Consider the following 60,887-nt stretch of genomic DNA (forward strand, 5'->3'; position numbering starts at 1 on the left):
TAATTTTTTATTCCTCTTTAATAGCTGACATTCAGAGCTTCAGATAAGCTAAGACCTATTAAAGATAGAAAAGTCAAAACAAATTTTAAAAATAAATTAGAAATTATATACATCTAAATTAATGATCCAATAACAAAGATTGACTTAGTCTCGAAACAATTCCGCGCACTATGTACTTTACATTGTTAAACCGTAGTTTGTTTCTGTTGTGTCTTTATTTTGTGCCGCTAAGAACGCGGACAAAAACCCTTGCGTGTTACATTGACTCATTGCAATTTGGTATTTCGACTAGCTCGGCAACATGGCGTCGTCCATATGTCGTATAGTAGACACTTCTCTCCTTTTTCTTTCCATAACTCTTTTAAAAGGGAAACCTTACCCAGCTTGGCTAATATAGTTTTAATAATAGGTATAATTTTTTATTAATTTATCTGGTACCTTAATCTTACAAACTTATATTTTCACTAAATATATCCTTTCGATTCAATACTTCGACGGTAAATCTATTAAATTCGTATTCTCGTAATTTCATAAATCTTTTTTAATAACGAATACATACATACATATAATCACGTCCATATCCCTTGCGGCGCAGACAGAGCCAACAGCCTTAAAAACACTGATAGGCCATGTTCAGCTGTGGCTCAGTGATAAAATAGATATTCAAATAGTGACAGTTTGCTAGCCCATCGCCTAAAAGAAGAATTCAAGTTTATAAGCTTAGTCTAATCCTTAGTCGCTTTTTACGACATTCATGGGAACGAGATGGAATGGTCTATTCTTGTTTTTTATTGGTGCCAGCAACCACGCGGCACTGGCAAATCTTAGTCAGCCAAAATAAAAGCTTTATATAAGTATTTTTAAAAGGTGAAAGATGCTTATTTCCTTAGTAAGTATCTATTCACTTGATTAGACAATAAAGGATAAGGATTATTTTAGTGGATGAGCTTTCAACCTAGGACTATTCCTTAATCTAAACGTGGTCTTTGTGTCTTTAAGGTATTGGCTTAGACAGCAGGTAACTCGACCTCGTAGGTAACTGAAGACGCTGTGTTGTTACGTTGCTAATAATTGTGCATGCTGGAAAGCCTCAGTTTCAAATGTGAATTCAATAAATATTTTTTTCATCTATCAGAAAATATCTATTAAAGTAATTTCTAAACTTGTGTTACGAGATACCAAACTTAACTATACTATATTTTAAAATAAATACTTTTGTTTGTACTGTTGTTTTTTTTTTTGTAATACTTACATATCTTTATTGCATAGAAATTTACAAATTGGTACACTTTTATAGATTAACATCTAAGACCCAGACCAATCAGGGAATGTTTGTTTCTCATCATGCCCTGGCCGGAATTCGAATCTGGGACCTCCGGTGTCACAGACAAGCGTATTACCGTAAATTTAACAATCGCCCCAAAGGCTTTGCTTGAATGATGCTTTGAATAAACCGTACCTAACTTTCTTACAAGCTTTTATTTATTATACTAACATACACTACCAAACAAAGTTATAATAAGTATCTATCTATCTATAGATATAGCCAGACATATAGTAACCCAATCAAAATTTATAAAGCAGTTTGGCCAAATACCGCACACTCCAAAACCCTGTGATTATATGAGGCGAAAATTGTCTCACCTCCCAAAAATTAAAAAAAAAGTTAGAACCGAACCAGTCGAGCGAAACATGGAACCACTACCCGCATGCCTACACACACTCAGCTGATTTACATTAATTACAACATATTAATATCTACTTTATCTACTTTAATCCATTGAGCATAAAGTATATTTTTGATTGATAGGATTGCTCGTTGATACTGGCTGGATAAATTAGGACAAAGAAGAACAAACTTTATGTGGAAGTCTTGATGGTTCACTATGGATTGATCTAGTTTAAATTTCGAATGATGTCACACGAGAATCTACGTGTAAAGGCGTTTACACACAAGACATAATAAATAAAAATAATGTTTAATAAATAAATTAAAATTTAGTTTAAGATGTAAATGCATTAAAAAGAACTGAATATTTTATATTAAATCTGAGCAAGTTCTGAATTAGATGGAATGTGAATCTTATACACCTACGTTTCATTTCTCGTTTTTAATCATCAAAAACGTATTGTACAAGTACCTAACCTAAGTACCTAGATCTTTTCCTCTTTGCTTAAACTTATTTTTTTAATTCACCCTTTTTTTTTAAACGTAGTGTGCCAGACACTTTATTCCGTATGCATAGCATGTTTGTGTACGGTCTACCTACCTGTGGCTTTGCATGTGTGCGTAAAGTGAATGATTCGAATTTTAAAATTATATTTTTGGAGTTCATTACGTCGATATTTTATATTCTGTTTTTAGTCGATTTCAGAAAAGGAAAGTTGTATTGCCAGTCTTGGAGTTGTATTTTAAAGGAGATTAGTTTTGTAAAATTAGTAATGTAAAATGGTTTGAATAATATCATGTAGTACTTAAAACCTGCCTACGAGATTCTTAAATGATTATGAAAAATATCACTGCATATGATTTTTTTTTATGTCAAAAAATATTCCCCCGAGACACTATCGACATATTATTTTGGCCAAAATCGAAACTCATGGAAGTAATACGCGTCAATTCTGCAAAAATAACAAGAGAGAAATTACTTAAGTTTAGTATCTAACTGTCTTTTTCAATAAAATTTTGTATATTCGAATTCCAACAAAATTATTAAATTACAAATATATTATAATTTAAATTGAATCTTTCAAAACACGTAAAATTTCCTATTATTGACGAGGCATTTAACTGAAATCTTCTCTACTTATTCATTTAACGAAGCCTGTAGCTAAAGAACTTCTGCAAAAGTTTGAAGAATCATATTGCTTATAATGATCTTCACTATCATGAAAAAAATATTTTACCTGTAATAGGCTATTTGACTGTATTAAAAATATACATTTCTTTTATGTCATCAGTCTTAATATTATTTTTTTGGAGCGATTTGTAATAACGCGAGATAAAAATATTGCATTATTTAAACAAAATCCGTCTCAGAAAATTAGGTTTTTATATGCAGCTGTCACGTGACTAAAAACGAACGTGATTGGCTATTTCTATTATGACGTCAATTATCCATAAACAGACTGTGGCTCGTACCGTTCCTTAGTGTTCGCTATAATTTTTAAAGATTTTATAAGTGTTTGATCGCTCAGGATTACTCAGATAACATAGGTATTTAATAATGGAAACCAATTCCGCGAAAGCTGACAGTCGAAACCTACCAAAAGTGGACGCAATAATGGTTGGAAGAAGAAATCTGGATTGTCTTTGAAGAAGACAATCCAGATTTCTATGCTGCCGAACTGAGGAATGTGAAAACATCAATGTTAGTATATCTTGGTAACCACTGATCTTAGATCACGATCTGAAACCACTTCTTGCGAATATTCAAATCCATCGGCATAGAAAAAAACAGTTTCGTAGGAGATTTTATTGTTGTATTAGTGCATTGAGGCACTGCACAACATTTATAAGAACTCATTTTAATAATTTTCACACAAATGACGTGGCACAAGTTAAATAAAACAAGAGAAAATCAAAACTTTTCGAAACACCAACACAAGCTTTGTATGATATTTACACGAAATTTACGTCAATGCATGCCATGGCCGCCATATTGCTAAAAGTCGCGTTTTGGCGGCATATTTGAATATTTCATTTTCTTTTTCGATTTTTTAATAAAATAGCTGTAATAAAGGCAGAAAAGTATTTTTGTAGCGCTCCTTATAAACAAATAAATACCCTAAGATAGTTTTTAGAATTTTGTTAAATAGCCTATTTGCAATTCTTGCAAAATAAAAATTCGTGAACCTGTTCCTAAGTCTACCGCCATCTCCGATCCGCATACTGGAACGTTTGAATTCGAATTTCAAATTCATATTTGGTTCGCTTGTGACTGGTCGCCCTTGTAATAGTTGGCCGGTGATATCAACGGCCAGTTTATCGTGACCTCCGTTAAGACATTCTTGGTTCTTCCGCTAGTAAGAGTAGAGGTCGTCGGGCGATGTGACAAGGCCATCTTAAACTGGTCGGCAATCGTCGGCAAGTGCAGCGCGAACGAAAATATACGACGCGCTGAGTTGTTTTGCCGCCTTATCACTTGGATCAAAGAGTATGGAAGTGCCTAGTTTATCTAGGATCTATGCCTACTTCAAAAAATCTTTTTAAATTTGAGTATTAAAATTGATGTCCTTTTTTTGATAAAAGTATTTTGGCACTACAATACTATTTTAAGTAAGTAAATATAAAGATAAAAAAATATAGTAGTTCTGCTGCAAGCATAAAATGGTTTTCCTTAATATAGCACTACAAAAGGTTTGAATAAAAAAGAACCCTTTTTAGTTGTGAAAAATATAATTAGATAATTTGTTTACAATGGCATTGTAGCTGTCCATTGTTGTATGAGTCCATCCATCCCTTTGTTGTAGCGAAGAAATAGTCGCCAGGTACTAATGGTCTATTTTGATGTGTTTTTTACTGTTAAATAAATAGTTACTCTTGAAGTTGTTTTGAGATATTTGATTTATTTGATGATATTTTTCTACAATAAAAAAAGGATAATTGTAAAAATTTGTAAATTTGTCTCTATTTGAATCGCAATTTTATTATTAAGCCAAACCGCTCAACCTGGCGTATTGGTCTTGCTCTGTCTACACCGAAAGTGATATGGACGTGATTATACATATGTATGTGTGTAAATTTTACCGAATTTCAATTTTAATGCGACAGATCTACGTCATCATTTAAATCATACTCGTATTGTGGTATGTATTTGTCGTATCATGTTACTTTTATAATGTTGTTCCCAATTTTACCTGCATATTTGTACCCTCTTCCAATACATACTCTATGAAGCGGGTGTGAAGGGCCGCGCGGGACGAAGGCGGGCTCTCAGTCCGCCAACTTAAAAATGCCGCCGCAGAGCCTCTGAATCGATACGATGCGCGTCACGTGCTGTCGGGCGCGACCAATAGCCGCGCTCGGGGGCCGGGCGGCGGGGGGAAAGCGGCGAGGGGGGCCCGCCGCGCGCCCCAATCGTCAGTGCACGAGAAACAACCGCGCGCGCCGGTCGTGCACCGGTTGTTCCCACTAGAAACACGAGTTTCACCGAAAACCGGTCCGATGGTTCGTGTCATGTTATAGTGCAGTGCCGCCGCAATGAGTGCGTGGACGGAGGACATGTTGTCCTGGCACGACGAGCGTCTCGGCCTCACCGAACTGCCGAGTACCAACAGGAGAAAACAACGCAGCGCGCCGTATAGGCTACATCGGCCGCATTTGCCCGCGCCTCACGTGCCCGAACCGCCGCCGGAGCCTCAGGGAACGCATATATCGAGACTGTATCCGGAGTTGTTGGCTTTAATATTCGAGAGGCTACCTGTGAGAGACCGGGGACGGGCGGCACAAGTGTGTCGCGCGTGGAGGGATGCCGCCGACAGGAGATCCGTTTGGCGAGGTGTAGAAGCTGCTTTACATCTGAGAAGACCAGCACCAGTGCTTTTTGCATCATTAGCTAGACGAGGAGTACGGAAACTACAGGTACTATCACTAAGAAGAGGCTTGAGAGACGCTGTAGCAGCGTTACCTGGTCTAGAATCGTTGTCGCTCAGTGGTTGTTATAGTGTAACGGACACAGCACTAGCCAGTGCATTCGCCGCAGAGCTTCCAGCATTAAGAAGACTGGATTTATCTTTGTGCAAACAAGTAACTGACTCATCACTTGGAAGAATAGCTCAGGCACTAAGTAACTTAGAAGAATTGGAGTTAGGTGGGTGTTGTAATATAACAGATACAGGTCTTCTATTGATAGCGTGGGGATTAAAAAAACTGCGTCGTTTAAATCTACGATCATGTTGGCATGTAAACGATACAGGTATAGCTCATTTATGTGGAGGAGTTGATTCTAGAGGGACGCTAGACTTAGAACATTTGGGATTGCAAGACTGCCAAAGGTTGACAGATGAAGCGCTTAAACATGCAGCAACTGGTCTTCCAAATTTGAAATCTATAAACCTATCTTTCTGCGTAGCCGTCACAGATGCTGGGTTGAGGCACCTAGCACGATTACAGCATTTAGAAGATATAAATTTAAGAGCCTGTGACGGCGTTTCAGATGCAGGAGTAGCCCATTTAGCGGAAAGTGGCAGGTTAAGAGCACTAGATGTATCGTTTTGCGATAAAGTTGGTGACGAGGCACTGTCACATGCGACTCTAGGATTATCAGGATTGCGCTCCTTATCTTTGAGTGCATGTCGACTAACAGACGAGGGGCTAGAACGGGTCGCTAGGTTATCACAACTAGAGACGTTAAATATAGGCCAGTGCACAAAGGTCACGGATAGAGGCCTGAAGGCTTTGGGTGATGGACTACTAAATTTGAAAGCGATAGACTTATACGGCTGTACGTGTATAACGCCACAAGGCTTGGACCATATCGTGAAGTTGCCTCAGCTCAGTGTACTTAACCTCGGCCTGTGGCATGTGCGGTGACCACACACACACTAGTCCGTGTCTGCGTGTTTGTGTGAGTGAGACGGCCATGTTGAAGTGAAGGAGCGTCAAGGTTGTATACTCAGGACAGTGAATAAAGGAATTAACCAATTTAAAGATATTATAACGAATTATTGTTAGGATGTGGGGTTGCTTTCTTTCTAAATGTTCTGTTTTCATCCAGTTAAGTTGTTGTTTACATTTGTTGTATTTGGATTCTGTGATTTGAAATTAATTGTCCTAAGTCGAGTTTCGAAGAAAGTTGCCCCAGCACCTAGTCGCTATATTGAGTCAGATCTTTTTAATTGGCAAGTTGTCCTTATCAATTTAAACAATATGTTTATGTTTTTATATTCTGATGACGTATTAATGATTAAAGCCGTACTTCCTGTATAAAAAAAAGAACGAAACCATTAAAAAGATCTGTCTTTAATATAATTGCTCCATTAGTTAGGTAGATATTTAGCCATTCTTCAAATTGAGTTTTCTGTTCGACTTCATGTGACATTTAATTTTAGGGTTTGTTAATAGTAAGTTTTATATTGTTATGAACACAATGGTCGGGGAAACCCCGTGTATCCTAGTATTGGAACATACGTATTAGGTAAACGTTTATGTTTTATTCAATAATTTTGTTCGTCATGACTTCAAAATATACTCAAAACGAAAAAGTTGAATCATCCTTAGTATTATTTTACGGAAGCGTGTTATAATATCATCGAAATAGACATCCGATCAAAAGTATCATAATGTATATAAAGAATTTTTTTTTCGAAATTTCTTTACGTTTTAATCCCTATCGATATAATTAAACATAAAATGCATTCTTTTTGTATATTTTTTCGCGTAAAAAAAATATTGTGGATACTACTTAAATAAAAAATCTATAATGATAGAGCTTTAATTTTCGAGCAGCTAACCCAATTCCAATTAGTTTTTGAAAAGTATCCTTTTGTAGGTAATTGACGATGGAATAGAACATTCATATAAAAAAAAAAATACCAGCAAAAGATAAACTAGAAACTAGGTACCTATCTATAGACAATATTTCGTCATGGCTAAAGTAAAAACTTTGAATCTAGCGTGATAAAGGAGACGTTGATTTATATCAACCATTTATAATGCTGCCTATTATCACATTTTTTTCATAAAAAATGATCAAACCTTGACATACTTTTTCTTTAAGTTGGGTAATACTGTCATGGGTGAAGATTATGTAGTTCACTACAAGGGCTCTAAAAAGTGAAACGAAAACTTGATTACAAATAAAAATATTAAAATTATAAAATACGTAACCCATCGTTTAAGATTAATTTTTTTTCCAATAAAATTCTTTGTTACTTTTTGCGTTATGAAGACTATATTTTATGGTGAATGATTTTGTTGATTTTCAGATTTGTTTTAGTTAATCTAATGCCAAATTATTCCTTTTATAAAAAAGACGAAAAACAATAAACACCAAAACTCGTTTAGTTATTAAAAAATGCGATAGATCAGTATGTTTTCTGCCAAGTAATTTTGATAGAACATAAGAATACCTGAAATATATCTGTTTGCCATTTTCTCTCCATCTATTCTCAAAAATCCCTAAAAAAATGCTTCAAGAAACTTACTATTCTTTTATGATATGCGACAAAATGTTCATACTTACAATATAAATGAACGTCATTATGATAAATGAAGGACCAAAACAATTTAATAAAAATGTGGGAGATCGATCCGTAATCTGAAATATTGAAAATAATGTTCTTTGGCCACAAATCTCGAAATGGTTTTTTAATCGGTTAAAATATTTTTATCTTCACTCGTGAATTAACTGGCTTCGTATTTTGGATTATCGATAACGCTTATAAATTGGATTTCGACATATAATAAATTCACTTTTACCATATTTTAATTATAATTTAATTTTTAAATATCTGTGGACATGTATATACATGTATCGTGTAATCTTACCGATATTTTTGTGCCAAATTGTAATTATTTATCCTTTAAAAAAATAAAGCTTTGAATTGCACAATAATTGGAATTTGTGTTCCATATCTCCTTATTGCATCTCCAAATTAGCAGAGCTTTAGAAGTAATATTCGTATCAGGAAAAAGTTGCCACAAATATGATAATTTTCAAACTCAACCCATTGTTGTCAAATTAGAATTGCCACAAAGGAGACAGTAATAGCTTAAGAATATCTGGTCAATTCAATTCTTTATGGTATGTCAGGTTTTCTAAAATAAAAAAAAAAACTTTTCGAAATAAAAATACCTACATTGTAAATTAATTATAATCAAACAATGTAATTATGCCATAAATCAACAATAATAGCTAATGTCTTGTTATTGGATATGACAGCTTTATGTTAGTATATATATTTGAGATTAGACAGGATTTTATAAATTCAACCCTTAGAACGATGAAAAAGGGGAACATGTTGGAATATAAAACATTAATTGACATAGAAACTATTTCGGAATAAACGATAGAAACGTTGCTTGCTCCTTTTTAGGAGTTATACACGTATGAACTGAATAGTTCGAGAACGCGTGCAATACAATTTTGTTAAATATTAACCGTTTTGTTTTGGCTATAACTTCATATTTTAACTTCAATTTATGTTATTTCTTTTTGAAAAATTCAACGTTATCAAAAAACACTTTTCTTGTTTTTATTCTGTTAGTAAAATAAAATGAGTTAATTATTTTTTCTTTGCTTATTAATATTGTATTATGTACTAGCGACCCGCTCCAGCTCGCACGGGTAGTATATAAAGTATCGTCTGAAAATTTTATACAGAAATGTAACTTTCCGAGATTAGCGCATACAAACAGATAGAGAACATTGGGGGATTTTACAATATTAGTGAATGGAAATATACAGTTCTGAGGGCAAAATTAGTTTGATGATATTTTGGTAAGTTGAATACGAACTTATCTCAATTTATATAATTGGTTTTCTGACTTTAATAAAGATAAGTTTCAGTTACTATTCTACTTTTAGATATTTTTCAAAATAATAATAGAACTACCTAAATCTGTTGTGAACTCCACTTTCAATAAATTTGTCATCATTTATTTAACCTTTTCCATCTTGGTACTTTGTAATTGTTCTTTTGTGTCATTTAATTTTATTACTTAGGTAATTAAATTTGGTTTATCGTTTCTATAAAAGTGTGCTAAATTCTTATTGTCATGTTTGGGGTATGTAAAACAATTTATAAAGTTCAAATGATACCAATAAATTTTGATAGATATTTGGAAATACTAATTTCTTTAGTTTTCTTCTTTTTGAGATCCAACTAAAATAATATACTCTTACATCATTACGCAGCCTGTTTGAAAAAATAACACAGTCACTCACAAACATACAGTTATTACAAAAAGTTTATAATAACGAGAAATTATTTTGCCTGCCCCATTTCTTGTTCCATTAGAATTTAGATTTAATGATTTATCCCAAATGACGAAGATCTCGTTTATATTATACGTAATTTGATATTATTAAGTGATTATTTTTGTATTTAACTGTCACATGAGGTCGAACTGGATTCAAACGTTGTATACTTCAAAGATACGTTGTTTTTGTACAAAACGAATGTAATATAGGAAAAATGTATTAAAAGTCATCGTTTAAGTTAAAAATGAATTTTATTTACCTCTTACTTTCAACTTTTATGATTTTTTTTATACTATCTTTCATACATAGTACATATATTCTCATTCTCCTGTGAGAATGAGAGTATATGTACTATGTATGAAAGCTAACAGTATTGAAAACACTGAAAGGCCACGTTCAGCTGTATGGCTTAATGATAGAAATGAGATTTAAATAGTGACAGATTGCTTCGCAATACAAGAAGAATCACATGTTTAAAAGCCCATCCCTTAGTCGCCTTTTACGGCATGCATTGGGTAGGGATCAAATGGTTTTTCTTCTTTAACTTTTTTCTCTTAGATTTCACGGGTCTACACCCCGGATCTATACAAGAATTAAAACTAACGAAACAAAAAATTTACAATTGATAAAAAATAAACTAGGTAGGTACCTACTTACATTAAAAAAATTAAGATAAATAAATACAAGACAATATTCATCAACACAAATAATAAAAAAAGAACTTAAGTAATAATATAGTTCTTTAATTTCTTCATAAATTGTGTTCAGAGATACTGTAATTTCTATAAGAGTTAGCAACAATTGGATCGTCTGGTGTTATTTTGATTTCAGACTGGCTTTAAATTGATACTTACTACAAATTGGACTCAAGATTTATAATCTGTGTGCCGTGTGGTTGTCGGCACTTGAGAATAGAACCGTGGAAGTCGTAATAGGCGACTAAGGGATAGGCTCATAAACTTTTAATTTTAACAGATTTTCTTATCTCTAAAAATGACGTCAAATCATAATCTTAAAGTAACGTAGTCGATAATGACCGAAGTCGAGGCACGGGGCATTACATACGATATCTTATCTTTGTAAAATTTTGGTCGTAAATAAAATGTTGATAAACATAAAGATGTCCTTCTCTATCGCACAAAACTTGACATATGTGTAAATAGTACCTGCTGAAATTTTTGATTATGTTCTTTGTCTATGATTTGCCTTTGAATCACATCCGAACAGAGTTTTTGAAAACTAAACTATTACGAATATAATATCACCTCGAAAAGACTGATTTTTAGGCCTTTTGGCTATAGGCCACAACAATCGTTTTGGATAACTTTTAATGGTGCAATTGAGATTCAAATAGTTACACGTTAATAGCCCATTGCCTAAAAGAAGTTAATTTGCCTATCCCTTAGTTGCTTTTGCGACATCTATGGAAAATAAGGGGAGAGTTCATATTCTATTTATTGCCGGCACTAACACAATTTTCGGGACTATTACAATTTATGATACTATTATACCTACAAGTGGAAAGAGGTAGTTTCTGCCTACCCCTCCGGGAAAGAGGCCTGATTTTATGTTGTGTTTGTATTATACCTACAATTTAAAAAGAAACCTTTAACCAAAATGTTGTGTAGGTACAGGATAACCTACCTTTTTCGGTGACGTAATGTGTTGTTGTCGAAATATCAAGAAGATAATAGATAACACTGTCGTCGTTTATCATAACAATCGTTGGGAATGTCATTTGCGCGTGAGTGGATGAATTGTAGGAAATAATTAAAACAAACGTTTATTGAAAAAAAAAAAATACGCTTTTTATTTAAATAAATACCTAACAAATGTGTAATAAATAATATTTTTAAAGAAATACGTAAGTGTCGAGTTAAAGGATTAAAAAAAAAACAAAAAGAAAGTTAATAAGTCTAAAATTTTCGAAAAATTAGAAATTAAGTGTTTCTATCAGCAATGCAAGTCTAACTTGAAAAATATTTTTTACTGTTTACTACCCAACAATGAATTATAAACCTATTATTTTGTATGATCAATTGAAAAGTAGGCCAACATTCTTCATGGCTGAATTGACGCTGTACGTACGCCTCGTCATCTCCAGTCAAGGTTTTGTGAAGGATGATTTCATTACTCAATGGTTTTCTACGAAATACCTATGACTTGTTTAACTAAAATATAAATATATTAGTAATACCTATAGTGCGTTTATGCAGAATTCTTTTTTTGCCATGTGGTTCCCGGCACCAATATAAAAAGAATAGGACCACTCAATTTCTTCTTTCTCCTCTTTCTCGTGGATGTCGTAAAAGGCGACTAAGGGATAGGCTTGTAAGCTTGGGATTCTTCATTTAGACGACGGGCTATCAACCTGTCACTTTATATGAATCTCAATTCTATTAGTAAGCCAAACAGCTGAACGTGGCCGGCCTATCAGTATTTTCAATACTGTTAGCTCTGTCTACCCCGCAAGGGATATAGACATGATTATATGTATGTATGTCTTTTTTTGCCGTCTTGATAATCCTTATCTCTCTGGAGAGTTGCTCGGGATAGGCCTTTTTAAACACGATCCTGGATTGGAAAGCTTAGTTATTTGCACGAAGAACCTAACCCATAATGAATCATTACTTGGACTATCGAATATTTTTATAAGAAAAAGCATTTATAGGCCCAACTTTTTCAAGAAAACGACGAGCCTGCGTGGAAATGTATCACTTACTATGAAAATTTGCAAATAGAAAGTATATTCTGCGCTCTCTATCGCGAAACTGGCTTGATTATTATATAAGTAAGTGTGATATATATATAAGGTATGTGATTTATCTTAAGTATGTTCATGTAGGTTTATATAATATTATTTATAGCATATATAAGTATCTCGGTATATTGAGAAAAGAATTTACTATTAGTTAAGTCAACGCTACCCGCGTATATTGTCTTTGTCAATGTGTGAAGTTATATCCACAATTTAAAGGTTATCTAAAAGAGATCTTTTAAGGGATAAGGTCGCCTTTTTATGCAATGTTTTTAAATGCATGTGAATTTGTTGTAATTTATTGTGGTGCAATATAGTATCGTTTACTCCGGGAATGAATGAAATAATTCAACAATTAAAACAGAACGATGTTTAATGCAAAGGATGCATCCAATTGAAACTATTAGTCACTTAACTCAAGAAAATATTTAATAATGTACACATAACACATAATTAAGAAAAGAGGTAGGTATTAAAGAGAAATTGGGCAGCATTTATCGCAGGTGCAGGATAAACAAATAAATTGAGGGCCACCTACAAATGAATATTAGGTTTTTAGCAAAGCCCAAGGGAACTAAGATTAGTTTTTACCGGGATGAATTTGGTACCCTTTATCCTTCTCTAGTCTCTTAATTATATGTACGAGAAATTTCAAGAATGTTGGTTCAGAAGAAAAGGCGGTTACAAATGAACAAGCTGTTTTTCGCGTTTATAATTAAGGATGGATAAATATCTTAAAAGTGAACTCTGAGACACACACTATAAAAGATGTGATCTCCCCTCCGGGAGAGACACTGAAACAATGTTTAAATATCATGAATTATTTTGTCTGCAGTTTAAAAGATTATTAATTTATAATACGTACTCATACACAAGATTTTATCTCTTTCTGGGAAGACAGAGCCACCAGTGTCGAAAAAATTGAAGGGCCATCAACTGTATGGCTTAGTGATAGAATTGAGATTCAGATAGTGACAGGTTGCTAGCCTATCGACTAAAAGAAGAATCTCAAATTATTGTGCAGTAAACTTCTAAATTCTTCTCTCTTAATATGAATCTTCTAAACAACTTTAGTACAATAAGGTTACTTTGAAACAATACAATGCCCCGACTCTGCCCACTTTTCGCCGCCAACCGCGTTGCGTAGTTTCAGGGACGAGAAACAATAAGTAAGTATGTATAACCGCTCATTCTGATAATATCATAGAAGTAAAGTCACAATTATAATTCTAACTAAGTACTAAATATATCCATTTCTTGTACTAAAATGTTGAAAAATCTTAAGGGAAATTTCTTTACGTTGCAATTACTTATAAGAGTTTTTAACAATTTATAAAATTTTGTCTTTTGTTTACTAAAAAAAAAAAATGGATTACACATTCCTTACTGAGTCAACTTTACTCAGTTAGATCTTTGCAAAGAAATCCAAGCCATTGGTCCACTTCATCAACTGATGCTCCACTGTTATCTATCAAAATTAAAAAAAAAAAACATAACTCCTTAATGTTCTTACTCTGTCTTACTACATCGGTGTCAAAGAGAGATCCTATTTCTAAATAGCCGGGACACAAACGGGGCAGATTATTCTCTATATTTTCTGTAACATTATGGTACCAGATACCTACCTTCAGAAACGTCCCTAACGGTTCAAGCCCTTTGTCGGTATTATGTCTGTGGACGCTTGGAACTTTGAACCGTTTTTTTTTATTCGAAATACTTGAGCGAAGGATATCTGTTTTTTGGCTTCAACTGCCTTCAACGTTGGGCTTTTGTTTGAAAAATAAGTTATTGTTCTACGATTTTGAACAATGTTTCTTAACAGTAAAATTTGTAAGTAATAACTGGTTTCATGTTATACAGTAATAGATAAGTATTTTCTTTAATAACGTAGGAGGTAGCTCTGGGTCTTTATGTGATTTCATTACGAATGCTATCTTTTTACCTAGTTACTGAAGTCTGTAATGAGCGATTTACTAAATGCAAGTAAGTAAGCACTTACCAGGCTGAAGAAAAAAACACTAAAAGAGATATCATGATATGTCTTAAGCACTCATAGCGTAGTGTCACTGTCACCAAAAAATAACAAGAATCGCAAGTATATGAATTTCCTAAGAAGTTCAACTTGTTTGTTTTTATATTTTCTGGTGACATAACCATCAATATGAAGAATAATATGAATAGCACATTGGTCTTAGCAAATCGCAAGAGAAAAAAAAACATATTTACAAAATTTCAACAAAAACATCCTTTTCCCATAGTACAAAATTAGTGACATAAGTTGTAAAAAAAAAACCAGGCTATGTATTCTCCACTTAAATATGTTTCTCCGTGTCGCGAGCGGACATTTAGGGTGTAAGAAAAAGTCGGCATTTTCAAATTAAGAATACAAAACAGTTTGTTTAAAATAAATCCAGGGTAATTATAATTCTATTTATGGTTTTTTTTTGACAATTGGCAATAGTGCGCAATGGTGTTTGTAAAGTTTCACTTTTATGGTTGGCGGATGTATGTCTGTCTTTTCAAGACATTTCAAACAATAAATAGTCATAATAGCTACGTTATTACGCTTTTTAGCGCAATTTAGATACAAATGTTAAAATTAGTATTGTCTTTTTTTCGTCTTTGCGTAAATATTGTTCAACCAAATGATTTATAGTTTACCCTTTGTCCACTTAACCAGTTACAATTACGAGACCTTATTTTCTCTGTTTGGCAATTCTGTAAGAAAAGAATTTATTGTTTTAGTTTCGTTACTTTGTCTATTTCCGATATTAGGTAACACCACCTTTTGCGGAGAAATGGATATATGTATGTAATAAGTCAATATATTATACTTTACATATAATTAAATCTTTTCACAAAAGAAATAACCACCAAAAAAAAGCATGTATTAGGAAGTCTAGAAAATGTTCAGCAATATACAAACAAGCATATATGTATGTACCCGTCTCCTCCGACGTTCGAGGCGTGTTCGAGTTCATCTTGAGGAAGAGGTTCCCGAGGGCCCTAGATGAAGCCTGCTCCTCCTTTTGAAGCAGATACATTGCGACCAAAGAAGAACAAAGAATAAATGAACCAAAATAATATGTTTTGCAAATCCTCCCCATCTTCCCCACGCAAAAAGCACCGTGACAGGTCGACTTAACTTAAGCGAGAACTAGAATTCCAGATTTAACCTTGACCTTTCATGGTCGACTTAACTCTGGAACTCTAGTTGTCGCTGCAAGAAAAATCAAGATGTCCATTTAATTATATGGCATGTATCACTTAAACCTAAAGCGGCTTTGAAGCAATGCGAACCTACAAAACCCCTAAAACGGACCTTTAGCTTTGAAGCACAGCTAAGGATACAACCGTGAATATACAGAAACAATAGAGAGAGACAGAAATAGTATTCTCTTTCTGTTTCTCTTACTTTCACAATTTGTAAACAGCACATTTCAAAGACTTTGACATAAAGACGATTCGACGTAAAAGACAAACCTTTTCATAGATTTGAATACACAATGGGGTAATTGCAAGTCGACCATTATTACAAAAGTGTTTATTAATAAGTATTTACTTTTATGGTTATTATTTTGTAATATTTATGAAACTATTAAAACATATTTATTTAATTGCTTTTAACAAAAAAAAAATCTCATCATTTATTTTTATTATACGTTGCTTTCTGAAGAATAAATATTAAAGATATCTATGAAAAACTATTAATACTTAAATAATAGGTATTCCTAATGAAACCTACTTTTTAATTTTCCTTTTGATTGCCACCCTGGGCGAAAAGAAATTAGTTCGTTTAATTTAAAAGTATATAATTATAGTGCTTTGAAAAGGTAAGGTATGTAGTGAGTTGATAAAAATAAAAGTTAGTAAAGAAATACTGCAATAATGAAAAAAAATAATCAAGTTGTCGTTTCTAAGTATTTTATGATAATCTATTTTATTAAGCCTTTTGGTGTTAGTAAGTAAGTACATGTATCCAATTGATAACGACATAAACCGATGAGCTTGCAACTATGCAAAGGTCGTGGAAAGTGGAAAGATGTACCTAGTCTACGTAACACTTAAAATAGCTAAAACAGTTCGCCGTATTATTTTATCGTTATCCTGGTGTTGAAACAAGGCTTATATGATTATACGTAAAGTTGTTGGAGATGAAACGAGTTATACTTCCGTAATATTGATATTTTCATCAATCCATTGTCTCTCTAAACCTGACATCTGATTGACACGAAGGTCGTTAACTATCAATTAAAAGTACAGGTTCAAAGAGATTAAGAGATTAAACGCGAACATAAAATAGAATCTAAAACCCTTAATGAAACCTCTATGGTCTAATTATTTGTTTTCCTTATCATTTTAACTCTGGCTGGTAAGAGAGGCATACAATTTAATAGTTCTTAATTCAAATTGTTATTTTCAAAAATGGCTAACTCGACCTTTGATAGTACAATGAGGAGAACAAAAGTTGCCTTATTACTGTCTGGAATTAAACTGGAAGATTTCAAATTTGGCTCGATCACGGAGATGTTATTTAAATACTTATTTTACTTTAATTTTATTTGGCTAGGGACAGATGTGGTCGGCGAAGTGTTTGGTTTGATCGAAGGCGTTCAACTGGGGAAGAATTTTATCGAGCTATCTCTGACAATACCGTGCATGGCTATAAGCTTTTTGGGTACAGCCAAAGGCATATTTTTGTTTCAACATCAGAACACTATTTTCAAAATCATTCGCAAATTGAAAGATATACATCCTGACGAGGCTACAGAACTAAATGTAGATGATAATGAAACTGAAGGAAAGATTACTACAGAATCAATAAAGTTTTTAAATCTAGTAAATGTAATGTTTACTATTATATGTTCGGCAGTAGTTGTGGCATTTTGCTTATTACCAGCGGCTGCTATGGCGTATACGTTTTATACTACAGGGAAAATAGTTTATGAATATCCGTATTTAACCAAATACTTCTTCAATCATTACACTTTGGAGAGGTGGCCATTTGTTTATTTTCACCAGGTTTATTCAAGTAAGTATTTAGGTGTTAATAATAATTCTTGATCTCGTTTTCATTACTAGTAGCCTATTAGGATCCTTGATCAAATCTGAGAATTCAGGCGAAAGGTCAAGTCAAGAGTAACTGACACCTGGGAGCTTGCATGAAGAGAGTTATGAATGTATTTAAATCAAGTAAAGAAATATGCTTACCAATAAGTTTAATTTCAGCTGTTATAGTGGCTGCAAATTTAATGGGCGCAGACACTCTTTTCTATTCGCTTTGTTTATACGTAGAAATGCATTTCCAACTGCTTTGCAAACGATTTGAAGTATCCACTGTTGGTAATGAGATAGTCGTTAAGAAATCGTTCAGAAATTGTGTGGAAAGACATCAGGAATTGATTCAGTAAGTATGCAGATGATCTAGAACCTGAAGGTTCTTAGTTATTGTATCTTAGCTAAAAATATTTAGAGTAGGAACTGGTTGACAATAACTCTGACTAACAAGTCTGATTCCGTAATCAGGTGATTCGAAGCCCTAAATTACATGTAGGTATAGCCCCAAAATAAGTTTGAAACTGGTTTTAAAGGATAACAGTCAATGAGACATTTTATAATCAATAAATACCTATATAGATAAACATCCCAAGACCCTTGCCAATCAGAAGACGTATTTTTTTATCATGAACTGGCCGGGGATGGAACCTTGGTTATTGATACTCAGCGGCTACACAGCACACTAGCATAAATAAAATCACGCCTTTTTCCCGGAGGGGTAGGCAGAGACTACATCTTTCCATTTGCCACGATCTCCCTTCATGCAAGCTCGGCAGTTTCGGGTACTCTTGACCTGACCCTACGAGCCTTTTTGCCTTTTTGGACAGTTTCTGACTGCTCATAAAGACATTCAATCATTCATTATGTTCCCCGCGTTCACTCTCCTTTCAATATCACTATCACACTTGCCATCTGATGTAAACTAAACCAGATTAATAAAGTTTATTATTAGTGACTCTGTCAGTTGTAGTTCTTTGAATGAACTCATCATATTCAAATCAGACAGTCATATACATAATTATATACCATAAAGTGACTCCGAATGGATGATTACGGAACATGATTCAGAAAAATCTCTTATTTCTTGACGATAGCATTTCTTAATGTCACATCATATAAATTCTGTTAATTTGCAGACTAGTGGACAATATGGAGGTGTTGTACACAAAATCAACGCTTTTCAATATCCTCATGAGCTCAGTCCTCATTTGTCTTAATGGCTTCATATTAACGGTAGTATTAACTTATTTTTACTTAGGATAATTTTACTGATTTTAAAGTTTCGCGTTGCATTATAAGTACTTATAATAAATAATACAGGTATTAAACGCCGAGTGTCGTAGCTCGGTGACCACGTATTGTAACATGAATCAAAACGTTCGAGATAAAATAAAGGTACGTTACGTGCGCGTTTACCTAATACTTACCTGTATTATTTATAATTAGCTGTGCCCGCGATATTATACATATATTTTTACAGACTAAAAGAAATAACTAGCACAAAGTAATTTCTCGTTTTAATTTTTAGTTTTAAGGACTTGGCTTCCAGCTCAGCCTGGCACATTCTTTCCTCCATTGTTTCCCAATAGAATTTTCATTTACATGAAGGTGATGTCCAAATTTCAAGTTTGTACATTCTATGGCTTAGTCTGGGCGTTGATGAGACAGCCACCCTTGTTCTTTTATACAATGAAAGTAAGTGCAGAAATTTTATAAGGTTCTTATTTTTTAGATGACGAGTGATGTAACCATCATGATTATGTTCATGACATTTTTATCAATGAATTTATCGCAAACATATCTGTTGTGTTATTTCGGAGATTTGCTCATGAAATCGGTAAGATTTTGGTCACATTTATGTTTAAAAATCACATCACGTCTGTAGTTCAAAGGAGTAAGGTTTGATATCTAAAGAGGGCAGTTAATCTGTTCTGACGTTAATTTATTTTTATATCAAGAGAATAACAACATTTTTATGACATTTGTGATTTCTGAACACCAAAACAGAACCGATTTTCTAAATTTCTTCTACATTTCTCGAAGAAAAAAATTTACCAATTATTGATGAAAATTTAACTTGAGAATTTTTGACGCAGTAGTTATTAGTAAGTACGTTTGATCTTAAATAGTTCTACTTATAAAATGCAAAAATTAATTCCAGAAATATCGATTTATTACAGAGTATGGCAGTGAGTTTAGCTATTTACAAATCGCCATGGTACAACACGAACAGCTACATGAGGAAGAATATACTCTTCGTTATAAAAAGGTTACATACATACATACATATAATCACGTCTATATCCCTTTCGGGGTAGACAGAGCCTACAGTCTTGTAAATACTGATAGGCCATGTTCAGCTATTTGGCTTTAAGATAGGATTGATATTCAAATAGTGACAGGTTGCTAGCCCATCGCCTAAAAGAAGAATCCCAAGTTTATAAGCCTACCCCCTTAGTCGGCTTTTACGACATCCATGGGAAAGAGATGGAGTGGTCCTATTCTTTTTTGTATTGGTGCCGGGAACCACAAGGCACCATATAAAGGTTTCCCTTTTTTTTCAATTCTTTCCAAATAACTGACCGTTGATACCGTTGTCTTCATACCCACCTGATCACAATCCTAGGAATATTTTCAGGGTTTGTTATAAGTTTTGTTAACCTCAAAAAGAGAAAAATAAGGCAATAAGGAACACTGTATGTGCATTTTGATCATTTTCCATCCTTCGTAGCTTTCGCGACGCCATTTTTTTCAACAACATGCCAATGTACAAACTATCATTCTATTATATTATATTTCATAATATTCTATTCCCTTTTTATTATGAAATGAACAGAAAAAATTCTCGTAAAATGTCACTGTAAAAACTTTTCAGTATAAAATACGTACCTATCCATTTTTCTGAGCTTTCAAGCACGTGAACGCTCAAGTTTTGAAAGAACTTTGTTTTCCAGAGCGCAGAAGCCGTGTAAGCTCACAGCTTGCAACTTTGCAGATTTGAATCTGAATGCTTTTGCTACGGTGAGCTTTTGTTTTTTTTAAAAAAACTTATTTTTTTAGTAATTTTACATATTAACCTACATACATATATATTTTCACGTCTATATCCCTTGCGGACTAACAGACTTGAAAATATTGAAAGGCCACGCTCAGGTGCATGGCTTTATAATGGAATTGAGGTTCAAATAGTAACAGGTTGCTAGCCCATCCCATATAAGAACTCCAAATGCATTAGCTTTTCCCCTAGTCGCCTTTTACGACTTATATCGGAAATATTCTGGGTTAGTGCCGGACATCACATGGCGAGGTTAATATTTATAAGGATTTATAAGAACGAAATATAATTTTGGCAAATTACATTTTGAAACCTACATCTAAGGTAAGCTTGTATGAAGAGACTTGTAAATTTGGATGAATCGAGAGTATTTCGGGATCGTTGTAAGTGGATAGATGTAGTCTCTGCCTACCCCTCTGCGAAAGAGACGTGATTTGCTTATTTTTGTTACCCATTAATACGAGTAGGTACCCTAACTACGTCATATTATCAACATAATAAATGTTTTAGAACTGTCAAATCTTGTCTTAGGAATTACTTGATTTAAAATAAATAATTAGTAAGTACTAAGTATTCTTCGATTACTTATTAGCGCTGTCTGCCTGGTAAGAGATAGAGATATTATATTTAAACGTTAGTATATTATAAGAACTTATTTGAAAAATCTTGAAGTAAGCATGATTTATTTTTGTTTTACAGATAATAAGCAGATCGTGGTCTTTATTTGCACTGCTTAGAAGCGTGTATGATTAGAAGAAAAAAAAAATAACCCCTTAACTGCTTTCAGATTAAAATTAAAGAACTTAATCTGTTGTAACAACTGAGTATTTATTTTAAAGTATCTAAGCTTTGGTTACCGTAGTGAATTGAAAGATTAATATTGAATTTTCACTAAGTGTATAACGATTTGCCAATTCAATTTTCATGTATTAATTCTTTTTTTTTAATTAATGAAATTGCAGATTTTAAAAAATTGAATTCTAAGATTATTAGAAACAAAAGTATGCAGCAAAATACTTAATAATCATTCAGATTTCTATAGTCCTATATATTATTATGTAGTGTATAGCTATCTATAAGCTAATCTCAATTACTAAGCGAACTCTATTTTCGAGTAGGCAAGTAGCAGTGTTAGTAAAAGCCCATAGCGTTTCAAGGGTTAGAAAACAATTTTCATTATTCATTCCAATGTTCCTTAATGCTAAAACTTATAAGGTTCAAAAACGAGGATTATCTGTTTAATTAAATTTGTTCGTTTCTGCATTCCTACCAAATTATTAATACCACTGTTTTCGTCTTTATTTCTTTGTAGTTTAGGTTGATTTTGTCTTAAATTATTGTAAGAACGAGTGTAGTTCTAAATACGAAGACATAAGAGCGGTTTTCAAATTTCGAAATCGAACAGCCACACACCGTCTACAAAGTTGTAAATGTTGTCATAATAAACCTTATTGCTATCGAAATAAAAGTCGTTTTTGTGCATATTTTAAGTAGCACGTAGGTTGGCAAGACATGACAGCAGGTACCCGTGTGCGACGGCATGCAACGAGAATGCTACACAAGAGGTAAAAACAGAGAGATATGAAAATAAATTGAATCAACGTTTGAATTTTATTTTACGATTTATTTGCTTCAAGTTTTTTTGCACGATAAGCTTCTCATTTCTTCACGTATGAGAAATTTTAGAAACCAATTAATCATGTTAATTTAGGGTGTTTAGGAATGTATTTGCCGAATTTCATCGAAATTTAAAATCTGTAGTTTTCGAGTGTTTTTAATGGTTACAAAATATGAATAATCTAAATTTATTGTCTCTTTTAAAACTACAGAGGATTATTCCCAAAGTGCAATGCTACGTACCTGTAATGCCGTTATAAGTTTAATTACGACTGAATACCTACAATAATACCTGATCTACTTTATCAAAAAAACTTTAGCTCCACAAAAATCCGAGGATAAGACATTCCATTCTACGCAGTGTATATCCTATCCGTCCCTGACTGACACGAAGCAGGCGGTACACTACACACGCTGCATTTTTTCCATTTTTTTTTTTCAAAACTCAGTCTTGGACGTAGACACGTGAATCGCATGGAGTTTTTACTTTATAGATGTTCGTTTCGTAAGCTTCGGGGTGGATTGGGTACGGCTACAGATGAATGATCGAACGCTGTTCGAATATATTCGAATTATGAATTTTTATGACAATAGTTATTCGTACATTTTGCACTTTACCTTTATTAGCCGTGGCCTATTTTTACCCTAGAAAACATTTTGTTGTGGTTGTGTTAACTAACTAAAGCACAGTTATGCATTAAAGCCAAAGAAAAATCTTGAAACCTTTTTCCATGTCTTACTTTCTGTAGCTCAAAATTGACTATATTTGTGGTATGAAGTCTCTGTGATTCTGCACCGTAAAAGCTTTGCCGAATCATTCAATAAGTATTTAAATCATACAAAATATAACTAATATGTTTATTTTCATCTTCTTATTTGCAAAATCTGGGCCTTGAAGACGACAGCAAAGCTGGAAATACGCATACATACCTATATCGGAAACTAGTGCAGTGCACCATAATTCTTTAAGGGTTAGGTCTCGCAGAGGTCGCGGAGGTCAGACGAGTCGCATCGTATAAAATGTGACCTAGCCAATCTAGTTTCATGGTCAAGAGGTGCACGCCAGGGTCCTCTCCACTGTGGTGAGGATGTCATTGTAATTTACGCCTGGTGGAAGACTCTATCGAGCAAAAACTTATTTAAGCAACTGGATGAAAATCGCAATACATAGATCAAGTTCCGCGGCACGCGGAGGATGAACCGCAGTGTTGCCAACTCTTTACTAAGAGATGGCGTTATTTCGTTCCCCTTTAATTAGTATCAAACCATCGGTTTGATTTTCTTCTACCTGAAATCCTTAAAAAATCCATGATAAAGCTTAATTTTCACAAATGTTTAATAGAAATTTATTGACCGAGCGAACGAAACGAGTGAGGTCTACCAATCAAATTGATGCGAAAATATCTACATTTTTAGGCGTGATTATATGCATGTACGTTTGTAACGTGATATCGTGGTCCGATTTTGATGAAATTTAAAATATATATAGGATCTATCAATGGAATTTTTAAGTAGGGTGGAGAATCAAAATCGCTTAAGTAGTTTTTGAGATACGAGATTCACAATTTTATATAGAAACATAAACTCTAAAAACGTTATGTTGGCATCACTGGATCATCGTGTTTGATGATATTATGTATCAACTATGCATTTAACCGTGTCAAACATGATTTATACCAACCTTATTTTTATCAAGTGTAAAATTAAAAATAGTCATACGGCCATAAATTAGAAATAAAGTGCGTAAATGTCACAGAAGTACCCCCGCGGAACAGGTTGTAATTTATGTGTTGTCAATTTTTTTGTATGTCTGTGTGTGTATGTGTGTGTGTGTGTGTGTGTGTGCAGACGCGGCAGGGGGCGCGGTGGCGTGCTAGGGGTGAGTGGTATAGTACAGGGTTGACACATCTTTTTAACATAAAAATTACTTTTTGTGTAAAAAAAATAATATACTGTGAATACCAGCTGCATCTCTTTCTGTGATCAGATTGTAAAAGTCAATCCAGGGAAATGCTAAAAAACTTGGGTTCGTTCTTTATTTGAATCCAATTCCGTCATTTAGCAATACAGCTGAACGTATAAATCCGTGATGTAAGTTTGTATGTACTTTTGTAGATATCATTTAGGCTACAATTTACACGCGAGATAAGAAGTTGGTAGGAGCGAAACGATTATTGTAAATGCCAAACATTAAAGTCTCTCAGAACGATGATAATTATATTTATAACTCTTACCCGCTCAAATTGGTAGATTTGAAAGAAATTTTACAATTAATATTGCGATCTCAATTCTATCATAATGCCAAACAGCTGAACGTACTATCAGTATTTTCAAGACTTTTGGCTCTGTCTACCCCGCAAGGGATATAGACGTGATTATATGGATATATGTATGTAATATTACCACGAAACCAAAGCCAATTCCAAAATTACTATACCTAATAATAAATACATTTAAAATTGTGACAGCCCTACACCTGCCAAGCAACAGCACAGCATGGGGTTGAACCATACGCCGCGCACACACACATACACACATATCGGTAATCTCACAATCGTGTGTGTGTGTGTGTTAAATACCGATAGAGGTACCGGTACCCAGCTGGGAACATGTGGACGCAAGTGGAGCGCGACCCTTGCATTTACATAATGCAAAATTTAATTTTTTTTTGGAAATGTTCGAATTTTAAATTTCAGCACTGAATTTCATCTTTTTTTTATAGATTTTTTTGCGTAATGCATAATAATAGTGCCGTGTGATTAACGGCATCAATAGAAAAAAGAATTGGACTACTACATCTCTTTCTCACGGATGTCGTTAAAAGCGACTGAGGGATTGGCTTATAATCTTGAGATTCTTCTTTTAGGCGATGGGCTAGCAACCTGTCACTATTTGAATCTCAGTTCTATTATTAAGCCAAACAGCTGAACGTGGCCTATCAGTCGTTTCAAGACTGTTCGCTCTGTCTATCTACTGCATACCTACTGTATGTATGTATGCATAATAATAATAAAAATATCAGTATTTTCAAGACTGTTGGCCCTGTCTGCTCCGCGGGTGACATAGACGTCATATGAATGAATGAATGTTTTAAATAAATTAATTAGGATACACTGACAAGCGAGAATATGTTTTAATTTTACTGAAAAATGAATGAGTAATTTTAGCAGGAATTGAAATCTATTTTTTTATGTTTGAAAGCAGTAATTAACATGACTAAAATAATAGCTATTACCAAAGTTTGGTCACAAATTCTTATTAAAATTAAATTATATTCATCAAACAAATTTTAATGAGTTCTATCTATCTACAGTATGATAACATTTTTATTGTAAGCTGAAGCGATGACACGATATGTATAAAATTACTCCTCTTAATCCCTTGCGGGGTAGCCAGAGCCTGCAGACTTGGAACGACTGAAAGGCCAAGTTCAGCTGTATGGTTTAATGTTGGAATTGAGATTCAAATAGTGACAGGTTGCTAGCCCATCGCCTAAAAGAAGAATCCCAAGATTGTAAGCCAATTCCTTAGTCGCCTTTTACGACATCCGTGGGAAAGAGATGTAGTAATCCTATTCTTTTTTCAGCCGGGAACCACACGGCAATATTATTACTATTATTCAAATAGTGACAGGTTGCCAGCCCATCGCCTAAAAGAAGAATCCCAAGTTTGTTAGCCTTTGCAAGTTAAATTTAATATTTAATGGATCATAGTTACCTACACATCCAAATGCCTGAATTTGCCCCTTATACCTTTTATCTTTTGCCAAATATCGCCGTAACTCACTCAACTTACGAAGTATTGTCGGTATTCCGACGAAAGTGAAACAAACAGTGAAACAATGTCAACCTCACATTTCGAGTTTTCGGTGCAGCATTGCACGCGCAACAAGTGGTAGGGGTGCGCGGGACATACAACTGCGGCGTCCGGGTTTTGGTGAAGCCATTGTTTTACTTACTTTTATTAGAAAGAAAAGTGTTTTTTTTTTGTTAAATGTGTAAAGTAAAATCACACCTCTTTTGCATGTAGTAAGTGGGTGCGCGGGACTTTCAACTGCGGCGTCCGGGTTTTGGTGAAGCCTTTGTTTTACTTACTTTTACATAGAAAGAAAAGTGTTTTTTTTTTTGTTAAATATGTAAAGTAAAATTATACCACTTTTGCATGTAGTAAGAGGGTGCGCGGGACATACAACTGCGGCGTCCGGGTTTTGGTGAAGCCTTTGTTTTACTTACTTTTACATAGAAAGAAAAGTGTTTTTTTTTTGTTAAATATGTAAAGTTAAATCACACCTCTTTTGCATGTAGTAAGAGGGTGCGCGGGACTTTCAACTGCGGTGTCCGGGTTTTGGTTAAGCCATTGTTTTACTTACTTTTACATAGAAAGAAAAGTGTTTTTTTTTTTTGTTAAATATGTAAAGTAAAATCACACCTCTTTTGCATGTGGTAAGTGGGTGCGCGGGACTTTCAACTGCGGTGTTCGGGTTTTGGCGAAGATACGACAAAGTTCCTGCATTGGGTTATTAACTTTTAATAGAAGGAAAAGTGATTTGTTTTTTCATACGTAACATACGCCTCTTTTATGGCTAGGCAGAGACTAAATCGTTCCTCTTGCCAAGATCTCCACATTCTTCTTTCGCTTGATCACAATTCGTAATTATCTTCATACAAGCTCGTCAGTGTAGGATACCCTTGATCTTTCGTCAAAACGTCCTCGATTTAGTTAAAGCTCTTCCCAAATTCCCATACGATTCCCATTCCCAATCTTTTACTTAAATATTTCCACTTAAACTAAGAAATTACCACAAACTTGTACATATATGCATTAAACACAATCTTTGTAATTTTCCCTTTGTTACTAACACTATTGTTACCAACAGCATATATGTCTTTGCTACTAATTAATTATGTACCCAAGTACCTACCTAATTAACACATAATTGTTCAAAATTAAGTTTTCGGTTGTTTTAAACTTTCTTAGTTACGTTTTTATTATAGAAATACCTAACTAATTAAGTTTCTAACATACGAGTATAACTTTGCTTTCTGTATTTTACGAAAAAACTACGGTCAAAATGGACGTAAAAGGCAAATTATTTAAAGAATCGTTAGAAAAAATACAGCTATCTTTCAGATTGAGTGGCATACCATTGCATAGTTCTGAAAAATTTACAACTAAACTGCGTATTCTTTTCTTCATACACTTCTTTGCCATTGCCACAGGAGTAGGGGGTGCTTTTCATTTTTTCTGCATCGGTGTAGCCAATGGTGAAGATTTCACAAAACTTACATTTATGGCCCCGTGTATGTGCTATAGCTTACTATCAAACGCTAAAGCATTTACCATGATATTAAATAGAAGAAAGATTGGCGAATTGATCGACAGTTTAACCGAAATGGAGGAAAAGACGAAGAAGTTTATAGACGGAATGTACCTTGACGAAAGAGTTTCTTTGCATAAATTTATTTTTTATTTCAATGGGGTTTACTTAATTTTGCTAGTAACCTTTCTGTTAGCTCCACTAGCTGTGATGACATTGAAATATTTTGACGGAGATTTCGAGTTGATATATCCTTTTAGTATTTCATATCCCTTCGATCCTTTTCGTGTGGTGTTGTATCCAGTGGTCTACCTTCATCAAGTTGAGACTAGTAAGTTTATTAAGCGAGATATTCAAAGAACAGAAAATATGACAGACATCACCGTGCCGTTGCCGTTACAGTCAAAGTTAACTTGTAAAAATAAAGTAGGATTACTTTTTTAATTAGATGTTTAAATAGCAAAATATCCTCGGAGTAGCCTCTCTACTTATTTTCTACTAGAGTGTAAAATCTGTATGAGTGAGTCTGAGTGTATCAGGTTGATATGATGTTATCCTGCCATTCTACCACAAAGAGCAATTTCTTAACCCATCTGTCTTGTCTTCCAGTCATCGTGGTCATAATCTTCACAAGCTCGGCTGACTATTTTTTTTACACTTGCTGTTTATACATCAGCATTCAGTTCAAACTGCTTCAACTACAATTTGAGAAAATCATCCCTAACAGAATCTGTTTCAATAAAACCACATATACTGACATTAAAGACAAGTTTATAGAGCTGATAGGGTGGCATCAGAAATTAATAAGGTATTAACGATTTTTACTTTTTTTTAAAGTAAAAGTGCTGGCGAATGTAAGAGTGAAGTGAATGTAGATAAGGTATGCAGGGATCGTGGTAAGGCCAAAGATGTAGTATCTGCCTATCTGTACGAGAAAGAGACGTAATTTTATGTAAGTTAAATTAGTTGCAGTATTGTGGATGTCTAAGATAAGGTACGTGAAAAAAAATAGTTTTGATCAGTTTTTGGTCTTTTTTTAAGGAATTTCTAAAGTATTTTTAAATTTTCAGTTTGACAACCAAGCTGGAAATTGTGTATGCCAAGTCTACATTGTACAATTTTGTGTCAAGCTCAATTTTGATTTGCCTCACCTTGTTCGATGTAACGGTATGTTATTAGCTATGTTAATTTATCTCAATTTTTTTTTAATAAATACTTACTTTTCAAACAAAAACTTTATTCAGATTTATATGTTTACTATCAGTTCAATTAATTTGCAAAGAAAGTAAGCGTGCCTAAATCAGTTTACTTATTTTTAATCAAAATAATAATTTTGGTCACAAATAAACTTTTTCAATCATCTCGACTTATTCTTATCAATAAATATCAATAATTTTAGTATTAATATTTTAGTGATGTTTTGGCTTTTGGAATACTTTTTTATTTCAACCTTTTGTTTCAGGCAATAAAAGACATAGCATTTGTCATACCATTTCTCTTTTTCTTGGGCATGTGTCTGGTTCAGATATATTTATTGTGCTATTTTGGGGACAAAGTTACACAGGCTGTATGTATTATCCATAATTGCTTCTAATTAAATCTATCTTTTGTTAGATTTAAGCACTAAATTTTTCTTGAATATTTTTTATCCTACTAACAGTCATCGCCATCCTACTGGCGTTCGTTATGGTTTTTCGTTCTTCTTGGGGAACCCCGATATTAACAGAAAGCAAAACATAGTTTTTATTATAGACATCTTTAATGTATATATGTGCTTTTGCGAGGCTTCGCTACCGTAAGATTACCACCAAATTTTGTCTAAATCGATCTAATAGTTTTCCGAGTTGGTTATTAACAAAAATACATTAAATATTTTAGTATGAATAAAGTGAAATTACTCTTTGCAGAGTGCTGAAGTCAGTAGTGCTATTTACAATAGTTTGTGGTATTTGTCAGATGCTACGATTGGTAAACATTTACTTCTAGTACAAATGAGGTAAGAAGTATAAGTAGAACAAATTACACACATAACATTAAGTACGGTGTAAAAAGAGCCGAGAGTCTTGAAAAGACTGAAAGTCGTCGTTCAGCTGATAGAATTAAAATTTAAATAGTGACAAGTTGCAAACCTATTGCCAAAAAGAACCTTACTTTGATTGAGTTTATGATTTAAACTGGAAGAGAAGCAGCTGACGTACACATTTTTTTTCACTACCAGACCAATATAGAATGTAATGATACAAATGTATGTTTCAGAGCACAAAAGCCTTGTAAGTTAACAGCTTTAGGCTTTGCTGACGTCAATCAGAGAGCTTTTATGAGGGTGAGTGGATATTTTCAGGTTTCAATATTAATAATTTCACTTATTCTTCTTTGTCTCGGTCAAATTCTTGGTCTGTGCGAACATGAGCTTTTTTTAAAAGACTCGTAGCATGTAATATAACTTAAAGAAACAAAAAATATTACACTAAGTATTTGTTACTAATTTATTTATGTTGAGGCTGCAATAATACTCACGTAAAAATTACAGATTCCTAAGTTCTACACTAATAAGATTCGGTTATACATTGTTTGTCAGTTAGTCACTCAGTAAGGCAAGAATTTATAGATTAGTTGTAACTTTTTATTTCAGATCTTGAGCAACGCCTGGTCATTCTTTGCTTTATTAAATACAATGTACCGTTAAATTTTTTTAGATTTTTGTCACTTTTCTCTGATCTAATGGATGTTCGACGGATATTCTTAGAAGTAAAAATAGCGGACGAAGCTAAAGAGTGAAGTCATTGAAGAAAGCGAGTTTAAAAATGTACTTACACACAAATAAAATTAAATAATGTTTTAATACTGTTTAGTGTAATAAATGGTCGTCACGTCACCATATATCAGTGAACCGTAACATTTATAATTTAAACGGAAGCGACGCCCTAATTATAGTAAAGTGATTTATTTCGCACGAGTATAAATAAATTTAGCCTAGTTGCTTTTAAAACATGTTAATTTGAATCATATGTGATTAAGCAATGTAAAATATGTTATGACTGTATTTTCTTTAGCAAAAATTGATCACATATTAGTACATTAATAGTTATTTCATTTTATTTGGATGGTCAAAATCAAAAAAAGCACACCTCGAATTAGTTTTAATTTAATGGAAATTTGAATACTTGTACTTTCTTTTATTTATGAATGCACTTCTCTTCCCTCTTCTCGAGAGAAATTACTGACAAAGTTTAGTGAATAAAATTATTAAAAAAAAAATCACAACCATGACAAATTATTTCGAATTTTCACAAAACGCGCAAACCGCAGTTGATCGTCCCTGTCGAAAGACAACAAAACAAAACAGTCTCGTACCGACCAGACGCCGCGTATTCGTACGCGGGAAAATGCCGACAGATTCCGACTATATTTTTTTGCGGTTCATAGACACGGGAGCACCTGTTACTCGACGCGAATGTTACTCTCACTTTCGTGTTATTGAATGCTGGATTTTCCTAAACAAGTTACGTTTTTGGTGGGACGAAATGATGACTTACTTTCTTATCAGTAATAACATAAGACAACCCTTAAATCCTTTATTACTAGACATTTATTACATAACAGTATCAAATTTCTATATTAAATTCCTGCACTTACGAACATAAAGTAAAAAACCCAAACAGAATGAACACTGTTACAATAAGGAAGTAGGTAAGTAGGTACCTAAGAATTTTATTAGACTAAAGTAAGAATCAAACATTAAATAGCTGTTTATGTACAGTTTACGGGAACTTATTTATTATTAAAAACCATTAACAATTAAAATCATAGAGTTATAAATGTGAGCTTACGATTAACCTATTTCGAATTCAAATTTTCAATGTGGTGTTTATTTTTGTTAGCGTCTTACAATTTTATAGGTTCACATGCTTACAAGCAAAAACCTACCAAAAGTAATCTTAATCGCTTTAAGGCTCTATTTCACTTCCTCGTCTCTCTATATTTTTAAACGATGTATCATGAGAAATTATCTTGAATTTGAATTTTAATAGTTTCGCCTTTTTAAGTATGATTAATTGTTTAAATTTTTTTACATTTCATCTGCTTTGAAATAAATATTATTATATTTATTTCAAAGCAGATGAAATGTAAAAAAATTTAAACACGTAAAAAAAAGAAGAAAAATGGTGTGGGTGCTGTAGTTACTCGTAGGTGTATTGGCGCGAGAATGTTGAAAAAGTGAACTACCTACCTATTTGGTTAAATGTGTTTTTATTGAACGTTGGTTAATTTGCAAATAATTATATTTAGGTTCCTAGCTATGGTTAGGGTGACTGTCTATGAATTAAAAGATCGACCAAATTCTTATTATCGACAAAAGTATATATAAAAATCAAAGCATAAATAATAAGACATTGCATTCTAAACCATTTCATGTCTGTGGAATCAAAATTCTACAAATATTGTCAACTGCATAACACAAAACTTCTACAAATTACTGGCTAACGTATTTTGCAAATTGGTAGTTAGAACTAGATATTAGTGTTATTACAGAGTTCAGTTCAGCTTTCGCAGTTTACACAGATAATACGAGTAGTATATCGTCTAATATCAGTCTGGTGCGCCTAACCGGTTTTTACAATAATACAAAAATAAAATAATTATGCCTACCTAGTATGAACTAGAGACTTAAAATTATTTGTTAAATAAAATATAATAATATTTATAAATTTGAACATAATGTCTAAAAAAAATAAAGCTCTATGGATGTCTTTTGATGACTCACTAAAAAACACTTACATTCCATGCCGTTTAATTGGTCTCAACTTTCAAAATAGAGCAAGGAATCAAAACGAAACAATTACATTCTGGATTAATATGATTTGGATGAACCTAGCTTTCATAGGATGTTTTCATTGGATGTATGACGGTACTTCCAAAGGGATATTAAATTTTACTGAAATAACTTATGTGGCACCTGGTACTATGTTAACCATTATTGCTAATTTCAAAGCATTTTTCGCTTATGCCTATGAAAATAAAATCAAAACACTAATAAACAATCTAAGAAAATTAGATCAAGATATCGATGTAAGCAAACTGAATGAAACAGAAATGCTTAAAGTGAAATCAGCTGTGAATTTTTTGAATCGAGTGATTAGAATTTTGAATGTTTTAAATATAATGATGTTGCTAGTTTATGATTTGAGTCCGATAGTGTTGATGATTACGAAATATTATAAAACAAAAGTGTTGGAGTTGATGTTACCGTTTCTGGATATTTATCCTTTTTATTCATTTGATTTGCGATGGTGGCCATTTCTGTATATTCATCAGATTTGGGCGGGTAAGAATTGGTTTGAATACATTTTATTAACTACGTTTGTTTTTTTTTTATTTTTTTCTTAAAATTGTATTTCATTATAAATTATAAGACCTCATATTTTCTTTAGCAAATTCTGTCCTATTTATTTTAATTTTGGACAATATAATTACATCTATAAGATGTTACAAACATAATAATTATAATTATTTATTGATCTAATATTAGATTATTGTAAACAAAAGATTAGATAATCGTGATTCTGATGTATTATGCATTTTTGTGATTTTCATTGTCTGTTATTCAAAGTACCTATAATAAAATATTACGTGTATAGGTTCTTCAATCTTCATATCTTCTTGTTTTCAACTTTTATTTCAGAAGCTATCGTATTACTTCAAATTTGCTCCGTCGACTACCTTTTCTATATTTGCTGTACTTATATTCGTATACACTTCATACTTCTACAGTACCAAATCGAACAAATTGTGCCTCATTATGGGTCTTATGTAGATTATATTGAGTTTGAGGAGAATTTCGTGAGGTTGATCAAATGTCATCAAGATCTTATAAGGTAACTTTATTGTTATTAATTTCTTTTGATTTACCTTTGCAATCACTAAATTTCAAGGTTGTAGTTATATTTTATTTTTTTCTTTCTCTTCTTGAGCTTTACTTAAATACGATAGATGTCCAAAGTTAAAGATGAGTTAAACATATGAATTAATCATTTTTAAAGCGTAGTCATAGTTGATATCATTTATCTACCTGTCAATTTTTATTTTTATTCTTCCAACACGGCATGTTCATCAAAAATTTTCATTTTGACGTACATATGTTCCAGTTGCCTATCTAACAATCATTTGTTATTACTGACCTAATCATCATTTACTTTTAGTACTGCAAACATGCTCGAAGTAATCATATCCGAATCTACTTTGTCCAATTTTGTTATAAGTTCGATCGTGATCTGCCTCACTGGATTCAATGTCATGGTAACTTTCAAAGTTTTTTAATAGATCTGATTCCTTAATTCCTTTTTCAGTAATCATTTTAGTATTTTTTTATTTAAAAAGAAAATTTATGTATTAAATGTTTTTGAAATAAAGCGAAAAGATTAAGCGTATTCTCAGCAGACGTGCTGGCATAAACATTGAAAGCATGAGTGATGTATTTGGATGAAGCGAAAAGTATGCAGGGATCGTGGCAAGTTTAAAGATGTAGTACTTATGTGTTTTTGTAAATAATTAAAGACTTTATAAAATAATCTCTATCAATGATTATATGTTACAATAACGTTATATTATTTCAGACTACTAATGATTTCGCTGCTATCATGACTTTTATCACTTTCTTGTTCATGAGTTTGCTTCAAGTGTTCTTCTTGTGTTTCTTTGGAGATATGCTCATGACGTCGGTAAGTTTTATCATCATCATTTCTTCTCAGTTCGTCTTCCTGGAGTTAAAGGCTTACCACCTTGGGACTAACTCCTGCTCCTGCCTGGGGTTAGCCTTTGACCATGATGCTAGGCAAGTCAGGTTTTTACACGATACGACTCCCGTCTGACCTTTACAGGGGAAACCAACTTTAGTGAATTTTAATTTCGGTTAAATGAATCATGGCTACCAGTTGTTGCCTTAATATGCAGGGGTTTTCAGTATATTTTCGGTTCAAGATTACTAAGAAAGTTATATATCTCAAATATCATTAAAATCGTCAAAAAATTACCGTGTGGTTCCCGGCACCAATACAAAAAAGAATAGGACCACTCCATCCCTTTCCCATGGATGTCGTAAAAGGCGACTAAGGGATAGGCTTACAAACTTGGGATTCTTTTTTAGGCGATAGGCTAGCAACCTGTCACTAGTTGAATCTCATTTCTATCGTTAAGCCAAATAGCTGAACGTGGCCATTCAGTCTTTTCAAGACTGTTGGCTCTGTCTACCCCGCAAGGGATATGGACGTGACCATATGTATGTATCATTAAAATCCTTTCCATTATCAATTTTATTAATTTTCGATTAAATAAAATTTAAAAATTTGCGGCTTTGAACATTTCTATTGTATTCTATGTGAAAAATCCTTGTAATAAATTGCGACGGGGTAATCCTTGTGATAAACAAGCCAAGATTATGGATACAGAACAAAAACTAAGTCAATTACATGACTTTGAAGAATGGGACAATACTTAATGATATAGATTATCTTTTCTAGATCATTACTACAGTTATTACGGTCGATTCTTTTCCGTTTGATACACAGAGCAAGGAAGCACGTTTTGATATAAGTTCTGTGTTGTAGAGTATACTTATTTTTAGTTAAAAACTGTTCATATGTTTTTTTTGGCAATTATGAGAAAGGTTTGAATAGAAACCTCAAATTCTTATGTTGATCGTTGGGGTCGTATCCTGTCTCTATCTGAACTTTGATGAAATCATCATAAATTAATAAATTTTCATACATACATACATATGGTCACGTCTATATCTTTTACGAGGTAGACAGAGCCAACAGTCTTGAAAAGACTGAATGGCCACGTTGAGCTATTTGGCATAATGACAGAATTGAGATTCAAATAGTGACAGGTTGCTAGCCCATCGCCTAGAAAAGAATCCCAAGTTTGTAAGCCTATCCCTTAGTCGCCTTTTACGACATCCATGGGAAAGAGATGGAGTGGTCCTATTCTTTTTTGTATTGGTTCCGGGAACCACACGGCACCAATACCGTGTGATTCCCGGCACCATTGTATGTAACCACACGGCACTTAATATATTAATAAATATATACGGGACAGATAACACAGATTGAGTAAGCCTCGAAGTAAGTTCGAGACTTGTGTTACGTGATGACTACTGGACCAACGATACTATATTTTATAGGTAATCAATCAACCTAACACCTTTCTTTTTCAGAGTAGTGATGTGAGCAATGCTGTGTATTCTTGTAAGTGGTATCTATCTGACGCATCTGCATGCAAAAACATAATCATTGTGCAGATAAGGTAAGTGCTCTTTTTAGGATTCCGTACCTAGAAGGTAAAAACCGGTATTAGTACCGGTACCGGTACCCTATTACAAAGCCTCGGCTATCTGTCCTTCCATCTGTCTATCACCAGGCCGTATTTCTTTCCGGGTAGAAAATAAAAATTTTCACAATTTTTTTATCCACACATGCATACAACCACGTCTGTATCCCTTGCGGGGTAGACAGAGCCAGTCTTGAAAGTCTGACAGGCCACGTTCACCTGTTTGGCCTAATGATAGAATTTAAATTCAAATAGCGACAGGTTACTTTCCCATCGCCTATAAGAAGAATCCCAAGTTTATAAGCCTATCCCTTAGACATAGACATCAATTATAGATCATCACAGGAAGGTATATCTTTTATCTCTATGAAGGAACAAGGGTGACTGACTCAACAGCGCCAGCGCCCAGTCTAAACCATAGAAGCTACAAGCAAACATAGTGCTGAGATAAGGAAGGATTTTTCAAAATTCATACCCTAAAACAATGACAAAATATTGATCGATCGACTTAAAATTTTGCGCAATCGTCAAATCTTTGGCAAAAATAATCAGGCTTTTTTTAAAATGTTATTTCTAAAAGGGCAAAAAGCTATTCAAGTAACTCTCCTCTTAATTATTCAATGGTTGACTGGAAGAGATCCCTAAATGGGATAAGTGTGCCTTTGTATAATTTGTCTTACATATTTACTGTATTTTTGTGTTCTATCGTATATATAATAAAGATATTACCTAAAAACAAACGAAAAAGAGTCCATAAGGAAGTCAACTAGTGTCTCATAGGCAGGACAAAAGAATGATTTATAAACTTGGATTCCTTTTGTCAATAAATGGAGTGGTTCATAAACTCAGGGTTAATATTAATGGCGATGGGTCAGTCAGTCGGTCAACTATGCAATATGTGATTCGAAACTATGACCGTTAGCTCTATCTACCTTGTAAAAGATAATATGTGATCGTAAGTGTGTGTATACAGTCGCCTGCAGATGAACATGACTTCTCTATGGTTTTGATCTTTAAAGCATCAGTTTCTAAGGCTAATAAATAAATGTGGCAAATATTCTTTTAGGCGATGGGCCTGTCAATATCTGAATCTCAATTCCTTCAATACGCCATACAGTTGAACGTGGCATTTTAGTCTTTTCAAGAAATCAAGACGTGATTATTGTAACTATGTTTCTTTGCAGGCGACGGTACTTGTTTTAAGTACAAGTATGGATGTTAAACTTTTTAATTAAGAAAAAGCGTGTGTCTTTTTTTGTCACAGATCACAAAAGCCTTGCAAGGTGACCGCTGCTGGATTTGCTGACGTCAATCTCAGGGCCTACATGAAGGTGAGAAGAATTTACGGGTTCTCATTATTGATAAGTATTATCAAATTTTGTGCATATGCAGTAAGTAATAGTTACACCTGTGAGTACATTAATATTGTTCCAGTTTTTTGAGTATTATTTAATAAAAAAAAAAAACTAACAATTGCGCGGGAGTATTAGAATTACCAAAAAAACTAAAATGTAAATGTCTATTCTATCTGTGTACCAAATTTCATCAAAATCGGTATAGGCATTTTTGAATTAACTCCTTACAAACATACAAAAATAAAATCTTTATTATTAGTATGGATAAACTCAAAAAAATTTATTAATCATTTTTTATACTAGGTTTGGCCGCGGCTTTGCATGTGCACAATAGTATAATTTACCGCAAATCGTAAGGGATAGTAGTATAATAATATTTCACACTAAAAAAACAAAGGTTTGTAGGTATTTTTGTATGTTTGTAACGAATAAACTCAAAAAATAGTGGAGCGATTTTCAAGAAATTCTGCACAGATATACAAAAGTCCTTAGCGAGTCACGAGTGACGTAGATTTTACTTTTTTTTTTTTTGGAATTTTCCATGGTAGCGAAAACCCGCGCAAAAGCAATTAAAGGTACCTACACATTCGTAACTTTAATAGATATGGACGTCATTGTATTTTATAATAATTTTTGTTTGCAGATTTTGAGCACGTCCTGGTCTTATTTTGCTCTACTGCAAACTATGTATGGTTCAGTTCGCACATAGTTTATTACTCATAGCGTATAGTAGAAGGGAAAGTTACCATCCCACTTCTCACTACAGAATACGAGATCCCACATCTGAGCAGACAACAAGGAGTAGAACGCTGAATTAATTATACTTTTTCAAAAATAAATAATTATTGTGTTTTTAATTACTTACCTTATGCCATGTAATGTTCCTTCTATACATATATTCACATCTATATCCCATGCGGGGTAGACAGAGACAACAGTCTCAAAAAGACTGATTGGCCACGTTCAGCTGTTTGGTTTAATGGTAGAATTGAGACTCAAATAGCGACAGGTTGCTAGCCCATCGCCTAAAAGAAAAATCTCAAGTTAATAAGCTAATCCCTTAGTCGCCTTTTACGACATCCATGGGAATGAGAGGGAGTTGTCTTATTCTTTTTTTGTATTGGTGCCGGGAACCACACGGCACATAGTATGATTGTAAGAATCTTCTTCCTCATTGCGTTAACATCTCGGTTACATCCTTACCTCATTGGAGAGAAGCCCGGGGTGCGTTTTTGGAACATGACCCTGACCATGGAATACATACTAGTTACATAGTTTGGATAATTGAGAAGTTGACGTTATTGAAGGAAATGCTGCAGTGCACTTTGTTACCATGCTTATTCTCCACTGACGCTTTGGAAGCGGCAGTAAACTTAGTTTTAAGTAATTTATTTGACGTCAAGCATGTTGAGAAACTAAAAGATACGACAATATTAAGCGATGTTTGAAATGTTCCATATTCAAATTCAAAATTTTAATTCGTTAATTAAAATTTTGAATTTGAATTTGAAATAGGTACCAATTTCAAATCTATTCTATTGACTAAGGCTCATATTTTTTGACCCATTTCTGTTGTACGTTGATCTGTCAGCCAGTCAGTCAATCAATCCTTTTATGTAAAAGAAGGAGATTCTTATTCTGAACTACAGAGTAGACCGCTTCTGTCAAGTAAAAATAAATATGACTCATACCATACCAATTGACATCAATTCAGAATTTAAATCGACCAATCGATTCGAGTAGCAAATCGAGAGCGTAATCGATGTTTATTGTTACGATTCAATACGAGTTATAAAACATTACATATGGCTTCCATTCTGTTGTCTTTTTTATTTTATTTTTAACCGTAGGTAGGAGCGTACCTATATTTAAATAATATTTGTTTGTTAAAATCTACTTACATGAAGAGTATAATCAATTTCTGTAGGAAATTTCTGAAAGATTTAATAATAAAAAAAAAAAACTATGGTTAAAATGGAAACTTAATTTTTATCGGTTAATTCATTTCACTTTTTATTCTCTTAACTATAAAAAAAAAATTGAAAAAAGGAGTGTCTGTGGCCTAGCTAATAAAAATTGTAGGTAAGTTTATATTTAAATAAAACTTTTTTATTAAAACCTGAGTGAAAAGGAAGTTCCTAAAGTTAACTATGCTTTTACTAAACCATGAGTAGGTATAACTAAACTGGAAACTATGCTCGTAAGCAAATTTCAGACGAAGAAAATTATTTAGAAATGTTTACTTATCTGTAAGTAAGTACAAGTTTTTCCGTACTAATCTGTCTATTCACTTCGGTTTCGGACTATGAGAACAGGTTGTCGGAAGGGCCTTCACTATAACAGTTGCACGTTCTTAGGCAAGGGCCTGAGATCCACTAATCTAACAGCCTTTTCGGCAAAAGCGCGTAACTTGGCTCCCGAGAGCAAAGACAAGTTCACGTAGGTCATGACGGGACGGATACACAGCTTGTAAATTGTCAGCTTATTCGTAAGCGACAACTTTTCGTTGCTTATAATGGAGACTCTGTCTCTTGTTACAGTATTACATACATGCATACATACATAATTATCATCACGTCTATTTCCCTTGCGGGGTAGACAGAGTCTTGAAAAGACTACGTTCAGCTGTTTGGTGACAGGTTGCCAGCCCATCGCCTAAAAGAAGAAGTTTATGAGCCAATACCTTAGTCGCCTTTTACGATATTCTTTTTTTCTATTGGTGCCGGAATCCACACGGCACAGAGTACAGTATTACCTTTTTATAAGTTACCTTCACCGATGACTGTGTGGAAGTCTGATTTTGTTAAGGCGCAATTATTATTTGAGTAAAAAAGTAAATTGAACTTTAATGTTGGTAACTATAATAATTATGAGCGAGATTTTACCGAGGAGAGTTATATATGTCATTAAGGAATTAAGAAAATTCCGCCACTTTCAAGTTTTACATTACCTAAGTAAACGAAAGCTAACTATGACACAAATTACGTACACTTAGGTACCAACATTTAAATTACTAACATATTATGCACCATACGACTTGATATAATTATATACCTAAACATAGTTAAACTAATAAATAGGCATTATATTTAATTGTGCGACTAACGTACAATCATTGTAAAATGAGTGTTATTTGAACGCGATTACATGATATACAATTAAACCATGTAGCATTTAACTAGTGTCTATTTTGAAAACAAAAATTAAGAAGTATACTTAAGCACACATTTTTGTTATTAAAAAGAGAGCAAAAAGTCTTAAAATATTAGAACAGACAGAGCAAAGAGTCTAAAAATATTAGACTATTTGCTCTGTCTGCCCTGAATGGCAAATAGTCTCGAAAAAACTCGAAGGCCACGTTTAGCTTAATTATGGATTCAGAAATTAACAGGTCAGGTAATAGCCTGAACGGCTAATCCCAACAATGTTTGTTTTCTTTACTACCAAAAAACCCAACACGGAAGCTTGCACAAAATGTGTATGTCCCTTAGTCGCCTTATCAATCGATGGAACATAATTGGTTCGAAGTTGTCTTCTTCTATTTCTTATAAGTATTCAATTTATCAATGAATTTCTCATTATACGTATGTTAAAGACTTCTTATGCGAAAATAATTACTTTTTACCATCTCAAGTGGAGTTTTAGCGACCACTTAGCTTAGCTTAAGGAAATTTTTGTCATAGATTTTTTTTTCTGAGTCATAGTTATAGGTGTACCTTAGTCTTAGTCAATTACTTTAATAGGAACTACAACTAGTCTTTAGTGGAAACAGATTAGAACCTATTCAAATTATTTCTTATTCTTACTTATAAGCTTTTGCCAAGTTTGTTTGTCCATTCTGTGATTTTAGTTAAAAACCTTTGCTAAGTTTCTGAAATTTGTAACTACTTATTAAATACTATGATCTCTTCATAGAACAAGTCCGCCATTGCAAGTGATTTATTTATTTTTAAGTAAGTACGTAGGTACTATTTCTTATAACTATGAAAATTTCTGTACAATAAAAACTTATATTACAAACAACCCTCACACAAACATTCGGACCTTAAACAGTACTTTTTATATAGATTTATATATGTTTAACTGTATTGCTCCTAAAGACAACCCTTCATTTGACAATACATTTTTAATTAATGATTTGCTAACGTAATTATAATTACTTGAAATTTTTCTGTAGTCACTTTTACTTGAGAATTAAAACGAATAAGACAAACAATAAATTTAAGAATGGCTGAAACAAAGTCCTTATTTGACGGATTGTTGAAAAATATCGAATTTGCTTTCACTTGGACTGGATTATCACTTGAAAGTAGAAAACGTAGTTCCATAGACACTATAAGATGTAGATTCGTTTTTATTTTCAATTTCATTTGGCTCAATAGCGATATTGTAGGCGCTGTTAGTTGGTTCATTGAAGGCATTGAAAATGGGAAGACTATAACTGAACTAACCTATTTGTTTCCATGCACAACTTTAAGTTTTCTTGCCAGCATGAAGTCTGTTTATCATATTAAGAAAGAAGATTTAGTCAATCAGATAGTTGAAGACATGAGAACACTAGAAGAAAAAGGAAGGGATAAAATAAATGACAAAATAGAAGTAATTATAAATAAAGAAGTAAAGTTTCTGAAATTTGTAACAACACTATTAAATACTTTGAATGTTATGATGGTAGCAGTGTTTACATCAAGCCCCTTGATATTGATTACAATAAAATATGTGAAGACTGGCACGTTGGAGTTAATGCTGCCATTTCTGGATGTATACCCATTTGACCCATATGATATGAGATTATATCCGTTTTTGTACATAAAGCAGATATGGTCAGGTCAGTAATTTTTTTTTTTTTGGTGTTCTAAAGATTATCTTATAAGTCACATTTTGAAAATAATTTTAAACCAACCTTTTTATTTTGTAGCCCCGTTAATGTCATTGATTTATTATCTTATCATCTCATCCTAGACAACACAATCATTATTAAAAAATAAATCTTTGGGCGATGAACATTCCCTTTTACTATCCTTTACATGCTTTTTCTTCCATTATTAGGTTCTTCTGCCATTCAGTTCCTCATTCCACGATTATTAGCGATAAGATTTTTCAGAAAACAGTAGAAATAATTTGTTGCCTCTTAATGGGACGGATATTTATGTTCATAGAGTATACTCGAGTCTCCATCCACATGAATAGTAAACTCCCGTTAATACCCTTTCCTGTGGGAATTTCAGAAAATCCTTAGTGCACACCAGATTATGTTTACAATATCCAATATCAGGCCTGAAAACATAATTTGTGAAATGTTCAGGATTTTAACTCTAATAGGTACCTCTTTCAGAATGTGTGGTCCTTCTAGAAATCTGCGCGACGGATTATTTCTTCTACACTTGCTGTACATACATCCGTGTACAATTTCTTCTATTACAACAAGACATCGAAGAATTGATCCCTTGTAAAAGAATTTCTGTTGGCGTGATAAAGTATGATGAAGATGTTAGACGCAAGTTCTTAGATCTTGTAATATGGCACCAACAACTAATAAGGTAACTACATACATTCATACATATGGTCACGTTTATATCCCTTGCGGGGTAGACTGAATGACCACGTTCAGCTATTTGGCTTAATGATAGCATTGATATTCAAATAGTGACAGGTTTCTAGCCCATCGCCTAAAAAAGAATCCCAAGATTGTAAGCCTATCCCTTAAAAATAAGGTATTTTTTTTTTATGAAATTCAATCCACACTAATTATAAAGAGAAAGAATTTGTGTTTTTGTATATTTGTAAAGACTAAATTCAAAAACTACTGGACTTGATTTTCATAAAATTTTTGCACAGTTAATAAAATACTTAGACCTTCGGGAGTGACATAGGCTACTTTTTTTCTGTAATTTCCCCCGGGAGCGAAGTCCCGCGCCAAAGCTGGGGTATCATATTTTTAAAATAGATTTATAACAATATTTTGCTTTTATTTTTCTTCGCAAAAATATGTCGCTTTATTTAAGTATTCTACTTACCCATGGCTCGGTGCTACAAAGGTACAGTTATCGTCATCCCCCTCGTTTTCGTCCCAGATGCGTCGTTGTTTTTTGGAGTACGCCTAGGCCCTTGACCAAGATATTCGATTCAGTAAGTCAAGTTTTTACACGAAAGAACTCCTATTTTATGTCCGCAGGGCATTCTTTGCAGGGGCACTTGCTTCTATGAGAAAGAATGGTGTGGTCTTGTTGGTATATTTTGACAAGGCATACGTCTTATCTTTTTATCCCTGAGATAAGATAAAGAAAGAGTGAAGGATATTCAACGTACTACTTAGGGTGTAAAATGCTTTTGGTCATGTTCATCTACACTTTAGTTTATAAGCACACAATTTAAAAATTTTCTTCAGCTCAGCAGAAATGCTGGAGGTCATTTACGCTAAGTCCACCCTGATGAACTTCCTCATCAGCTCGATTATCATCTGCCTTACAGGATTCAACGTTACGGTATGTCATCTCATTACCTAAATAAAAGAATGGACATAATACCAAGACTTAATATTCGTATTGAAATAAGTAGTTTTATATTAGTTAATTTCTTTTTTTAATGTAGACAATGTGCATTCATTCACGTTTTAGATTTAAGAGATCTATATTTGTAAATTGACGTTCAGTGGAAATGCTGCAATGTCAATAAGTGATACCTTGTATCCAATTTTCATCATTCTATTCTATTATGATTACCTGGGTTATGTTTGTTTGCACATTAAAATTTAATTTGAAAGTGGTTGGTATTAAGCGCCTAGGATTCCTCTCCACCACAGATTATCCCCTGGGTACTCTGTGCTATCTACAGAGATGGGACACAAATGGGACAAACGCAGATAATGATTATGGTTTAGTACCAACCATAACTTGAAATTTCTCCAAATTCTCTGAATTCATAACATAACATAAAACAACATATAATCACGTATCTACCCCTGGCGGGATTGACAGAGTCAACAGTCATTAAAAGACTGAAAGGCCACGTTCAGATGTTTGTTTGTGAATTCATGACTATTAGAAAAACAAATTTTGAAGTTCACCAAAGAAGAAGTTCACACAAGAAGGACGATTTTACACTGCACTAGAATAGTTAGCATTACTATACTCATGCCCTAGGATTCTCGTTCTATCCATTGTTACGCCAGTGACAATTCTAATACAGCCAATTAGTTTGTTACTGTTTTATATTGTCATATGAAATAAACAAGTTAATATTGGAATTAATAACTTTGTCTTCAATTCACAGACTATTACGGACATAGCGTTCATTGTCATATTCATGACTTTTCTCTTCATGGGCCTTCTGCAAGTATTCTTCTTCTGCTATTTTGGCGACCTGTTGATGAGATCAGTAAGTCTATCCAGTAAAAAACAAATATTTTTTTATTTCTTTATCTTCCTCCTGGCGATTAAACTATTTATTTCGACTTTCTAGGTATTCTATGATTGTTTGACTATGTGTTTTTCTATCAGGATAATATAGGATATCTAGTTTGGTCGAGAGAGGCTTACGGTGAGGGAAAACATCGCGAGGAAACCTTCACATTCAGGCAACTGGATGTGTAACCATAGATCCAATACGGGTTTGGTTTACCTGCAAAGGTTGTGGAGGTCAGATGGAAGTCGCTTCATGTAAAAACCAGAACAACAACCAATCCAGGACCCATGATCAAAGGCGTATGCCCGGTGTATACCGGGCTGCTCTTCAGAGTGGTGAGGATGCAACCTGGACTAAAGCCAGGAGAAAGAACCTAGTTTGGCCTAGATTAAACTGTTTTATCATATCTACTACTACAACTTAGATCAAACCAGTTAGGGCTAGACCTAGGCTATACCGTTGTATCCCAAAACATGGAGGAACAACTAGTTTGGTTTAGACAAACGATCGAGGCGATGATCCTGAAATCAGGTTTCATTAACGGGGTAGATATGGGACTATGGGATAACATTCTCGAAGAGATTGAAAGGCCACGTTCAGCTGTATGGCTTAATGGTGGAATTTTAAATTCAGGTAGTGACTGGTTGCTAGAAATATTTCTATATAGATACTTATATTTTTTTTTCTTTTAAATTACAGAGTATGGAACTCAATGACTCCATTTACAATTGTCGATGGTATTTAATGGATTCCTCTTTTGGGAAAGATCTACAGTTTATGCAGAAGAGGTATAATATTATTCAGTAGTATCTATCTGTCTTTTTTGTATAATTCAATTTGTGATTACGATTTTCTTGTGAGGAAGTCACGATAGGAAGCACCTAAATCTTAGTTTAAACTGGATTAGATTCATTGCAAGGTTGAAGAGATCTGAGGCATCATCATCTGTAAAAATCTGACTAACCCAATCCAGGGCCGCGGAAAAAGGCGAACCCCGGGCTCCTGTTTAAAAAATGAGGTTCCTACCGTCAGATGGATGATTTGACTGATGATACCATATCTATCATATGGAGATCGTTAAAAGGCGACTAAGGGAATTCGTCTAGTGATAGCTTAATTCGAAGCTGGACTTGTATCAGGAAGAAAACATAGCGTGTGTCAGCTGTTTCTATTTTCGTACAGATTGTAAAAGTCCACCAAAGGAAGGCTAATAAACTTGGGATTCTTTTTAAGGCGATGGCGAATAACAACTTGTCACTATTTGAATCTTAATTATATCATTAAGCCAAACAGTATAACGTAGCTTTTTAGTAATTTCAGGACTTGAACTGTCTGCCCCGTTATTAATAAATTCGTGATTGTATGTTTATGTATGTATGTTATCTTTCGCAGGTCACAAAAGCCATGCAAACTGACCGCTTGGGGATTCGCGGACGTCAATCTAAGAGCATTCATGAGGGTAAGTATGTAGGTACTTAAGTTTTAACGGCTTTGCCGTGTGGTTCCCGGCACCAATACAAAAAAGAATAGGACCACTCCATCTCTTTCCCATAGATGTCGTAAAAGGCGACTAAGGGATAGACTTATAAACGTGGGATTCTTCTTTTAGGCGATGGGCTAGCAACCTGTCACTATTTGAACCTCAATTCTATCATTAAGCCAAATAGCTGAACGTGGCCATTTAGTTTTCAAGACTGTTGGCTCTGTCTACCCCGCATGGGATATAAACGTGACCATATGTAAGTTTTAACGGCCTCTGTGGCGCAGCGATAGTGCAATTGTCTGTGACATAGCAGGTCAGCTCGAATCCCGGCCAGGGCACGCAGTGAAACGAACTCTTTCTGATTAGTCTGGGTATTGGATGTTTATCTTATTAAAAAAAAGCAAATATTGACTCGCCATACGTCATCATAATTCATCTAGGAGTTACTAATCATCATCATTGTGCGTAGTACATACATGCACATTGCACATTTACATTGTTTATTTCTGTTAATGATGTTTGTGTCAAACAAATGTATTGTGATAGTGAATAAAGCTTTTATCTATCTAATTACACCCCATTTTTAGCCGAAGTCTGAAACTTGCTAAATTTTGTTCTATTTCAGGTACTAAGCAGCTCCTGGTCTTACTTTGCCCTTCTGAAGACCGTCTACAGCGCGCAGCGAAGTTAGGCTTGTTTAGATATACTCATAGAATTCTAAATAAAAAAAATAAATGCAAAACCTATTCGCTCATGTGTAATTCCTATTCTAGTTCCAACAAAGTACTTAGTCTTAAAAAAGGGCTAGAAAGGAAAAGGTATACCCACCCACAAACATGTCATTATTTATTAAACGTGCTGAACATATCCCTTCGGGGTGTAATTTTAGTTTCCGAACATAATATTAAACCAAATTGCGTTTGGAAACACAGGTAGAAGCGAAACTCACATAGACTTGCTTACACAAAAAAGAAGGTTGGTTTTCTAAGAATTCCGCTACGAACCTTAAATAAAGGACCTTTTTTCTACACGCTGTCAAACAACTATTCGCTGCGTTCCAATTTTGAATTTCAAACGAAAAGCAACTCTAATGGCGTTTGCATTAAACTGTATTCTTTTTTTAATTTGTAATTGTACATAATACACTGGCAAAGCCGCCAAAAATTTTAAATTCTATGTCTGTTCTATAGTAAAGCCCTTGGGATATGGTTTCATGTCTATGAGTGATGTAAAAAGTTACATCGGTTTTAAACCGAAACCATATTGTTACGTTTGTATCAAATGATTTCTAAGTAAGACGTATGTTTGAGCATCCTTTTGATGTTTCTGATAAAATCTTTCTGCTTTCACATTTCTTGGTAGTAAAAGACACAGACAGACAATAAATCTTGTAGTAGGTAAGTACCTAAATTCCGAAAATTGAGTTAATATGATAATATTTTTTTTGCAGTTACAAATTTTCAAGCGTTCGGCTATATGGCTCAATAATGGTAAAATGATTCAAATAGCGACAGGTTATTAGCCCATCGCCCAAAAGAAGAATCCTAAGTTTATAAGGCTTGCCCTTAGTCGCCTTTTACAGCATCCATGGAAAAGGAGCAGTCCTATTCTAAAATGCCGGTATTGACACGGCAACTTATTCTTTACTTAATTGAAAATTCCCACAAAGCCCCCGACGAAAGTTTCTGTTCTTTATTTTTCAAGGGTTTAGAAGACCACTCCTAAATGCACTTGGATGTAAATGGCGGCTAACGAAATAAGGACATTTATCCAGAAAAAAATATTGTGGTCAGACGAAAAAAAAAAATTCGATCGAGATCGAGTTAGTTTCCCGTTAGCCATAGACTAATCAAGTAACTTTTTTATGCCAAGCACAGATTTATGCAAATTGAATGGGTATTATTTCAACCTTTTTAGGATTAGAAGTAAGTCTAACATGGGTGATTAGCTGTCGTAAATACTAATACTGATGGGATTTCATTTACATAAACTTCTTGTAAGTTTATGACTAAAAATATCGTAGGCACAAATTACGAGAAAAAAGCGGTAAAAACTGAAGTATAGTGATTCTCTTCCTCCTGGTTTTGTCCCTTTTGCATCCTCACCTCTCTGGAGAGGAGCCCAGGGTATGCCTTTGACCATGAATCCTAGATTAGGTGAGTCAGGTTTTTACACAAAGCCACTCCCATCTGACCTCCGCAACGTTTGCAGGTAAAACTTACCCGTATTGGATCCATGGTTTAACATCCAGTTCTCTGAATGTGCAGGCTTCCTCACGATGTCTCACCTTCCTCTCTAGTAAGAGCGTCGGTTAGTACCTATTCAAATTTATGTACATAACTTTGAAAATAGTCATTGGGTACATGCCGAGATGGGATTTGAACCTGTGCCTTTCTACGCATTACGCATTTGAACCAGGCCCTTTACTTATTCGACCACCGAAGCGAAAAGCTTAGGTGTTGTAGTTTGATAAAGAAAAGTTAGGTAAGGATACGCACGATGTATAAAGAACTAAGGTAGGTTCATTAATTGATGTACATACTTAGATATATTATATATCTATAAGAAGGTAAGTACCTATCGCAAATTGATTATTTAAATACTTACATACTGTTTTAGTGCTGACTGACCCCCGGCCCGCCACGGCTTCGCCCATTGTAGGTATATCATCAGTTCAGTGTTTTTGAACTAACTTTATAATAATAATTAATAATTACTTAAATAATATTTATATACATGTACTTAAGTATGGTGTATAGCACGCGACATATGTACATATAAGTTGGCCATAGAATTTTACACGTCCGGGATGTACAGTAGGCACCTAGCAATCTGTTATATAAAAAATATTTCGCGCATCGTCCATAGAGTCAAATTTTGGTTCAACATGCACACACATCAGTCTAGATTTGTTTGAAAAGAAATGAAAGATCTGTGTAGTAGTAAAGACCTATGTAGGTACCTCGTCTTTTTTCAGACAGATCTTTCACACTTACTACTTAGGTAAAGTAAGTAGGTATTTGTTGGTATGAGATATTTTATGTTCATTGAATGGTAATTTCAAAACAAAAAAGGTACCCCGATGGTCTATTCTATAGCGATGCCAAATTTCGTGAAAATCAGTCCGTTAGTTTATTTCTTACAAATACACAAAGCTTCCTATGTGGAATTACCTACTTAATACATTTTTTTAAATCTTTGTTTGAAATCTTTGAAGCAGTCGCCATCTCTCAGAATTTTTGAATAAAACATCGATAAAACAGTTCAGAAATATACGCGCCTGCGCTATTTTACCGACTAATTTGACAGTAGAGATGTCATGGCGTTTTGAAGTGTGCGTTTTCTGCACGGTCAAACATAAATAATGAGTTTTACACAGTTAATTTTACACAAATACCTTAAAAATTGCCGTGATTATTGTAAAGTATCATGATCATAGTGTGTTAATCGCATTTATACGCGGGTGTGCGTTAAAATGGACAAGAAAAATGCGATACGCCGAGCCAAAAGGCCTTCTAAAGTGCTTGAAGAAAACTATTGGGATTGCAGCGTTTGTACTTACAGGAATAACGCCGAAGCGTTTAAATGCTCAATGTGTGATGTCAGGAAAGGTAAAACATTGATTAGTTATGTTTTAAACACTTTCTATTGTCATTTACTCGAGATGGTAAGACTACCTAGTTTGACATCGATTTTTCGGCATTCTTACCTTTTGGCGCGGTCTTGGCCCATTAATTTAGGCCACGTATGTAGTTCTCGCTGATTCTTTGTAATAAATTTGCATATTATTAGTTAAATCCTCATTTGGTGGTACCTACATAAGGACTAGCAATGTCATTTTCATATAGGTACTTGCGCACCACAAAGGAAGGTAGTATTTCTTAGGTACTAAATAAAATGTTTTAATAGTTGCTTAGTATTAGGTAGGTTAGAGTATAAATTAATATTGTAAGTATGTAGATATTTGTGTTGTTAATAAGAAGATAAGTTGTCTGTTTGATTGATTTCTTCCCAATTTCTATTCTTAGTCCTGTACTTATATTTGGTTCTTCGTACTTATCTACAAACAAAAGAAAATTTGAATGATTAAATTATTCAATTGTTTCAAAATGAATAATAACATTAAATCATAATCACAATGAGAAAAATACCACTTTATTGCATGTGTCTTATATGATCAAAAAATTCTTATAAGCATACATTAAAAATTTCCATCAAATTGGTGTTGCTCATAGAAACTGAAATCATTGCCGATGATCTGATGTCCCTGAACTCCCAAAATAAATAGATAGAAAATAAGTTTGAATAAAAGAATGTGTTTTTTTTAATCATATAATAAAGTACTAAACTATTACTCTGTCTATATGTTTGCGCTAATTAATTGGAAAGTTGTAGACGGAGTTTGTTCCCATTTGAAATGTGGGAAAGAGGGTTTTCTGTGGAAGGTTTATATCTATAAACGCTACCTGTGCGAAGCTAGGACGGGTCACTAGTGACATTCCCTGACTCTGCGAGTCCAGTTCATGATCAATGTGGTGCAGTTCCTAATAGAAAAAAGAGTAGGACCACTCCATCTCTTTCACATGAATGCCGTATAAGTTGAATAAGGGATAGGCTAATAAAATTGCAGGGTTCTTCTTTTAACATGTCAGATGTGAAATATAGATAGGTCATGTCCTACCTAACCTAACTTGGACAAGTTGACAGGGGGAGCTTACAGAAACATGTTAACAGTTAAAAATAACTAAGGGACAAGTCATACAGATTGAGTTAGCCACAGAAGCAAGATCGACAATGTGTTATTTGGTATCAACACAATTATACCAATTGTTATAAATACATACGTATAAGTAAAGATAGTCGAAGACCCAGGTAATTGTTAAAATATTTGTCTTTCATTATGCCCTGACTGAGATTTGAACCCTAGACCTAAGTCTCAAAGGTAGTACAATATTAATCTCTCATTACTATCAAGTATATGGAGATCATTTAATCTTACATGAAAATTGTTTTAAAACTATAGTAGAAATAAAAATTAATGGAAAGTGAGGAAGACCAAAAATAAAATATTTTGATAAAATAAAGCAAAATGTGAACGCTATAAAATACCAACAAATAAAAAATAACACAGAAAATAGATGAATGGAGGACACTTCACTTAACTCCACCAACAAGAGTGAGCTCTTAAAATGAAGTAGAAGACTGTCTATTTACTGTTTACATTATTACATATGCAGCATGCATTTTTAATTTGGGTGTTTACAAACTCAACATTTTAATAATTATATTTTCCAGTCCTATATTTAGCCAAAATCCAGTCTATCCAAATGTCATTTAAATAATTGAGCCATACAGAGAAGACTCTATCTGCACCGTAGGGTATAAAAACGTGATATCTATATGTGTATCGCATTGTGCATTAATATAAAAGTATTAAAATGAGTTATCTCTGCTTTTACTGCATTATAAACAAAACAATTCTTGGCCATATTCATTCTACATTGATCCCTTTACCGTAAGAAATAGGGAATATTCTCCAATGACACACTTTCTGCTAAATACTCGCGGCGGCGCTACCGTCGTCGCGTATAACACGACCGATGCAAAAGTCGGAAAAATATTACTGTTCGTTCGCGATCAATGTCATTTTCATTCGGTCAGGTTGTTACCATTGACCTTTGTGACGTCACATAAGTACTTGATAATACAGTAAAACAATTTACGCCTAATCATACTAGCTGCATCGCTTTTCACTTGCATAGCATTATTATCTTTGAAATTAAACTCGTATTAAATATGCCAAGCTTTATGTTGATAGGTTATTTTTAGATTTTATAATCTTTCGTTATGTCATCCACGAACGCGTCTGAATTGCGACCTTAGTTCGTTGACCTGATTAACCCTTTTATTACTGGTTTTTTTTTTTACAAATATTGGTTTCTTGCAGTGGACCGCTTCTTCGCCCGCGTATTTTTTTTTTGTAGTCATGAACTTTTCGACTAACAAGTATTGCTATGGAAAATAATAGTACCTACTATTTGTGCCTTGGTGGCAGTGTTAAACATTCAACCCAACTAAAAAAAACAACGAATTTAGCGTCACCTATAAAATAATACAGGTTTTTCATAAATCCCATGTAAACTTTAGTTTTTACCGGTATAAAAGGCACCCTACGTCTTTCTCCACTCTTACGTTATTTTAATATAGGTACCTACGTGATGTTTCAAGAAAATTGATCAAGTAGATAACCCGTGAAGAGAACAAATAAATAAACTAACTTTCGCATTTATGATATTATTTGGGATTGGTATATAAAAACAGTGATAGCTTCATGGTAATGAAGTACATTAAGTAAAATTTGATGCCCTGAGACGCCTCTATGTATAGTAATTAGGCATTACCTATGTGCCTTTATTGAATTAGGTTATTTGTCTATTCACTTAACTATCTAAAGAAAAGGACCACTCCATATCTTTCCCATGGATGTCGTAAAAGGTGACTAAGGGATAGGCTAATAAACTTGGGATAATTCTTGAAGGCGATGGCCTAGCAACCTGTCACTATTTGAATCTCAATTCCATTATCAAGCTGAACGAGGCCTTTCGGTCTTTTCAAGTCTGTTGGGACATACTTACATGTATGTATATGTATGTAGCTACCTACAATCTAAATATAAGTAACGAAGGTAGGTATTGGAGTTCATTCCGTACGTAGCTCCTCGTTCTATTTGAAACATCTTATTTCAATCAGGGGAAGGTAGCTATTACATATGGAGGAATTAATAAATCATTGATTGATGAGTGGGTTTAAGCCTGGAAGTACCATTCAGTACTTACATACATACATATATATATATATAGCATAGGTATATATATACCTATGCTATAGACACGTCTATATCCCTTGCGGGGTAGTCGCAGCCAACAGCCTTGTAAAGATTGAAAGTCCGCTATCAGCTGTATGGCTTTATGATTGAATAGGCTATTTTACACCATGTAAAAAAAAATATAAAAATGCACGTATCTTATAGATTTTGTAAAAAATAAAAGAAAAACATCGATCATTATTCATAAAAATGCAATATGGATTTTATAATTCAATTTAAAAAATCCTCTTTTTTAATCTGTTCTTCAAAAGTCGAAAACGCTATCCGCCATGTTGGGTACTGACGTGACGTCATACTTTTAGTAAACAAATATCGAATCGAAAACATATTGATGATGTCAGGCTCTGTTTATTTTGAAATTTTAAAATTTCTATCACGTTTTTGGGTTTTTACTCTTTAATAATTTAATAGAATCATGGAAGACGGTTTTGTGAAAGCAGACAATATAAATCTACTGAGGATTAATACGTTGATGGTGGCGAAATTTTTTGCGTCCAATCCCGATTTCTGTTCTGCTGAGTTAAGAAATGTTAAAACAGCGATGTAAGTATTTATTGTATTAAACATTCTCTTACACCAACAATATGTATTGTAATTCATTATTACAAAAATCTTTTTACTTTAGTCTTACGTAGAGCCGTATTGTTTACTAAAAGTATGACGTCACGAGTCAAAACAGCATGGCGGATGGCGTTTTCGCGCGAAAATACAAAATCATAAATAATAAATCGTTTTTAGAGCACTTTTCGGCTTCAAAAAATTTTAATAAAAATTCTATAGGTATAACACAGTCTCAGGATTGATTTAAAACAGTTTTCAAAAAAGAGTGTAATAGCCTATTGAGATACAAATAGTGACAGGTTGCTAGCCCATCGCTTTCAAGAGTTTATACGCATATTCTTTAGTCGCCTTTAAGACATGAATGGGAACGATATGGAGTGGTTCTATTCTAAAGTTCTTACAGGAAACCACACGACACAGTTCAGTTCTAAGTAAACTTATGTATATTCGTATTGCTATATAAGTTTTACGGACAACTTTCATGGTGCTTATTCTGCTTATTATGTGCTTAAATTTCGCACTGCAAAATTAATAGACAGGTAGTTATTATACATACATACATACATACATAAAATCACGCCTCTTTCCCGGAGGGGTAGGCAGAGACTACCTCTTTCCACTTGCCTCGATCTCTGCATACTTCCTTCGCTTCATCCACATTCATAACTCTCTTCATACAAGCTCGGCGGTATCGGGTACTTTTGACCTGACCCTTTACCAGGACGTCCTTAATTTGATCAAGATACATTCGTCTAGGTCTTCCCTATAGCTAATTATATAATAGTTATTACTGGTATTAACAACACCTTTTTACAAATTTTGTTGGTTGAACGTAAATTCATTAGTTGCTATAAATTAGTTTCCATCAGTCTTACTTCTATTCAATACGTAATACAGTTTCAACCCTTCTCCAATCGGAGACGGTGTTACAAGTACGCTAATGTGTATTCGGTGTCATAGGGTTCTGGAATTGCCACAGAGCGCAGAATGACAGACAAAGCCGGAGGCGTACTTGCCTACTTCTGTTATATATATTTATATAACAATATATATATGTATATATATATGTGTGTAATGACCGTAAATTATTCTTTGGCGTCGACTCGCCATACTAATCTTAAAAATGCAAATGTGTGTAGTAAGTAGCTACATGTATGCTATTAAAATTGTGTGGTGAAAGAATTGTTTTTTTCTTTAGCACAGACTACTTTTCTGTGATTTTAAGGAATTTGATCAAACGGGTTGAGATTAATAGTTAGGTTCTCCTTTGTCGCAAAATTCTTCAGTCTTGCGGAGCAGAGGAAGTAGTGACTTGCTAGTTTGTATTTTTATCAATTAGCGATTACACACATGCAATCATGTGGTTGTCTCTTACGGGCTAGCCAGAGCCAACAGTCTTTAAAACACTGTAAGGCCACGTTCAGCTGTGTGGCTCATATGATGGAATTGAGATCTAGAGAGAACTTCCCGTTAAAATTATGTGTTTTATAACGTAAAAGATGAGGGTAAAAATTATTCGCACTAAATTCTGCTCGGTAATGCATTCCCAATAAAAGTTACCGTTGTTCTGCTTTTAAACTCGTTTAAATCTACTTCTATCAGTGGCTGGATAGTTTCAGCTCTTATACACTTGAAACTAAGTCTAAAATCCTTTGCCAGACACAGTTCAACGGAAAACAGTATTCCTAAATCTACCCCTTTCTACCCCAAGTTGTAAATTTGTTAGTTATAGAACTTTGAGCTTTATTTTCATTGTATTAAGTGCGGTATTTATGCCATTGTGCTATTATGTTTGCTGGTACGGAACTACAGGGACGTATAGACTACGATTTTCAAGGTTCCCCAGGGCTAATATTTTGTGGTTTCGCTCTGGTCGAAAGGAAAATGTATCTAACGGAAAGTTTTCGAAAACAATGTCTTCTGTTTTCTTTGTGAAACATTACCTGAGAGACTACAGGAGACCACATTAGTTCGTAAAGTTTTCGTGAATCTAAGCGTGTACTTATGTCCTGTTTAATATTAAAAGTACCCCAAAGTATTGGTTCTTGTGGACTAAAGGATTCATAACTTATCATAATTATATGTCGTCTCGAATCGGTAGGGTAAAATGTGTCAGGAAGGACTGGCATGTGAAGTTAGGTTGTTGTTTTCTTCGAAAGATCATTGTAGCGATTTGGGTATATATTTTGTGAACCTTTGGCAGTCGCAATAGTCGTAGGTTTCTAATGAGAAAGTTAATAAGAGTTTTTTAAAATACTTACTATACAAAATCGAAAAAATTATAACCTTACTTGCCAAATCATTTAGTCATAGTCGGAAATCGGGTCTTCAAAACGAATGTCAAATATGTGATGTTACCTAAATAGCAAGACCAGCAAAGAATAAGAATATTCACGAACGTTGAACGTCTTTCTATGAATTCGTCAAGGACCAAAGATATAGCATAGGAGAATAAATGAATCAAGGCTCATCAAGATTCGTGAATAAACTCCTTATATACCTTGTTCTGTAACCTATTAACTCTACAGGAACGTCTACGCGCAAACCGCGCATCAACCCTGCGTTGGTCGCAGCCCAGGCGGCTGGCACTGCGCCCACGAGCTCTCAGAAAAGACCGCGGTCTGCAAATTCTCTCAAGAAGAAGCGGAGACACCCACCGAGACTTAGCAATGTTGACAGAAGTTCGGCTCAAACTAGAGAGGTAAGGACGAGAGAATCTTAGTTAGGCGGTAGACATAACTTAGTCGTGAAATACTGTAATTCCACGTTCAGCTGCTTAAGGATGGAATTGTGATTCAAATAGTGACAGATTGCTAATCTGCACGCGAATACTTTGACAAACTTAATATCCTCCGACATTTGAAGAGCCTTCAAAAAGATGGATTCCGTAAGTAAAATTCTACTTACACCTGGCTATAGTTCCAGTTACATTCGCATCACTCTGGAGAGCCTGGTGTAAGTACTTAAGTCCTTGACCGTGGATGCTGAATTGGATGGGTCAGGTTTTAACACGATGCCACTCCCATCTGATCTCCGCAACCTTTGGTATTGGATTGGATTGCAGTTGCCTGAATATGCAGGTTTTTACACGATCTCTCACCATAAGAGATTTTTTCATTGTAATCAATTATTCATCAATAGGTAACCGTGAGCGGTGTGACGGTAGTTATAACAGAGTATAAGCCCAAGAAGTCAGTGTCCAGTTCCTCCAGCGACATGGAGTCTTCAAATGACGCGCGTCCATGATCTCCAGCCGCCCCGAACCTTAATCCGAGGGTTCTGATTGAAGCTATAGCGGAAATTAATAATAATAACCAGATATAAGCAGTTAATTTTGTGACGAGTTGGGAGAATTTTTGATTTTAAACTACAGACTTTGGTCAGTTGAACTTGTGGTGAAATAACCATCTATGTTTTTTAATTGGTTGATATGTTTGTTGTTCTTTTGAAATTGGATTTACGAACGTTTGATGATTTGATATTAAACCATTTAAGGAGCATTGCCATTAAGAAAAGTTGATTTAGTTTTACATATTTTAGGATAAATAATGATAATTATTAAAAAAAAAAGACATTGGTCCCAGCTTTTTATGTATCTATCAAATTTCGTAATAGTATAATATATCTTATATTTGTATGAAATGGTAAGTAAATTTCATAACAATGTCTACTGCAATGCTTAGCTTCAATCAGAAATATCGGAGACGATACAATTGCTGGTAAAAACGTTATTTTTATATATAATTAATGATTAATGATTATTTAATGAAACCTCAAATTTGTTAACGATGCATCATCACCTGCAGATTTATTATTTATTTAGATTAATTATACTTTCCTGGAATCAACAAAATTTAATTTATATTTAATAAAAAATTCAATTCAATAATTTACGACCAACGTTTTGTTGGCTAAATTTATCCATTAAGATTTTTATTCCTCGATTTTTATTTACATGTAACGTTTATAACAGTAATAGTTCGTCTATTTTTAGTGAGTAGGTATTTATGTATTTTTTACATTGGTGGGGGATATAGAAATGGCTGTCTCCATATTTAAAATTTGTTTGGTTCCATTCCAGAGTCCGTTTTAGAGACAATTTAAAAAAAAAAGTGGAAATGTAATATTGGTTGGTTAAAAATTTCTTGTAAAATATTTCAATATGGCCAGTGTATCTATTTTTTTACCCACCACAGTAAAATAAATAATTTTCTAGGAAATGTAACGATTAGTGTAGCACTAATTTATAAAATAAGCTTTAAGATTACTATAAGGTTTTTACATAATTTATTATCTGTTTTATCGCTGTACGAGGGCCGGCCAAATTAAAAACATTAAGACTTCATACAGAATAGCGGTTGTTAAAATCTATGTAAAAATCTTTGACAACATAAATGTTCTTAATTTGTACGGTCTTTATACTATAGGATATAATTAAAACCTGGTTTTCTTCCTTATTATTGTAGTAACTTATTTAAAAATTTAAGGTGTATTTATATACATTTTCATGAATTGGTAAAGATTGAAATGTAAATAGATGAAAGGCCAGCGGTCACTGCCAAAACGATTGTATTGTATATAACGAAGGAGATTGGCGGTACAGAATAAGGATTATAGAGAATTAAAATAATTTAATATTGCAAAAGATTTTAAGGATAATTTAAAATCTATTTATTTAATCAACTGTATTTTTTTAATCCGCAGTTTTTCTTTTAATAAACCTTTTTATTATATTACTTTCTGCACCATTTATTTTGATTAAAAACAACATGTATTGAAATAGTAAAATGCAAAACTTGTTTCTCACTAGCGTTACAGTTTGCACAAACCAAATTTTTGTATACCTAATATATTTATTTTTTGGTTTATTGTTCTTTGTATTTATTAATATACATATGGAATGTATAGAGGAAGAATATAAAGCATGAATTTTGAAAGAGTTAATTAAATTGATTGCAAGGCAGAGACTAATTTTAATCCTGGATAGTAAAGACTGATGAGTCATATTAAAATTTGTACAGTATTTTGAAGTCTCGCATAATGTTCTTCATCACAAACATTTTATCATTTGTTTTTTATTTATTCATATTTTAACTAAAAATAAAATAATGTATCTAATTTCTTTTTTATTCCTTTCAAACATGTAAAAATAATGAAAAAAATAATAAATGTCCATGTAAATTATAATTTGTCAGTGCTGTATTTTAAATGTATAAGGTCGCGCAAATTGGGTAAATACAAACATTTGGAACAGATTACGTCGACATTTATAAAAGTTCTACTTTTCTTCTTTCTTCTCCTTTCTTCTACTTTTTGTCGACTTAACTTTTTTAATCTATACTGAGATATTTGTATTTTATACAATAAGTACTTCCATTCACGATAATGTAAAAATAAAATAATTGTACTAAAATTACTTTCCAATTTATTGATAGTGAAACATAAATTGTAGATAACTCTACCAATTGAGAAATAGATTAATTGTTAATACAAATAAGTGTATAAGAAATTCCATTTCAATGTAAATCGTAATCAAAGGGGGTTTTTTTATAATAATTTAAAAAAAAGCACCTTATATTTATAACCGATTATTTCACGATATTCTGACCAGATTAATTTCGCCTAATTCTAATCAGACAGACAGCAGATACCTGATTAAAAAAAATATTTAGATACAAATTTTATTTTAGGCACCAGCATGAAAATGCATAATGTATTGAAGCCATTATAACTTTGGTCAATTTTAAGCGTGTTTTATTTGTTCTAAGTTACCAAAATAATTGGTGTTTGTAAACTAGTATTGTTGTACATACATATTAAAATAGGTAATGGTTACTTTAATTTTGTAGTAACTTTTAGCTAAGTATTTATTGCTTTTTTTATAAATGGATTGCCATTTTTATTTAATTTAATAATAATAATGTGTATAAAATAGTTTAATTTATAATCATAATATTATTTCTTGAATTACAATGTAACCAGTATGTTAATAATGAATTTTGTAGCAATAGATAGGTTATTCATGTTCAATGCAAAATATTTTTAAAGTTTTGCCAGGATAAAATAACTAGTTCAAAGTATGTAAAAACAAATACTACGCAGATTAAATTTTTCTGGTAAGCCTTTTAAAATATAAATTCATGTCATTTCTGGTATAATAAAACAGGTTTAGCAGTAACATTTAATATTGCTAGATATAAATTTGATAATATATCTTGAAAAGTATTACTAGGAAAGTAAACATTTAATGGCTGAATAGTTAACTATGACTTGCAAGACAAATTTTGTGAAATAACTTTGTCACGTTTATACATTTTTGTAAAGGTTATTTGTAAAAGAATTTTGCAACAATATTTAATGGTAACAGATGGAAGAAGAACGCTTCTTTTCATTTAATTTTTTCCATTCAACAGTTTAAATAGCATTTTAGAAGCATTTTTCTATTTCAATTAATTGAAAAATTCTTATAAATAAAAAGTTAGACCAAACTTTTAATGAAACACACACAGGATGTGTTCGCTACACATTTTTAGGTGGATTTGTCTTGTGTTTGAATCGTCATCTATGCGAGACAGGAGGCACATTAATCATTAAGGGATACTAAACATTTGGTTAACAAAAATGTATAATAAATAACGTGGGGTTAGTAACAGTTTTACCCTATCAAACGGGTCGAGGAAGAAAACGCGAATTTGTATGGAATTGCTTTTGTTTCATTGCGTTGCTTACCGAGATTACACTGATTGTACATATAATCACGACTTTATTGCTTGCGGGGTAGACAGAGCCAACAGCCTCGAAAGCAATACTGCAAGGCCACATTTCGCTGTATGGCTTAATGATGGAATTGTAATGGAAATAGTAACAGTTGGCTAGCCCATCGCCTACAAAAAGAATCCGAAGTTTATAAGCAATTCCGTTAGACGCCTTTTCATACATCGATGGAAAAGATATGGAGTGGTCCTGTTCTGAAGTGCCGGAAACCACACGGCATATCGCTGATTAAGTATGTCTCATGCAAATACGCTTTTACTTCCTGACTTTTCTGATCGAGTAAAACTCTCACTTCTGCCTCAGATATTAAGGATTAAATTAATGCTCAAAAATTTTAGCATAATAGGTTGGACTCCTTCAAATAT

General features: G+C 33.5%; 4 protein-coding genes across 4 annotated transcripts; all 4 read left to right on the forward strand.

Annotated features, from left to right (window-relative positions):
* The first annotated feature begins 4,959 nt into the window (after window positions 1-4,959).
* LOC106138481 (F-box/LRR-repeat protein 14) lies at window positions 4,960-8,702 on the forward strand. The gene has a single exon (XM_013339638.2). The coding sequence runs from the start codon at window positions 5,204-5,206 to the stop codon at window positions 6,533-6,535; it is 1,332 nt and encodes a 443-aa protein (XP_013195092.1). The 5' UTR covers window positions 4,960-5,203; the 3' UTR covers window positions 6,536-8,702.
* An 8,407-nt stretch (window positions 8,703-17,109) lies between these two features.
* Window positions 17,110-38,207, forward strand: LOC106138459 (uncharacterized). The gene is made up of 15 exons (XM_013339613.2): window positions 17,110-17,716; window positions 17,914-18,091; window positions 18,879-18,975; window positions 19,475-19,579; window positions 29,639-29,727; window positions 29,988-30,054; window positions 30,364-30,407; window positions 32,022-32,034; window positions 32,421-33,057; window positions 33,415-33,607; window positions 33,932-34,028; window positions 34,346-34,450; window positions 35,947-36,035; window positions 37,324-37,390; window positions 38,058-38,207. Exons 1-15 carry the CDS (start codon window positions 17,110-17,112, stop codon window positions 38,121-38,123), a joined length of 2,454 nt encoding a protein of 817 aa, XP_013195067.2. The 3' UTR covers window positions 38,124-38,207.
* Window positions 38,208-41,641: 3,434 nt separating this feature from the next.
* On the forward strand, window positions 41,642-46,992 carry LOC106138458 (putative odorant receptor 92a). Its single transcript, XM_060951722.1, has 7 exons — window positions 41,642-42,242; window positions 42,750-42,954; window positions 43,803-43,899; window positions 44,687-44,791; window positions 45,518-45,606; window positions 46,211-46,277; window positions 46,927-46,992. Exons 1-7 carry the CDS (start codon window positions 41,642-41,644, stop codon window positions 46,990-46,992), a joined length of 1,230 nt encoding a protein of 409 aa, XP_060807705.1.
* A 2,630-nt stretch (window positions 46,993-49,622) lies between these two features.
* On the forward strand, window positions 49,623-58,882 carry LOC106138518 (YY1-associated factor 2). Its single transcript, XM_013339688.2, has 3 exons — window positions 49,623-49,912; window positions 56,277-56,449; window positions 56,890-58,882. The coding sequence occupies exons 1-3, from the start codon at window positions 49,777-49,779 to the stop codon at window positions 56,992-56,994; spliced, it is 414 nt and encodes a 137-aa protein (XP_013195142.1). The 5' UTR covers window positions 49,623-49,776; the 3' UTR covers window positions 56,995-58,882.
* Window positions 58,883-60,887: the final 2,005 nt, after the last annotated feature.

The sequence above is a fragment of the Amyelois transitella genome, chromosome 26 (genome assembly GCF_032362555.1).
Source record: "Amyelois transitella isolate CPQ chromosome 26, ilAmyTran1.1, whole genome shotgun sequence".
Taxonomy (NCBI): domain Eukaryota; kingdom Metazoa; phylum Arthropoda; class Insecta; order Lepidoptera; family Pyralidae; genus Amyelois; species Amyelois transitella.

Bases quoted from the DNA above. Each gene is read 5' to 3' on its own strand.
- LOC106138459 (XM_013339613.2), top strand. From the start codon at position 17,110: ATGGCTAACTCGACCTTTGATAGTACAATGAGGAGAACAAAAGTTGCC. The intron at 29,728-29,987 runs GTAAGAAGTATA...TGTATGTTTCAG, and splicing joins TTACTTCTAGTACAAATGAG to AGCACAAAAGCCTTGTAAGT. The intron at 30,055-30,363 runs GTGAGTGGATAT...TTTTTATTTCAG, and splicing joins ATCAGAGAGCTTTTATGAGG to ATCTTGAGCAACGCCTGGTC.
- LOC106138481 (XM_013339638.2), top strand. From the start codon at position 5,204: ATGAGTGCGTGGACGGAGGACATGTTGTCCTGGCACGACGAGCGTCTC.
- LOC106138458 (XM_060951722.1), top strand. From the start codon at position 41,642: ATGGCTGAAACAAAGTCCTTATTTGACGGATTGTTGAAAAATATCGAA. The intron at 43,900-44,686 runs GTATGTCATCTC...TTCAATTCACAG, and splicing joins TTACAGGATTCAACGTTACG to ACTATTACGGACATAGCGTT. The intron at 44,792-45,517 runs GTAAGTCTATCC...TTTAAATTACAG, and splicing joins GCGACCTGTTGATGAGATCA to AGTATGGAACTCAATGACTC.
- LOC106138518 (XM_013339688.2), top strand. From the start codon at position 49,777: ATGGACAAGAAAAATGCGATACGCCGAGCCAAAAGGCCTTCTAAAGTG. The intron at 49,913-56,276 runs GTAAAACATTGA...TTAACTCTACAG, and splicing joins AATGTGTGATGTCAGGAAAG to GAACGTCTACGCGCAAACCG. The intron at 56,450-56,889 runs GTAAGGACGAGA...ATTCATCAATAG, and splicing joins GTTCGGCTCAAACTAGAGAG to GTAACCGTGAGCGGTGTGAC.